A 64,487-nucleotide genomic window follows, 5' to 3' on the forward strand; every position below is an offset into this window, starting at 1 on the left:
CTTCCTGCTCCTTTGAGCAGCACACCTCATGTGTGTGGGTTGAACCATATCCTTTGTATGTGACTTAACTCTGCTCCTTCTTGCAAGAATAAATTAGTACCTGACTATTGATTCTCATCCCGGTGTCGAGTGATATTTTCCTAACACATATACACACATTAAGAGGTAAAATAAATAAAATGATCATCAATTATGAAATGGATTAGGGTTAGGGTAAGCAACAGCCGTAATGTTAAAGTCATTATATATATAAAACGAATGAGAGAACTTTTCACTTTATCTGCCACTAACATGAACAGACTGATAGACTGTACCCCACACCACCATGTAGTGAAAACCTAAATGTTATATTCAGAAACCCTGTTGTAACACACAAGACTGAAATTCCGTCAGAACCATCAAGACGTTTATTGAGCATATATTAGATTGATACTTGCAATAACTGTTCATCATATATATGCATACATACAACAGGCTATTGTTGCTGACTCATCACAGTTCCACAGCGTCAGACTATTGTTCTAGAGGCTACAAGTTGTTCAAACCGTACTGATGGACGGGCATCAGACACTAAGATGGGGTATATTGCACCAATGAGTGGTTCCTCAGTGGGTCGTCAGCTGGGGTTCCCGCTGTGCTGGTTGGAGCTCAGGTCAGACTCCATCTCCACCGCGGCCCCCCCACTGCGGTGGGACAGACGGTCCACAGAGCGGGGGGAGACGTTGTTGCCCCGGCGACGGCAGCAGCAGGCCATCACGTCGGCCAGGTCGGAGCGGAAGGACGGCGTGTAGAAGCTGTAGATGACCGGGTCGCAGCACGTGTTCAGGTTGCCAAACACAAACAGGATGTGGTGCACATACTCCGGGGTGCGCTGGATGATCTTTGGCTGGAACCAGTACCAGATCCCCAGGAGGTAGTACGGTGTCCAACAGATGATGAAGGAGCTGACGATCACAACGGTCATCTTGAGGGTCTTAATCCGGGCTTTGGGTATCATGTCTGTGCCGCTGCGCCTCAGGCAGTGCTCTCCATCTGCAGGAACACAACCAGCAACAACTCAGATAGAGGAGGGCAACATTCCATTTGTATGTCTGTGAGCAGTAATCACCAAGCTTCAGTTAGGATCAGGATTCTCTTTAGAGGAGTAAGAGGGATGCTGATATTGAGATTGCCAGAATAAATGTTAAACTAGTCGTTGAGTTTATTCTTATAAATGAGAGGAATAAGAAGTTGAAATGCCCGTTGAGACATTCCTTTTTTTAGTGTAATTTAGTTAATTTGGATTTTATGGACCCATTAGTACACTGAAAAACTGAAACGTTGACTTTAATTAAATGTATTATGTCCACCGATGTCACATAACTGTATTAGGTTAGTTGAAAGCAATAATATTAATTCTAAATAAGAAATATTAGGTTCAACTTAATATTACTGCTTTCAACTAACCTAATACAGTTATGTGAAATGTGTTGACAGGTGAAATGCTCCCCTCTATTTCTTTGGAGCAGGTGGCTCGGAACTACACGATGCAGTATGGTTTTTATACTTATTCCAAATAGTTACAACGCCCAAACTAAAGATGCATTCACATGATACGAGATGTTCTCTTTGCTCACCGCAAGGTTGGGCGTGAAGACATTTTGGTTTCTATAGTTACCTCCCCTGCTAGCTTGCGCTTATACATACAGCTGTTATCTGATTTTCCGCTTAACATCTGAATACAGCTACCTCAGCTATATCCTATTCACCTGAGAGCATTCTTTATAACCTGTGTGACCTCTCAAAAGTATTTTAGTGGAATCAGGCTTAGCGGACTTTGGCACATAGATTTTGCATCAATCACCAACAGAAATCTGTGTTGAGTGCTGACCTTTATGGGAACATGGAGCTGGAGAGCCCAAAACAGAGTTCACACGCAGTTGTGACAAACTAGCTCTAGCATGTTCCTGTTTTACTAGCATGTTAGCTTATAGTCACATGATTCTCCAGCCAGCCATGTCAGGAATCATTATGTTCAGTACCGAACACCAAAAGAAGGACGTTAGTTGTGACTCTGGTGTGACTTTAATGGCGCGTTTCCACTACAGCGCGGAGCACGGTTTAAGAGGGCTGTGACGTCAGCGGCCCGTCTTTGGTTGCGTTTCCACTTGGCCTAGTACCGGCTAGCGGGTCCTAATTCACAGTTTTTCTGGCCTCATAAAATCGTGGGTCTAGGGCCAGAGACAACGAGGCTGAGTCGGGCTGAGTATGCTAAACTAGAGAGAGCATCGCTGGCAAGGGGGCTACAACTACAACAAGATGGACATATTTGACCGTGATTTAATTGTAATACACGTTTCAAAATGATGCCGAAGTAACAACATACTGATACCGGTTAGTAAAAACCATGAATTAATGCTTTGTCAAGTCTGCAGACAGACGGCAGGGGAAAAACCTTTTAAAATGCGTGTTTTCTAAATGGAGATTGGCTAAGCTAACGCAGTATATGCTCCGACCGTCCACACTCACAACAACGGCCTATACAGACATAAATAAAGCAGCGACTGTATTCACCATGACACAGGCAGTCTGTGGTTTGTACTTGTTTCACTTTTGTCTAGTTTCTGAACAGATATGAGGAGCTGTGAGCTCTGAGTGCTAACAGCTAACGGCTGTGTTGTTTTTCTGGGGTTCTCATTGAAGATGACGTCACGGCTCCGCCTACACTGCGTTACTATAGATACTGCCCCAGTTCCTAAACTGTAATGGAAATGCGCCATTAAGTGAGCCAGTCCTAACGAGGCCTAGCCATACCGAGCGAGGCCGTGTAGTGGAAACGCGCCATAAGTCCTGACTCCTTAAGGGACAATGTCACAGATGTACACAATGTACGCAAGTCAAACGTTTAACTTCAGTGCATGTGACTCTGTTCTGCAATATCCAAATCATCTTGTTTATTATTGGTTTTACAAGATTTTAGGACTTCAATACACCCTGTGTTTCTCTGTCTCTGTATGTGGGTGTCCTCCTTATCAACAGCTGCAGTCAGAGCACCTTAATGTCAGTCATAAACCATGATCCCTCCTCACACAGGAAGTCCGATCTAATGTGAAGCAGGAAGTGGCTCTGTAAACAATGATGATCATTTTACTGTTGGTCTTCTGGAGAAGTATGTTAACCTGGACGTTTGTTTCCTACCTCTCAGATCTTCTGACTGCTCTATGTTCCCATGTGGCGGCTAAAATTATACTAAAAAACAATGGCTTTGATAGAAAGAATACCAGAGTATTATGATCAAGTAAAAGTAAATAATAATACTTTTTTTTTATTATATAAATTGCATATAAAATGGTAATTCACAGTAATTATCACTTAATACAGGATCTCAAAACAAGAATACATAATGTTTTCAATTGATGGACAGATGGGTTTAAAGGTGGGGTAGGTAAGTTTGAGAAACCAGCTCGAGATCGCTAGAATTTGAAAATACACAACCGGAGAAAATCTGCCACTTCCTTTTAGAGCCCCTCCTCCAACACACACGAACGCGCACATGACCAATGAGGGCACGAGATAAGTTTGTGCACAGATGGAAGGCTGACAGGCAGGTAGGCCATCCAGTTATTTTACCCGGGCCGGCTAAAATGATTGGTCGTACTTTTTACAGTACCACGGCTTCCACAGATGATATCTTTTTATGGATTTTTTGTCAAAGCACTTAAGATATTCATTGCTATCGGGATGTTAAGAGCATTCCATGGAATATAACAAAAAGTGTATCTCGAGCCGGTTTCTCAAACTTACTTACCCCACCTTTAAGCTGATTGTCAGTTATAAATAAAGACCTATTTCCTCAGTATAGCCTGGCTAGGATCAACCAGAAAAGAGCTCATACAATCCAACAAAAAATAACCAACAATGACTAAGTTGTGCAACAAGCAACTTTAAGATAACTAAATCAAATGAGAAATCCTAAACCTAAGCATTACCAAGGGCGATCACAAACCCTGGACAGTGGATGCAGCCACACACACTGGCTGGGTGGTGCAATCATTTGAGTTAAATTGTACTTTTTGGTCAATGATGCTAGCATAGTTTGTATCCCATAATAATGTCATTCTTATTTTCTTTTGCAGAGTTTCAGCTGAGTAATTATGGAGCTCCAGCATTTAGCTAAATTATATAATCCCTCAGGTCAAATACTACAGTACATAAAAACTAAATGTAGGATCAGACCTCCATCACTGCTTCAGAGTAACACACCTTTGCTCTTGTGCATTTGCCCATTGATTCTGATGAGGATGCAGGTGTAGCAGAAAGTCATGACAAGCAGAGGGAAGACATACAGCGTCACAAAGTGAAACATGTTGTATGCCGTCTTCTGCCACAGATACGGGAAGCTTCCATGGGTGACACACTGAGTGAAGTCCACTCCGTCGGCTTTAATGGCCCGAAAGATAAACAGCTGAGGATGAAGAGAGTGTACAGAGATGAGGAATGAATTCATGCAGTCACAGAAAAACACATGTGCAGTTTGTTTTCATTAAACAAACTTTGTCTCTATTTGTTTGCATTAAACAAATGACACAAAGAACTTCATGATGCATGAGGGTCGTCATGAGGTTCTTTGTCCCCGTGTTGCAGAGCTCCATTTAAAGTTAGTCTTTCCAGAAGCAGGCGGGTTACAGCAGTTAAACCTGAGCTGTTAGTGGCAGCGCTGGGATCACAGTGTGGATGACAGAGACGTCACAGAAGGACACAAAGAGTTAGTAACCAGTTAAAGTCAAAGTAACAATACTACAGTGTGAAAATACGCTGTTACAAGTAAAAGTCCTGCATTAAAAAAGTATTATCATCAAAATGTACTTTAAGCGCCATATATTTTAAATGATTGTGTATTAGTTATTGGTGCATTCATGTGTTCCTCACTTTAATGTTGCACTTGCTCAAAGGGGGTTTGAGTGACCCCTCCTTGCTCTCCTGAGGTTTCTTCCCCGGTAACCGGGGGGTTTCTTTGGGAGCTTTTTCTTGTTCGATGCGAGGGTCTAAGGTGTTGACAAATGTGTGATATTAGGCTGTACTAATAACATGTGTCTGATTTGCAGTGGTTGAATGTAATGAGGTACATTTACTGTACTTAAGTACAATTGTCAGATTCTTGTACTTTACTTGAGTATTTCATGTTATGCTACTTTATACTTTTACTCCAATACATTTTTCAGCCAATATTGTACTTCTTACTTCCTACATTTGTCTTATAGCTTTAGTTACTTTACAGATTCACATTATTAGCTAATAATAAAAAATGATATACATCAGTTGATAATCATAGATAAGATATCCAGCTGCAGTATATTAAGATATTACAATGAACTCCACTTGTATCAGCTGTGATGAACACATTAAGGTATCAAAATTATAATCTGTTTATTTAAAATATATCATTCTGAAATGGCCCATTACGCATAATGTTTATTTTACTTACTTTTAGATACTAATGATATGTATATGCCAATACTTTGATACTTTTAAATAATTGGAGTACTTCTATATATAATTATATATATTTTTTCAGACATAAGGTAGGTAGCAGTGTTTTACCCTGCTGGCTCATTAAATGAGAGCAATTTGTATAAATGACTGTGAGCAACAACCAAAACAGCCCTGAGTGTAAGTGCAGTCATTTCAGTCATTTGGTTTTCACCCCAATGTCCTGTCATGGCTACAGAGACACACACATCACATGTAGTATAAAGCTGTTTAAACTGCTCACGATAGACTGATGGGCTTTTAGAAAAAATGATTTGATGTTGTCGTTTCTTTTACCTCCTTGAATAGTTCGAGCAGGATTTATAAAGCAGACGTTCAGCCAATACTGGCCTTTTTGATTTACCACGGTTTAACCTTTAATGAAAGACATGCTATACGTTTGGAGAAATGTTTAGTTTTTTGTGACTTTTTTCCCCATTATGTTGTTTCTGACGACCTATAGATTTCTTACCATCTGCCTTTTATTTGTAACATTCTTCTTGCAAATAACTGTATGAGCTGCTCTACCATCTGCATATTGTATAGCTCTGTGATTGGGTGAAACTCATTATCTCATTATCTATGTCACTGACAATATTTCTCATGCTGTGGAATTAGAAGCACTAAATGAAAGTGTTCTGTCCAGTTAGCGTACAACCAATCAGCTGTCACATGATTCTTGCTGCAACTTGAGATTCATATTTAAGGTGTTGTACAACATTGAATTCACTTCAGTTCATTCAGGGCTCCAACACAGTGCCACTCTGATGAATGGTGGTTGTATTTAAACATGAGATAGATAACGTGTAACCTTTAAACGTGATAAGCAGGTGAAAAACGTTTCCTATGTCTGTGCACATAATAATGTGATAGTCAATAAGCATCTTAACGGCTCTTAAATCTAATATTAGTAAAAATATAATCCAATCTCATGTTAATGCAAAGAATTAGGCTGTATAAGGTTACACTGAAGAAACTGAAACGTGGAGTTTAATTAAATGTATCATGTATAAGTGTATTAGGTTAGTTAAAAGCAATAGTATTAAGTTTAACCTATTATTTTGTATTCATACTTAATATTATTGCTTTCAACTAACCTAATACAGTTATGGGAAATCAGTTGACACAACAACTGTAATTAAAGGCATTGTTTGAGTTTCTTCTGTGAGATATGTCACAGCTGGCCTTCAGACTCAGTGTGTACCAGCAGCTGTACCTGTGGAGAGGCCAGCAGCAGGCTGAGGGTCCAGGCCCCCAGCAGCATGCGTCTGTTCCGCAGCCCGGCGTCCAGAGAGTCCAGAGGGTGGAGGATGGCCCGGTACCGGTCCAGACTCACCACCACCAGGATGAAGGCTGCGGCCTGCATGGCGAACAGCTTGAGGAAACACAGCAGCTTACACATGATGTTCCCAGCATACCACTGCACCGTTATATTCCAGACGGCGTCCAGCGGCATCACCACGAAGGTCATCACCAGGTCAGCTGAGGCCAGGCTGGCGATGAGTGGGCGGAGGTGTGCCGCCAGGCGGTAGCCCCGCCCCCAGCACACACTGATCAGCACCGACAGGTTACTGACAGCCGCGAACAGGAACAGCACCATGGTGGCTGCCACCCGGCAGCGGGCAGCCACCGTGAAGGTGGGGGCTTCCCAGGGCGGAGGGGGGTGACCAGACGAGTTGAGGATGGAGAAGGTCTCTAGAGGGTCCGCGGGGGTGGAGACCCACAGAGAAAGGTTTCCTTCCATCCTGTGACAGAGGAACAGAACAGGGACTTGTTGTTAAAATCACCTCTTTGTTTTACAGCTATACTGCTGGGTAATTAAACCATCAATTATTTCAGTTAAATGACTGAACGATCTTTGGTCAATTATGCTAAATTAGTTTGTATTCCATAGTGATGTCATCCTTATTTTTTGCATTGTTGTGTTGTTGTTGTTTTTTTGTAGAGTTTCAGCTGAGTATGGAGCTCCAGCATTTAGAAAATGTTTTATCATTTCTTTCCCACAGTGCAAAAAGGATCACAAACTACAGTACATAAAAAGGCGTTGTTACATTGATTAGACTAAATGTAATCTGTGTACTTCCCTACATGCCCACATTATAACACTTTATAAGTATCCAGTGTTATGGCTAGAGTCTCTTCAGCTACCATCTCCTCTTCTGAGGAACCAGCTCTCACTGAAACAACTGAAACGTTGACTTTAGTTAAATGTATCATGTCAACAGATTTCACATAACTGTATTAGGTTAGATGAAAGCAATAATATTAAGTTGAGACCCTTTTTTTTTTAACTTAATATTATTGATTCAACTAACCTAATACAGTTATGTGAAATCTGTTGACATAATACATTTAATTAAAGTCAATGTTTCAGTTTTTATTCTGAGAGAAAAACAAACAAAACACTTTTTTTTTGTGCAGGCATGAGTTATAAAACCCGGTAATGAGTCAGCATTTTACCACTTCTGGTTCCCTCGTCTCAAAGTCAATGTTTTTTTGAGCATGTTTTTGGTTAGAAGCCTGAGAAAAATGTATGTGGTTAACACAAGCTGAAGAGATTTTAACATTTAGTTCTACAACATAAAATACATCAGTAAATACCCCACTGGTGAATGTCTGAAGCTGTTTTTGTGTCATAGAAACTTCGGTTGCTAACAAGTGTCTAAATGAGACTACTAAATGTTATCACGCTGAATATTAGCCACCTTTAGCTTAGCGGTGGCAGACATGCCTCCGTATGAAGTTTAGAGCAGTTAGCTATTTACTTCTGCGATAGCATACATCTCAATAATCATAAAAGTCGGGTTGATATATGAAGATAATCCTGTTGATTATCCTGTTTGCCACAGATCTTAAAACGGAAGAAACCCCATAGCTGTTTGTCTATGGAGCCCTTGTGATGCTAACTTCTGGGAGCCCTTAGGCGCGTTCACACCAAGTACTTTTCCCACAGTAGTTCATGAGAACTTTAGTTCATGAGAGTTCTTTTAGTTCTGACGAACTAAAGCAGATCGCGTTCACACCAAAATGAGTTCCTGGGGGTGGATTAGGCAAATGAGCCGCTGACGTCACTTCTTCTTCTTCTGCTTTGGTTTTGCTGGCAGGCCGCAAACAACTTCACGGCGAGTACAGTAGGTGGCGGTATGCACCTTAAAGTTGCAATTCGCCAAAAAACCGAGAGAAGAAGAAAAAAAACTTCCGCTTCCGCTGTATGCTTCTGTTTACCTTCCGACCTCAGACACGGTATGGAGTTGACGTTTTGGTGGTCGTGTTATACAGCTTCGTAACGGAGTTATTTAAGCCAATAACTCAGCCACAAATACAAATACAGATCGACCATTCAAATGCAATAGACATGCTGAGTCGGAGGCGAAGGCGGTTAAGAAGCCTTAACAAAAGGATTAGACGACGAAATCACACGCGATGGACATGTTTCGCCGTTGTACAGCCGAGGATGATGGCCGTTATCACGCCCAAAGAACAGCAATGGTACGTTCATTAAATCACATTAATACTATCTAATGTAGGATTTATGGAGTTATGTAGGGCTAATTTGTGTCTTTGTATGTGTTCCAGATATGCGAATACTACGGAACTCTGGGTGAACAATAGAACGTCGGCCTGGTGGGAGGTGGTGCCAACATGTGCAGTGGATCGAAGATTTCCGAATGTCCAAGGGCTCTTTTCAACTCCTCTGTATTCGCCTGGAAGCAACGTTGTGGAGAGGCATCTGAACAGCATGGAAATTGTAAATTGACAATAAAGCTGATATTTTGTACAGTGCATTTGGTTCTCTTTTATTTACCAGTCAACAGACACAATTACAATAGTGCAGACACACCTTAGTGCAAAGATTAAATGTCAGTATCAAAACAGTACTCATACTGTATATTTGTATATTAATGAGTATATTATGTTAAATGTGTGTTAAAGACAATGGGATGAGGTTGAAAGCTCTTTAAAAACTTTTGTATACATACATGTTAACATACATGTTAAGCATGCACACCTGAAGAACTACGTTACACACACACAGGTTAGTCTGTGTACCGCTGCACTGCTGCTGGTTTAAACAAAGACAGTCATGATGCTAGTGCCGTGCATGTAGGTTCTCTTTTATTTATCAGCAGTAGATCAATAAGTGTCAGTAGTATCAAAACAATATAATAACAGTGGCAATATATATATATATATATATATAAATATATATAATAACAATAGGTAGGCTCAGCAGCCTTAGTGCAAAGTTAGGTGTCAGTATTAATAACAGTGGCATATATATATAATCACAATAATACAAAATTAACTGTCCCAGGTGTAGGCAATTTGGGGTGAAGTGTCTTGCCCAGGGACACAACGACATCCTGACTGCAGTGGGGTTTGAACCTGTGCTCCCCTGATCCGAACACCAACGCACCAGACCACTGCACCACACGCCTCCCAACAAGTCATTGTACAGTTTATCAACGACAAGTTTTTCTTAATTTTTGTATTGAAGGCCTGTTGGATTTAATCAGCTCGCTTAGCACTGCCAGAAGCCCAGCCAGAAAGGTATTTTGTTGCTCCACCTCGATTCCTGGGCCTTGTGTGAATGCAGCAGCCGTTCGTCGTGCATCTCCTTGGCACGCAGGTCCTCATTCTCCTTGCTGACCATGGCACGGCGGTCCATCGCCATGATGGTGTCAAGGAAGCTGTCATCGCGTGCCCACTTTCCTAAGGTGAAATATGCAAGATACAAGATCAGTTTAATCGCAACAACGAGACAACATTGTCCAAATCTGTCTCTGCAGGCACACAACAGGAGGAACACGGGGAACACCTTTGATTTGACTATTAACATTTTAAATGGTGAAGGCACTAGCAATTGGGGGATGGAGGGCTCTCAGGACATGATAGGGAGGCGTGTGGCGCAGTGGATAAGTGCATTGGTGTTCGGATCAGGGGAGCACAGGTTCAAACCCCACTGCAGTCAGCATGTCGTTGTGTCCCTGAGACACTTCACCCCAAAGTGCTCCTGTGGGGATTGCCCACAGTATTGAGTATGTAAGCTTTGGATAAAAGCGTCTAACAAGTGACATGTAATGATTCAAAAAGCTTTTGAATATTGAATAACAAACCAATGTGGTTTACTTGTTATCCACAGTTTAGCTGCTAAATGTTTTTTAGCAATGCTTTTCTTTGTGCTCCACATATCTAAATGTATAAAGTGTGTTTTCACCTCCGTTCCCTCCTGTTTGCTGCAGTATGGCAGCAGCGGTCAGGATGGTAGTCCTGATGGTGTCCGCTGACCGGGCACAGGGTGTGGAGCTGCCTACTCTCAGCGGGGGGGAACTGAACGTGGAAACTGTGTTTCTCTGAGGGATCCTCCATGTAGTCTGAGAAGCCTTCTGAGGAAACAAGGTCAAACTATTTAGGATAATACAAGGAACAATGTTTAGGCAGTAAATAGAATTTCAATTACATTTCTACTTAAATGTGCAAAAATATTAGAACATCAGTCTTTGTGGCATGCAGGTAATCAACTGTTTAAGCTTTTACCATTAACATGTAGAATGAATGTTGCAAATTACTTGAAATTATAGCAACTACAATCTATTGTTTACCTCTATGCATTCAGTGTAGCCACAGAGGTCCAGCTAGCATGCTAATTGCTAACGTTATATTATCGTTTTATCCCGGAGGGGAAAACTAGTTTCTAATCCTGAGAGAAACACCTCGCCTGAAACACACGATTAGTGCCATGAGTTAGTGAAGCAAATTACAGAACATTGCACACTTATTCACAAGTCAATACGTGTTCATAGCGGGCACGGCTGAGAATAGCTAGCTAGCTAGATGTTGTTAGCCAGCTTGGACCTAACGTTAGCAAGTTCTAGCATGGCTAGCTCGATCTACTGAGCAAATAAAAGTACATCTAAGACCAGTATTGTGCAGATTAAAACAGTGCAGTGCATGTATTTTATTTTACCTTCGTAGTCGTCACGACATGACTTTGCCAGGTCTGCTAACTTTGCTGATCCACTGAAACTGCATGCAGTAGAAGCTTCTGAATGCCGCACTTCGCGTCCTCCGAGTAACTCGCCAGAAGCGCCGAGACATCCTCATCAATTCCACCGCTCCGATGATTTATTTAGTGTTGCTATAATAACTGCTTTCACAAAAGTAATCTCTTCGGGTAAACGAGCAAATACAATGGCCGCTTCCAAAAAAAAAGTCAAACGGGCGTGGTTTGCATTCCGCACAGCCAATCAGACGTACGAACTATTTTCTCCCACAACAGACCCTGCTCTGTAGCAGGGGCTGAAAAGCGGGTCGGACGAACTCATTTGAGCTACTTTAGTTCCTGGGGCTTTTTGGTGTGAACGCAAATATATCGTAGTTCTGATGAACTATTGTGGGAAAAGTACACCAAAGTACTCCGGTGTGAACGCGCCTCTTGTGATGCTAACTTCTGGGAGCCCTTGTGATGCTAACTTCTGGGAGCCCTTGTGATGCTAACTTCTGGGAGCCCTTGTGATGCTAACTTCTGGGTCAGACTACAAAACAAAACACGTTATCAAATCAAAGTTTAAATCAAAACACAAAACAAGTTTGTCTCAGTGGGCTTTACAGATGAACAAACATGAATGACAGTGCTCAAAGATAAATACAATTCCAAGAAAATAATAAAAGACCAGATAGAATGTAAAATACAAATAAAAAAATAAAATGAGATAGAGGACAACAAAAAGACAACACAAACAATAAAAACAATAAGATAAAATACCATAAATTGTAGGACTGGTGAGGACAAACATAGGGAAATCTTGATATGCTTTTTTTAACCTGTTAAGCCCTGAGCCTGTTTTTCAGGTCTCAGGCTCGAAAATGACATTCCCAGAACAAATGACCATATCTTCCCTTCTAAAAGGGTTAAATTAATAATCTTTTTTCTCAAAGTAATGATAAACCTGTGAGTTGGATGTAGAAAAGTCAGAATCAATATAGATGTTTTTTATTTTAAAGAAAATTCAGATTTTACATAGTAAAAAACTGTAAATTATAGTGTCCGTCCAAAATTTCTTTTTTACTTATAGTGAAAACCACCCTTGGATGATGGGTTAGTAGACTAAAAGCTTTAGGAATCCAAAGTACAACATATAATAAGTACCCTGTATCATGATTGATGCAAGTGACATTTGACCTTTTTAGAGAGATTTAGCAAAACGTAACCACTTCTGGGGTCATTTGGGTGGATTTTCCATATCTCTGGCCCCCCTTGCTCGATTTTGATGGTTGACACCTCTTTCTGACCGTTAGAGCCAATAGAATCGAAGGGGGAGTCCCCCACACACACACGTTGTGAAGAGAAAAGGTGGGGGCTTCGCGCATGTAATTTTGCATCAGAGTGGACCTATCTCTAGCTTTGACATCTGGAAACGGAAAAGCAGTTTTAATGCTTATGGATTATCAGAAATCATTTCAAAGGGACACAGACACATTGGATTAACCTATGGATTAATTTCAGCAGCGTTTTTATCGTTTTAATGCCATTGAAGACCACTTTGGAGAGACTACAGAGCCAAGGTAAAAATGTTAGCATTTTTAGCTACCTAGCGTCACCTGTTTTGATGTCCGTTTTTGCTTATAACGTCGCAAATACGAATAATTCAGTGGTAATGTCGGTGTCAATCGATTCTATGTCACCTCACGATGTGAATCGATGTGTTGGATGTGGTGAAAAGATAAATAATAAGGTTTTGTGAGTGATTTTCGGTGCAGTAAGGTGTTGAAAAATGATCAGTTTGATGAGTTTCTTCCCGTTACATGGATATAAAACATTCATAGTTTTATTAAATGAACATGCCCTCATACACTGTTTCCTGCAAGATGTTGCGGCAGTACCCCGGTACCGGGGTCTCTCGGCTTAACAGGTTAAAGGAAAGTCTTCAGCACACTCTTAAAGGTTTGGACACTGTCTCAGTGCACGTCTCTATTCAAGAGCATACTAAAGGCTTTCCTCCCTGATGTTAGAAATTAAAATCAATGTTGATGTGGCGTATTTGAATGAAATACACTGTATTTAATTTAAATCTGTTTTATTCTGAAAACCGAAGATTCACAAGTGACTTCCGGTTTTCCGCTGGTGAATTTCGTCATTTCCGGTTAGCATTAGCATGTGGCGAAATGCTACGTTTTCAAACCGTGAATTGAAGGTGAAATAACGTGATGTTGTACACTAAACACCCTGAGTTTAACACTCATTTATTGACGCTGGAATGAGGTTTATTAGGGAATGTTTAGATGACCACAGACATCAGAGTGATGTAATTCAGCAGCAGAAACCGACAGGATTTGCATTGGACACGCCCCCGTCGACGCCGGCCAATAGGAGAAGACTACAGTTGTAACCCGGGAGACACAAGGAGGATCTCGCTCGCTCCTTGCCCCCAGCTGACCCAGCGCGGACCGGGACCAAACAGCTGGCAGGGGGAAACCACCAACGTGCACATTTCATTTGTATCCCACCGCATCTTTTGTGTAATTAAATGCTGTTAACTTTTATAAGCTTGCCTTGACTCTTTTCAGTCTCTCCTGCTCTCGGGGTTCAAGAACCACTAACACTGACTTAGCTCATAGTTAGGGCTGGTTCAGCTAGGGTTCAGCTAGGGTTCAGCTAGGGTTCAGCTAGGGTTCAACCAGAGTCTATTTATAGGCTGAGACTGCCGGGGACTCTCACCTTTATCCTCTCTTCTCCTATAGCCGCGTTCACACTGGAGTACTTTTCAACGTACTTTTCGCGTTTAGTTCCGTTAGCACCCCTTATGTCGCGTTCACACCAAAAAGAGCACTTAATCTCGGGAACATTTACCCCCATTTTTAGTGCCTGCTGAGAGATGGTACTTTCCTGGGGGAAAAAAGTGCCCCAGTTCTGATTGGCTGGGCGAATTGCAAACCACGCCCCGTAAAACTCTGAAATGTTTTGTCGAGCCGCCATTTTATTATGCTCGCATTAGCATTATTAGCATTAGCATTCGTCCAGCGCACAAACGCAGAGAGACTAACTTATGGCAACACAAAATAAAACATGGGAGCGGTGGAGATGAGGAGGTGTCGATGTTCTGGCGATTTACTCTGAAGGCTTCAGTAGAAGCTGCTGGGAGTCCCAGCAGGGGCACTGAGTGCCGGCACTAAATACGGCAAAGTACTTGGTGTGAACGCGCCATATGTCTCTCTACCTCTATGCACTCATGTCCTCTCTACCTCTATGCACTCATGTCCTCTCTTTCTCTATGCACTCATGTCCTCTCTTTCTATATGCACTCATGTCCTCTCTACCTCTATGCACTCATGTCCTCTCTTTCTATATGCACTCATGTCCTCTCTACCTCTATGCACTCATGTCCTCTCTTTCTATATGCACTCATGTCCTCTCTTTCTATATGCACTCTGTCACGATCCTAATGTTATGTCACGTTTTTTGTTTAGTCTGTCTCGTTTTGGGTGTTATTTTGTAATTGGTGCGAATGCAAAATATTAAAGTCTTCCAGTCCGTGACTTTTCAGGAAAAGTCACGGACTGGAAGACTTTAATATTTTATTGAAAAAAAGTTACACACAATAAAAAACAGCTCTGGGTCAAATTGACCCGATTGGCGGTTCTAGTGTTAAAGTCTTTTTTTAACATGGAAGTCATTGCAATGCATTTGAGCTGGAACAATTCACACTCTCTCTCTCTCTCTCTCTCTCTCTCTCTCTCTCTCTCTCTCTCTCTCTCTCTCTCTCTCTCTCTCTCTCTCTCTCTCTCTCTCTCTCTCACAGACAGACAGACACACACTCTCTCTCTCTCTCACAGACACATCAAGAGAAGAGAGAGAGGGCGATCAAGAGAAGTGAGAGAGGGTGATAGAAGAGTGATAGGGTGATCAAGAGAAGAGAGAGGGCGATCAAGAGGAGAGAGAGAGGGCTATCAAGAGAAGAGAGAGAGAGGGCGATCAAGAGAAGAGAGAGAGGGTGATCAAGAGGAGAGAGAGAGGGCAATCAAGAGTAGAGAGAGAGGGCGATCAAGAGGAGAGAGAGAGGGTGATCAAGAGGAGAGAGAGAGGGCGATCAAGAGGAGAGAGAGGGCGATCAAGAGGAGAGAGAGAGGGCGATCAAGAGAAAAGAGAGAGGGTGATAGAAGAGTGAGAGGGCGATCAAGAGAAGAGAGAGAGGGCGATCAAGAGAAGAGAGAGAGTAATGTAACCTCCTAATGTAATGTATAACTCCTATGAAAATGTTCAAAAACTGCTTAAACTTCACATGTGTGCTAACAGTCCAGCCGTGAAGACATCTACGGGACAGTTTTGAGATTTCTTCAAATGCCGTTGCCATGGCAACACAATGCTCACCATGAAACACGGTTTTCTCATAACTTCAGTGAAAATGCTCGAAATGGCCCAAAACTTCACAGGTTTGGTAACGATGCAGCCATCAACACATCTAAGCGTATTATGGGGTGTCATCAAATGCCGTTGCCATGGTGACAGATAATTCACCATCAAGTTAGTTCAAAAGTTTGTAGTTCAAATATTCTGCTGCTTTCCCAAGCCTTTTTACTTTCTTTTCTCATCTTAATACAAATTCATTCACTACTACTTACATCTGATATTTAACTCCTTCAGCCTATTTTCAGCTGCAGAAACCATTCAACTATTACATTATTCAGCTATTTCACGACATCAAGGCTATACATGTTTTTTTAAACCTTTTCTTTTAAATATTAAGCTTTTTCTGTATTTTTGTAGCTAAAAGCAGCTACCATCCAGCTAATAACATATTCAGCTTTTTCTGCATTTTCAGCTAAATTCAGCCACAAATGTTCACAGTTTACAGCATTCGCACGCATTTTCTGCAGGAAATGCATTTTCTAGTTCTTTCCACTTATTTCAGCCAATACTTTGGCTCTCCATAACTTCAGCTTATTTTCAGCTACAGAAACCATTCAAATATTAAACTATTCAGCCTGTTCAGGAATCGATGGGAATCCTTCACATTTTTAAAAATATTTTATACTTTTTGAAATATTCAGCTTTTTAAACTCTTTTTTTTAACATTGAAGTCAATGGGAGATGCCTTCAAATCCTCTTTTCCTACATTTTGCGCCAAATGCTACTCCTTCCACATACTTTCAGCTAGACACTTCATTCCAACTTTCAAATGATCACAAGACCTTCAGCTATTCAAAATAGATTTTTATTTTTGATATCTTTTACACTTTTTGAGATAATTAACTTTGTTTGGAGCTTGGTAAAGAGGCTTTCTTCAGATTTTAACATTAGTGTGGATGGAGCAGCTCGTTAAGTCTAGAGTGCTTTGATCTCAAAACAGAGTGGAGGGGTGCTTCAAATTCTCCCCCAAAAATGTTTTAAACTTGCCATAATTCCCAAACCCTACACTCCTCAGACATATTTTGTCATGAAAAACGTAGGAAAACCTCTCCTAGGTTGGAAAATGAAAAAAAATTAAGAAGAAATATTAAACAAAATGCCTCTTGAGGGCATGAAGAGACAAAAAGTCCACCTAGCTCCCAATTGATTCCCATGTTAAATCTTTCCGGAACTTTCTTCAGAACAGAGAGAAGTACACTTTAGACAAACTGCTCCCATCTCCACATTTTACACACAAAACCAAAAAAAACAACATTGGGGTTCCCTGATGCTCACGGTCTGGTATTTTTTTTATAGGAGCCATAGTTTTTGAACAGTTGGCAAAATTGTCAGATATACTCCTCAATGCATTCTAATGGGCAGTTGGTTGTCATGGTGTTGATTGGAGCCACGCACACACCTGAGTTACATCATCTAATCAGAACAGACACCATGGAAACCTTTGATCTCTGGGTTGACACACACAGGTGTTTGTAAACATTCATTCACTACTACTTACATTTAATATCTTTATTTAACTCCTTGAGCCTAATTTCAGCTGCAGGAACCATTCAAATATCAAACTATTCAGCCTTTTCAGCACATGATGGGACACTTTCAACTTTTTCAAAATATGTTATACTTTTTAAAACATTCAGCTTTTTAAAGTCTTTTTTTTAACATGGAAGTCATTGCAATGCATTTGAGCTGTAACATCTCTCTCTCTCTCTCTCTCTCTCTCTCACAGACAGACACACACTCTCTCTCTCTCTCAGACAGACAGACACACTCTCTCTCTCTCTCTCTCACTCTCACACACACACACACACACACACACACACAGACACACAGACACACACACACACACACACACACACACACACACTCTCTCCCTCTCTCTCACAGACACATCAAGAGAAGAGAGGGCGATCAAGAGAAGTGAGAGAGGGTGATAGAAGAGTGATAGGGTGATCAAGAGAAGAGAGAGGGCGATCAAGAGGAGAGAGAGAGGGCGATCAAGAGAAGAGAGAGAGAGGGCGATCAAGAGGAGAGAGAGAGGGCGATCAAGAGGAGAGAGAGAGGGCGATCAAGAGGAGAGAGAGAGGGCGATCAAGAGAAGAGAGAGAGAGGGCGATCAAGAGGAGAGAGAGAGGGCGATCAAGAAGAGAGAGAGAGGGAGATCAAGAGGAGAGAGAGTGGGCGATCAAGAGGAGAGAGAGAGGGCGATCAAGAGAAGAGAGAGAGGGCGATCAAGAGGAGAGAGAGTGGGCGATCAAGAGGAGAGAGAGAGGGCGATCAAGAGGAGAGAGAGAGGGCGATCAAGAGGAGAGAGAGGGCGATCAAGAGAAGAGAGAGAGAGGGCGATCAAGAGGAGAGAGAGAGGGCGATCAAGAGAAGAGAGAGAGAGGGCGATCAAGAGGAGAGAGAGAGAGGGCGAGCAAGAGAAGAGAAAGAGGGCGATCAAGAGAAGAGAGAGAGGGCGATCAAGATCAATGCAAATTCATTCACTACTACTTACATCTGATATTTAACTCCTTCAGCCTATTTTCAGCTGCAGAAACCATTCAACTATTACATTATTCAGCTATTTCATTACATCAAGGCGATACATGTTTTTTTAAACCTTTTCTTTTAAATATTAAGCTTTTTCTCCATTTTTGTAGCTAAAAGCAGCTACCATTCAGCTAATAACATTCAGCTTTTTCTGCATTTTCAGCTAAATTCAGCCACAAATATTCACAGTTTACAGCATTCGCACGCATTTTCTGCAGGAAATGCATTTTCTAGTTAGTGCGAATGCTGTGCCACAGCATTCCACTATAGTTCTTCGAATCTTTATTCTTCCCCTTATTATTATTATTATTATTATTTCAGCCAATACTTTAGCACTCCATAACTTCAGCTTATTTTCAGCTACAGAAACCATTCAAATATTAAACTATTCAGTCTGTTCAGGAATCGATGGGAAACCTTCAACTTTTTAAAAATATTTTATACTTTTTGAAATATTCAGCTTTTTAAACTCTTTTTTTTAACATTGAAGTCAATGGGAGATGCCTTCAAATCCTCTTTTCCTACACTTTGCGCCAAATGCTACTCCTTCCACATACTTTCAGCTAGACACTTCATTCCAACTTTCAAATGATCACAAGACCCTCAGCTATTCAAAATAGATTTTTATTTTTGATATCTTTTACACTTTTTGAGATAATTAACTTTGTTTGGAGCTTGGCAAAGAGGCTTTCTTCAGATTTTAACATTAGTGTGGATGGAGCAGCTCGTTAAGTCTAGAGTGCTTTGATCTCAAAACAGAGTGGAGGGGTGCTTCAAATTCTCCTCAAAAAATGTTTTAAACTTGCCATAATTCCCAAACCCTACACTCTTCAGACATAATTGTTCATGAAAAACGTAGGAAAAGCTCTCCAAGGTTGGAAAATAAAAAAGAATTAAGAAAAAATATTAAACAAAATGCCTCTTGAGGGCATGAAGAGACAAAAAGTCCACCTAGCTCCCAATTGATTCCCATGTTAAATCTTTCCGGAACTTTCTTCAGAACAGAGAGAAGTACACTTTAGACAAACTGCTCCCATCTCCACATTTTACACACAAAACCAAAGAAAACAACATATATCAGAGACAGACAGACAGACAGACAGACAGACAGACAGACAGACTCTCTCTCTCTCTCTCTCTCTCTCTCTCTCCTCTCTCTCTGATCTCTCTCTCTCTCTCTCCTCTCTCTCTGATCTCTCTCTCTCTCTCTCTCTCTCACACAGACAGACAGACACACACTCTCTCTCTCTCTCTCACACACACACACACTCTCCCTCTCTCTCACAGACACTTCAAGAGAAGAGAGGGCGATCAAGAGAAGTGAGAGAGGGTGATAGAAGAGTGATAGGGTGATCAAGAGAAGAGAGAGGGCGATCAAGAGGAGAGAGAGAGGGCAATCAAGAGAAGAGAGAGAGAGGGCGATCAAGAGAAGAGAGAGAGAGGGCGATCAAGAGAAGAGAGAGAGAGGACGATCAAGAGAAGAGAGAGAGGGTGATCAAGAGGAGAGAGAGAGGGCGATCAAGAGGAGAGAGAGGGCGATCAAGAGGAGAGAGAGAGGGCGATCAAGAGGAGAGAGAGTGGGTGATCAAGAGGAGAGAGAGAGAGGGCGATCAAGAGGAGAGAGAGAGGGCGATCAAGAGGAGAGAGAGGGCGATCAAGAGAGAGAGGGCGAGCAAGAGAAGAGAGAGAGAAGAGAGAGGGCGATCAAGAGGAGAGAGAGAGGGTGATCAAGAGGAGAGAGAGTGGGCGATCAAGAGGAGAGAGAGGGCGATCAAGAGAGAGAGGGCGAGCAAGAGAAGAGAGAGAGAAGAGAGAGGGCGATCAAGAGGAGAGAGAGAGGGCGATCAATAGGAGAGGGAGAGGGCGATCAAGAGAAGAGAGAGAGGGCGATAGAAGATTGAGAGGGCGATCAAGAGAAGAGAGAGAGTAATGTAACCTCCTAATGTAATGTATAACTCCTATGAAAATGTTCAAAAAGTGCTCAAACTTCACATGTGTGCTAACAGTCCAGCCGTGAAGACATCTACTGGACAGTTTTGAGATTTCTTCAAATGCCGTTGCCATGGCAACACAATGCTCACCATGAAACACGGTTTTCTCATAACTTCAGTGAAAATGCTCGAAATGGCCCAAAACTTCACAGGTTTGGTAACGATGCAGCCATCAACACATCTAAGCGTATTATGGGGTGTCATCAAATGCCGTTGCCATGGCGACAGATAATTCACCATCAAGTTAGTTCAAAAGTTTGTAGTTCAAATATTCTGCTGCTTTTCCAAGCCTTTTTACTTTCTTTTCTCATCTTAATACAAATTCATTCACTACTACTTACATCTGATATTTAACTCCTTCAGCCTATTTTCAGCTGCAGAAACCATTCAACTATTACATTATTCAGCTATTTCAGGACATCAAGGCTATACATGTTTTTTTAAACCTTTTCTTTTAAATATTAAGCTTTTTCTGCATTTTTGTAGCTAAAAGCAGCTACCATTCAGCTAATAACATATTCAGCTTTTTCTGCATTTTCAGCTAAATTCATTCACAGTTTACAGCATTCGCACGCATTTTCTGCAGGAAATGCATTTTCTAGTTCTTTCCGCTTATTATTTCAGCCAATACTTTGGCTCTCCATAACTTCAGCTTATTTTCAGCTACAGAAACCATTCAAATATTAAACTATTCAGCCTGTTCAGGAATCGATGGGAAACCTTCACATTTTTAAAAATATTTTATACTTCTTGAAATATTCAGCTTTTTAAACTCTTTTTTTAACATTGAAGTCAATGGGAGATGCCTTCAAATCCTCTTTTCCTAAACTTTGCGCCAAATGCTACTCCTTCCACATAATTTCAGCTAGACACGTCATTCCAACTTTCAAATGATCACAAGACCTTCAGCTATTCAAAATTGATTTTTATTTTTGATATCTTTTACACTTTTTGAGATAATTAACTTTGTTTGGAGCTTGGTAAAGAGGCTTTCTTCAGATTTTAACATTAGTGTGGATGGAGCAGCTCGTTAAGTCTAGAGTGCTTTGATCTCAAAACAGAGTGCAGCAGTGCTCCCCAAAAAATGTTTTAAACTTGCCATAATTCCCAAACCCTACACTCCTCAGACATATTTTTTCATGAAAAACGTAGGAAAACCTCTCCTAGGTTGGAAAATAAAAAAATATTAAGAAAAAATATTAAACAAAATGCCTCTTGAGGGCATGAAGAGACAAAAAGTCCACCTAGCTCCCAATTGATTCCCATGTTAAATCTTTCCGGAACTTTCTTCAGAACAGAGAGAAGTACACTTTAGACAAACTGCTCCCATCTCCACATTTTACACACAAAACCAAAAAAAACAACATATATCAGTTCATTGGGGTTCCCTGATGCTCACGGTCTGGTATTTTTTTTATAGGAGCCATAGTTTTTGAACAGTTGGCAAAATTGTCAGATATACTCCTCAATGCATTCTAATGGGCAGTTGGTTGTCATGGTGTTGATTGGAGCCACGCACACACCTGAGTGACATCATCTAATCAGAACAGACACCATGGAAACCTTTGATCTCTGGGTTTACACACACAGGTGTTTGTAAACATTCATTCACTACTACTTACATTTAATATCTTTATTTAACTCCTTGAGCCTAATTTCAGCTGCAGGAACCATTCAAATATCAAACTATTCAGCCTTTTCAGCACATGATGGGACACTTTCAACTTTTTCAAAATATGTTATACTTTTTAAAACATTCAGCTTTTTAAAGTCTTTTTTTTAACATGGAAGTCATTGCAATGCATTTGAGCTGTAACATCTCTCTCTCTCTCTCTCTCTCTCTCTCTCACAGACAGACACACACTCTCTCTCTCTCTCTCACACTCACACTCTCTCTCTCTCTCAGACAGACAGACACACTCTCACTCTCACTCTCACACACACACACACACACACACACACACACACACTATGGGCTCAGAACAGTCTCATAATACACACATGCACACAGAAGGATTCACACTTGTATTTCATGATCCGCAAAAGGATTCACACTTGTATTTCCGGATCCACACTTGTGTTTTTCAATGCACACACAAATGTGTTCCGTTTCATATACATGTAAATAAAATCCAAATACAGAAAAAAGTTTTACATATGTATTTTTGATCCTCACATATTTGTTTTCCGTTTAAATCCCCTGCACCTACAAACACAAACCGCTTTCTGTGCATGGATCGCTGTGCATTCGTGTGTGGGTTTTTTGAGACTCCCCTGACGGTGACCCGATTCGTACTTGTAATTGTTTCTATCTATAGCCAATCAGATGTCTCCTCAATTCTAAGCCAATCACATGAGCGCGCCCCCACGAGGGTAGATTTCTTGCATTCATGTCACTTCATATACGCATTTTGCGTAGTCCGGAGCAGGGTTTCCGCGGACAGAATTTAATTTTACCGGACAAATTTGAAACTTACCGGTCATGTTTCAATAATAATAATTATAAGAATTGTGTAGCAGCGTTTCCGTTAGGTAATTACCGGACTATGACCGGATAATAACACGGGAGTAAGGATCATCTCTTTTCCTCTCTCCCTCCCTCTCTCCTGACAGCCCGTCAGTTTCTCATGCAGCTCGCTAAAATTCACTCGCGTTTATGTCCATATCGATCAGATCCAGCTCTCCTGATCGGCCTTTATAGAGAGCACCGATCAAACTATTAAGAGTGAATATCGGCCGATAATGACCGGCGGGGCTCTCCCCGTTGACAGTTCACTGTCTAGCACTGGCTTCGTAGTGCACTGATCGATTAGGCTAAGCTAACCTGTAGCTGCTCCCTCCACACTCACAACAACTTCATACAGACATAAATAAAGCAGCTGTATTCGCCATACAGGAAACACACATTTAAAACAGTTTTGCCTGCCGTTTTTGTGTACACAAGCATTCATTAATGGTTCGGAAAGTGGCACTGTACCTTAATAATATAAAGGCTTGTATTTGTGTGCATTTCCTGCTCGGAAAGTGGCAATGTACTGAGAGTGGAGGTGTCCTGAGATTAGCGCCTGCAGGCAGGCTCCATGGACCTGTCAGCTCCGGACAGCGCAAAATGCGTACATGAAGCGCTACGTCATGAACGCAAGAAATCTACCCTCGTGGGGGCGCGCTCATGTGATTGGCTTAGAATTGAGGAGACATCTGATTGGCTATAGACAGAAAAAATTACAAGTACGAATCGGGTGACCGTCAGGGGAGTCTCAAAAAACCCACACACGAATGCACAGCGATCCATGCACAGAAAGCGGTTTGTGTTTGTAGGTGCAGCGGTTTTAAACGGAAAACAAATATGTGAGGATCAAAAATACATATGTAAAACTTTTTTCTGTATTTGGATTTTATTTACATGTATATGAAACGGAAAACATTTGTGTGTGCATTGACAAACACAAGTGTGGATCCGGAAATACAAGTGTGAATCCTTTTGCGGATCATGAAATACAAGTGTGAATCCTTCTGTGTGCATGTGTGTATTATGAGACTGTTCTGAGCCCATACACACACACACACACACACACACACACACACACACACACACACACACACACACACACACACACACACACACACACACACACACACACACACACACACACACACACACACACACACACACACACACACACACACACACACTCTCTCTCCCTCTCTCTCACAGACACATCAAGAGAAGAGAGGGCGATCAAGAGAAGTGAGAGAGGGTGATAGAAGAGTGATAGGGTGATCAAGAGAAGAGAGAGGGCGATCAAGAGGAGAGAGAGAGAGGGCGATCAAGAGAAGAGAGAGAGGGCGATCAAGAGGAGAGAGGAGAGGGCGATCAAGAGAAGAGAGAGAGGAGGGCGATCAAGAGGAGAGAGACGAGGGCGATCAAGAAGAGAGAGAGAGGGCGATCAAGAGGAGAGAGAGTGGGCGATCAAGAGGAGAGAGAGAGGGCGATCAAGAGAAGAGAGAGAGGGCGATCAAGAGGAGAGAGAGTGGGCGATCAAGAGGAGAGAGAGAGGGGCGATCAAGAGGAGAGAGAGGGCGATCAAGAGAAGAGAGAGAGAGGGCGATCAAGAGGAGAGAGAGAGGGCGATCAAGAGAAGAGAGAGAGAGGGCGATCAAGAGGAGAGAGAGAGGGCGATCAAGAGAAGAGAGAGAGGGCGATCAAGAGGAGAGAGAGTGGGCGATCAAGAGGAGAGAGAGAGGGCGATCAAGAGGAGAGAGAGGGCGATCAAGAGAAGAGAGAGAGAGGGCGATCAAGAGGAGAGAGAGAGGGCGATCAAGAGAAGAGAGAGAGAGGGCGATCAAGAGGAGAGAGAGAGGGCGAGCAAGAGAAGAGAAAGAGGGCGATCAAGGGAAGAGAGAGAGGGCGATCAAGATCAATGCAAATTCATTCACTACTACTTACATCTGATATTTAACTCCTTCAGCCTATTTTCAGCTGCAGAAACCATTCAACTATTACATTATTCAGCTATTTCATTACATCAAGGCGATACATGTTTTTTTAAACCTTTTTCTTTTAAATATTAAGCTTTTTCTCCATTTTTGTAGCTAAAAGCAGCTACCATTCAGCTAATAACATTCAGCTTTTTCTGCATTTTCAGCTAAATTCAGCCACAAATGTTCACAGTTTACAGCATTCGCACGCATTTTCTGCAGGAAATGCATTTTCTAGTTCTTCCCCTTATTTCACCAATACTTTGGCTCTCCATAACTTCAGCTTATTTTCAGCTACAGAAACCATTCAAATATCAAACTATTCAGCCTGTTCAGGAATCGATGGGAAACCTTCAACTTTTTAAAAATATTTTACACTTTTTGAAATATTCAGCTTTTTAAACTCTTTTTTTTGGGAGATGCCTTCAAATCCTCTTTTCCTACACTTTGCGCCAAATGCTACTCCTTCCACATACTTTCAGCTAGACACTTCATTCCAACTTTCAAATGAGCACAACACCTTCAGCTATTCAAACTTGACTTTTATCTTTGATATCTTTTACACTTTTTGAGATAATTAACTTTGTTTGGAGCTTGGTAAAGAGGCTTTCTTCAGATTTTAACATTAGTGTGGATGGAGCAGCTCGTTAAGTCTAGAGTGCTTTGATCTCAAAACAGAGTGCAGCAGTTCTTCAAATTCTCCCCCAAAAATGTTTTAAACTTGCCATAATTCCCAAACCCTACACTCCTCAGACATATTTTTTCATGAAAAACGTAGGAAAACCTCTCCTAGGTTGGAAAATGAAAAAAGATTAAGAAGAAATATTAAACAAAATGCCTCTTGAGGGCATTAAGTGACAAAAACGTTCAACATGTCTCCATTAAAGCCCATTGTAATTTCAGGCAGATATTTCCTCACAGCAGCAGCCGCACACCTTTCTTAAACTGCCAAAAAGGCCACATTATTAACCCGAAAGTACACAAAAATTACACTTCAGATACTCAACTTCCTTGACATGCTTCACGTTTTGAAATTTCACAGATATCTGTTATCGTTCTTCCACAAACGTTCACATGTAAGAGGTTCATCTCTCATTCAGAACAATGAAGCCTTTGATGTATACATAGCTCGTTAGCTCAACTATCAACACCTGTGTTTGAACACGATGATGTCATCACTCCAACTGACAGCAGTCAGTTCTAACTGTTGATTTCATTCTCTCTCTCTCTCTCTCTCTCTCTCTCTCTCTCTCTCTCTCTCTCTCTCTCTCTCTCTCTCTCTCTCTCTCTCTCTCTCTCTCTCTCTCTCTCTCTCTCTCTCTCTCTCTTGAACAGGTGACAAAATTGTCAGATATACTCCTCAATGCATTCTTATGGGACTCAGTGATGCAGTTGGTTGTCTTTGATCTCTGGACACACAAACAGGTGTTATGATTGGGTGTTATGAGTAGGTGCTCAGGAACAGAAACAACACTGACAGACTGGACTTTAACAGACTGTCTCAGCCTATTATTTTCTGTCTGATGGAGACTTCATACTACTTACATCTGATATTTAACTCCTTCAGCCTAATTTCAGCTGCAGAAACCATTCAACTATTAACTTATTCAGCTATTTCAGGACAATGTTGTGGTTTATACCTTTTTGAAACCTTTTCTTTTAAATATTAAGCTTCTTCACTATTTTTCCTACTCTGCAATGCATTTGAGCTGTAACAATTTTTATTCAAATCATTTCACTTTTCTGCATTTCTCCGCTAAGTTCAGCAACACACATACTTGGTTTTTGTAGCTACAAGCAGCATCTAATCAGAGCAGACATGCCCACAGACAGACAGAGACACAGGCCCCGGCCCCACGGGAACGAAAACGGGTTGTATCCGCATATTTCTCTTGCGTATAGCCCTTTTTGCCACACGAGGCCATAACGAAACGATAGAAACGGACCCCGCAAACGACAACGGGTCCAAAGGTGGATAGATCTGGGAACGGAGCGCTCTGGGGGGGTCCAACGGCTCCGTGTGATCGCCTCTATACGATCATTTTGTGATAATGATGACGCAATAGCCCCGCCTCCCCCCCCCCCCCTCTGCTGCTCACCCCCGCAAAAGTACACTGCACACTGAATTCAGATTATTATTTATCTTTATCTCGATATGGACATAAACGCGAGTGAAGTCTAATCTGACAGGACGGAGACACGCAGCTCCTCCCGCTGTGATGCAGCGGGAGCAAAACACACACTTCAAGTCAGATCATCACCCTTAGCTATTTTAATTACCTCTCAAACTACCTAAACTAGTTATAAATATGTTTATTTTGACTGTCGAGTCATCATTACTGGATCAGCTGCTGCATGAGACAGACACTGACACTGTCAGAATAGAGGAAAAAGAGAGGCTCCGTATATTTTATTATTATATATCATTATATAGAGTCGTTATTCATTTGTTTTGAAGCTCAATAAATAACAAAGAAGACCTTTGACCGGCACTTTTATAATTTTGTCCGGAAGATTTCAACTTTAACACACGTTGACCGGCGAAAAACTCTGCCCGGTTCCCTCGGCCCCCACCGTGGAGAATAAACAGAAGTGCAGCCATGACAACCATTCTTCTTCGCTGCTTTTGTGGAGGAAGTTGCTGCTTTTGTGGAGGAAGTTACAGCGCCACGTACAGGCTCGGCATATGTACTGCAGCTGTTCCAGCGGTTGGATCAAAAAAGAGCTGTCTCGTGTGGGCAGACACTATCCGGTGTATATTGCGTGTGGACGGAAGCTTTTTGGCGATTGCGTTTGCGTTAATCCTATGCGTTTTGCCGTATGCGTTCCCGTGGGGCCGGGGCCACAGACAGACAGACAGACGTAAACAGGTATTTTGATAATGTCGTCACCATGGTAACCTTTGATCTCTGGGCTTACACACACAGGTGTTTGTAAACATTCCTTCACTACTACTTACATGTAATATCTTTATTTAACTCCTTCAGCCTAATTCCAGCTGCAGGAACCATTCAAATATCAAACTATTCAGCCTTTTCAGCACATGATGGGAAACTTTCAACTTTTTCAAAATATGTTATACTTTTTAAAATATTCAGCTTTTTAAAGTCTTTTTTTTTAACATGGAAGTCATTGCAATGCATTTGAGCTGTAACAATTTGATTCAAATCATTTATCTTTTCTGCATTTCTCTGCTAAGTTCAGCAACACACTGACTTGGTCTCTGTAGCTAAAAGCAGCTACCATTCAGCTAATAACATATTCAGCTTTTCCTGCATTTTCAGCTAAATTCAGCCACAAATGTTCACAGTTTACAGCATTCACACGCATTTTCTGCAGGAAATGCATTTTCTAGTTCTTCCCCTTATTATTATTTCACCAATATTTTGGCTCTCCATAACTTTCAGCTACAGAAACCATTCAAATATCAAACTATTCAGCCTGTTCAGGAATCGATGGGAAACCTTCAACTTTTTAAAAATATTTTATACTTTTTGAAATATTCAGCTTTTTAGACTCTTTTTTTTAACATTGAAGTCAATGGGAGATGCCTTCAAATCCTCTTTTCCTACACTTTGCGCCAAATGCTTCTCCTTCCTGATAATTTCAGCTAGACACTTCATTCTAACTTTCAAATGATCACAATACTTTCAGCTATAATGTATGTTATTCAGATTCTTCATATCTTTTACACTTTTTGAGATAATTAACTTTGTTTGGAGCTTGGTAAAGAGGCTTTCTTCAGATTTTAACATTAGTGTGGATGGAGCAGCTCGTTAAGTCTAGAGCAGTGGTTCTCAACTGGTGGGTCGCGACGCCAGCTCCCCGAGTCCCCTTTCAAGTCACCTCTCGAGTCCCCTCTCAAGTCACCTCTCGAGTCCCCTCTCAAGTCACCTCTCGAGTTCCCTCTCGAGTCCCATCTCAAGTCCCCTCTCCAGTCCCTACTCGGGTCCCTTCTCTAGTCCCTACTCAAGTCCCTACTCTATGTCCTGTGCCGTTGGGGGTCCCGCCGACTACTGTTCTGCCGGGGGTCCTGCCAACCCAATGTCCTGGTCCGTTGGGGGTTCCGCTGGGGGTCCTGCCAACTCTGTGTCCTGTTCCATTGGGGGTCCCGCCGTCACCTGTCTCGCCGGGGGTCCTGCCAACTCCATGTCCTGTGGCGTTGGGGGTTCCGCTAAGGGTCCTGCCAACTCCATGTCCTGTGTCGTTGGGGGTTCCGCTGAGGGTCCTGCCAACTCCACGTCCAGTGTCATTGGGGGTTCCGCTGAGGGTCCTGCCAACTCCATGTCCTGTTTCGTTGGGGGTTCCACCGGATGTCCTGCCAACACCTGATCCTGTCCTGTTGGGGGTCCCGCCGACACCTGCTCCGCCGGGTTTCCTGCCAACACCATATCCTGTCCTGTTGGGGGTTCCGCCGACACCTGCTCCGCCGGATTTCCTGCCAACACCAGATCCTGTCCTGTTGGTGGTCCCGCCGACACGTGCTACACCGAGGGTCCTGTCGACACCAGCCCTTGCTCCGTCGGGGGTCCCACTGACACCAGCCCATGTTCCGTCCAGAGTCCCGTCTACGCCTGTCCCGCCAGGGGTCCCACCAGCTCCTGCTCTCGATCCCAGTGCTCCGGCGATCCAGCTGACACTGGAGGGGTCCCATTGCGGCGTACGTCGTCCTCCGGAGCTATCCCGTCACCGCCTTCCTGCTCGTCCTCCGGAGCTTTCCCGTCACCGCCTTCTTGCCCGACCTTGTGCCCGGCCTCCTGAGTTCCCCAGCGGCTTTCGCCCTCGAGCCCGGCCCCCTGAGTTCGGCCGCTGTGGCCTTCGCCCCTTTTCGAACTCTGCCTTGCCCCCGGGCCGTCCGCCCGAGATTCCCACCATGAACTCTGCCTTGCCCCCGGGCCGTCCACCCGAGACCCCCACCATGAACTCTGCCTTGCCCCCGGGCCGTCTGCCCGAGACCCCCACCATGAACTCTGCCTTGCCCCCAGGCCGTCCGCCCGAGACCCCCACCGTGAACTCTGCCTTGCCCCCGAGCCGTCCGCCCGAGACCCCTCCTGTTCCTCTGCCTTGCCTCTGGGCTGTCGACTCAGACCCGTCCTCCGGACCCCCTCCACCCACCCTTTTCGAGGTGTTGGACTTTATTTGTGTTTTTTGGACGTCTGGAATCTGTCCCTTGGGGGGGGGGTTCTGTCACGATCCTAATGTTATGTCACGTTTTTAGTTTAGTCTGTCTTGTTTTGGGTGTTATTTTGTAATTCTGTTCTCCCTGTCTCTTGTCTTCCTTCCTGTGTTTTTCCTCCTTGTGTCTTGTCTGATCCTACTCCCTGGCCCGTTCTCATTTCATCAAATGTCCCTCCTCGACTCCTCGACTCCTCGACTCCTTGGTCCTCCGGTAGTGACCCGGAAATGAATTTTAGCGCGCCATGTTGAAGGACATCTCATTTCTCGAAATGCACATCGAGGACCGAGCATCGAGCGTCGAGGAGGCTCTCTGGAGGAGCTATAACCGAGGATACACTGATGGGTCCTCCACGGTCCTCCACGGCTCCTTCGTGGATGCATTTCCGGCAACAGAGATGTTTCAAAGAGTCGTGACGCACGGCCGGACTTATCTCAGCCAATCACAGCTCTGCATGCATCCCCTGGATATTATTTTATTAACTGCTTTCATCGCGACGCGATGTTTACAGTGAGAACAGCTGTGAGGTCTGTGCAGAAAGCAGAGCAGTGTGTAAAATATATATCACTCAGTATAACAGGCCTACTCTCTTTATTTGCTTTAGTTTAGTAGATATCTACAAACAAAGTCGATATTTTTCTAAAACCATTTAGTGCTTCACATAATAAAATACACAACGGCTGTAGCCTGATTATGCTTTAGGAGCTGTAGGTGCGTGTGTGTGGTGTAGGTGTGTGTGGTACAGTGTGTGCGTAGATGCAGCGGACAGACAGGTCTCAGTTGGTTTGGTGTCCTCTGCTTACTTTTAATACTTGTAAATAAAACTTTTGGCCCGTCATTTATTTCCCTCATTGTAGCGACCGGAGAGGGGGGGGGGGGGGGATATATCCAGTCTCTGATAGTGTTACGTTATTATGAGAGTGCTGTTTGATTCTGAAATTGTATATATTTATATAAATATTAGGGCTGTCAGTCGATTAAAATATTTAATCGCGATTAATCGCATGATTGTCCATAGTTAATCGCGATTAATCGCAAATTAATCGCACATTTTTTATCTGTTCTAAATGTACCTTAGAGGGATATTTTTCAAGTTTTTAATACTCTTATCAACATATGAGTGGACAACTATGCTTTATATGTTTGTTTATTATCATTTGAACAATGACAAATATTCTCATGAATATTAAACACAACAACCTCTGAACATTACAAATATTCGCCTCAATTCAACCTAGAACCTCTCTCATACAATAATACAATACTGTGTGTGTGTGGTGTGTGTGTGGTGTGTGTGTGTGTGTGTGTGTGTGTGTGTGTGTGTGTGTGTGTGTGTGTGTGTGTGTGTGTGTGGTGTGTGTGTGTGGTGTGTGTGTTGTGTGTGTGTGTGTGTGTGTGTGTGTGTGTGTGTGTGTGTGTGTGTGAATGTGGAGGATCGTTGGAGCTATGTGCAGCTCAAGGCATATGAGTGGCCTGTGTGTATGAGCTGTGTTGCGGCACTATCCGTGCTGAGTGTGCTGTCTGGCTACCTGCATAAAGTCAAGTGCTCGGCGCAGTTGTCGGCGAAATGTCGCTCCTCTGTTTTCATTGAAACAGCTCCTTATATCCGTTAGCTCAGCTAGCTAGCACCAGATGCTAACAACAACACGTAAGGTGTGCTTCGCTCGCGCCACACATACACACACCCTCCCGGTCCTCCCGATGGCCAGTCCGGGCCTGCTGGTGAGCGTGGAAGTGTGGTCTGCCACAAGCGGGCAGCAGGAGCGGGGCTGTCAGCATCAGCTTGTAGATGGTATTTTAAACTCGATGCGCTCTGAAACTACGGCGGCCGAGGACAAAAAATACACATGCGTTAATCGCGTTAAAATAATTAGTGGCGTTAATTTTTTTTTGCGTTAACGCGTTATTAACGCGTTAACTTGACAGCCCTAATAAATATATACATGTGTGTGTGTGTGTGTGTGTGTGTGTGTGTGTGTGTGTGTGTGTGTGTGTGTGTGTGTGTGTGTCTGTCTGCATCTGTAGCCTGTTATTGTCTCATTATACCGCACTGTGAATGAATTCAAAGTAAATATATAAGTCGTCATGAACACATCTGTCCATCAGACAGAGTGCTGCTGTGCCTCCTGTCATCATTAATGGACGTCTCTTTAAAATGACCGCTCAGAGGAGAGGATTTCTCATTTCTCTAACCGCCTGCTGCTTCCCCTCCTTTCTCCTCGGCTCCCCTCCTCGGCTCCTCCGCTCGCATCTCCTGTGGGCGGGACTAAGTCTCGAGGATAGGAGTTGAGGAGGGGAGTCGAGGAGGGACATTTGATGAAATGAGAACGGGCCCCTGTGTTTGCCTTCCTGTCGTTAGTTTCCCTGGTGTGTCTGATTGTCTAATTAGTGCGAATGCTGTGCCACAGCATTCCACTATAGTACTTCAATTCTTTATTAGTGCGAATGCTGTGCCACAGCATTCCACTATAGTACTTCAATTCTTTATTAGTGCGAATGCTGTGCCACAGCATTCCACTATAGTACTTCAATTTCTTTATTCTTCCCCTTATTTCACCAATACTTTGGCTCTCCATAACTTCAGCTTATTTTCAGCTACAGAAACCATTCAAATATCAAACTATTCAGCCTGTTCAGGAATCGATGGGAAACCTTCAACGTTTTAAAAATGTTACACTTTTTGAAATATTCAGCTTTTTAAACTCTTTTTTTTAACATTGAAGTCAATGGGAGATGCCTTCAAATCCTCTTTTCCTACACTTTGCGCCAAATGCTACTCCTTCCACATACTTTCAGCTAGACACTTCATTCCAACTTTCAAATGAGCACAACACCTTCAGCTATTCAAACTTGACTTTTATCTTTGATATCTTTTACACTTTTTGAGATAATTAACTTTGTTTGGAGCTTGGTAAAGAGGCTTTTTTCAGATTTTAACATTAGTGTGGATGGAGCAGCTCGTTAAGTCTAGAGTGCTTTGATCTCAAAACAGAGTGCAGCAGTTCTTCAAATTCTCCCCCAAAAATGTTTTAAACTTGCCATAATTCCCAAACCCTACACTCCTCAGACATATTTTTTCATGAAAAACGTAGGAAAACCTCTCCTAGGTTGGAAAATGAAAAAAGATTAAGAAGAAATATTAAACAAAATGCCTCTTGAGGGCATTAAGTGACAAAAACGTTCAACATGTCTCCATTAAAGCCCATTGTAATTTCAGGCAGATATTTCCTCACAGCAGCAGCCGCACACCTTTCTTAAACTGCCAAAAAGGCCACATTATTAACCCGAAAGTACACAAAAATTACACTTCAGATACTCAACTTCCTTGACATGCTTCACGTTTTGAAATTTCCCAGATATCTGTTATCGTTCTTCCACAAAACGTTCACATGTAAGAGGTTCATCTCTCATTCAGAACAATGAAGCCTTTGATGTATACATAGCTCGTTAGCTCAACTATCAACACCTGTGTTTGAACACGATGATGTCATCACTCCAACTGACAGCAGTCAGTTCTAACTGTTGATTTCATTCTCTCTCTCTCTCTCTCTCTCTCTCTCTCTCTCTCTCTCTCTCTCTCTCTCTCTCTCTCTCTCTCTCTCTCTCTCTCTCTCTCTCTCTCTCTCTCTTGAACAGGTGACAAAATTGTCAGATATACTCCTCAATGCATTCTTATGGGACTCAGTGATGCAGTTGGTTGTCTTTGATCTCTGGACACACACACAGGTGTTATGATTGGGTGTTATGAGTAGGTGCTCAGGAACAGAAACAACACTGACAGACTGGACTTTAACAGACTGTCTCAGCCTATTATTTTCTGTCTGATGGAGACTTCATACTACTTACATCTGATATTTAACTCCTTCAGCCTAATTTCAGCTGCAGAAACCATTCAACTATTAACTTATTCAGCTATTTCAGGACATTGAGGCTATCAATGTTGTTGTTTATACCTTTTTTAAACCTTTTCTTTTAAATATTAAGCTTCTTCACTATTTTTCCTACTCTGCAATGCATTTGAGCTGTAACCATTTTGATTCAAATCATTTCACTTTTCTGCATTTCTCCGCTAAGTTCAGCAACACACATTCTTGGTTTTTGTAGCTACAAGCAGCATCTAATCAGAGCAGACATGCCCACAGACAGACAGACAGACTTGCATGTAATATCTTTATTTAACTCCTTCAGCCTAATTCCAGCTGCAGGAACCATTCAAATATCAAATTATTCAGCCTTTTCAGCACATGATGGGAAACTTTCAACTTTTTCAAAATATGTTATACTTTTTAAAATATTCAGCTTTTTAAAGTCTTTTTTTTAACATGGAAGTCATTGCAATGCATTTGAGCTGTAACAATTTGATTCAAATCATTTCACTTTTCTGCATTTCTCTGCTAAGTTCAGCAACACACTGACTTGGTCTCTGTAGCTAAAAGCAGCTACCATTCAGCTAATAACATATTCAGCTTTTTCTGCATTTTCAGCTAAATTCAGCCACAAATGTTCACAGTTTACAGCATTCACACGCATTTTCTGCAGGAAATGCATTTTCTAGTTTGTATTTATCTATCAGCTGATGTAATATATTGTATTCATTTGAAACAGAGATGCACACAACTTATTGAAAATGTTTTCCTCTCATATATTTCAAGTTTACCTCCCAAATGGGAGGGCCTCAATCTGATTTCAGTTTAAATTCTAATTTATTTAATTGTGACATCAACGGCAAGGAACAACCCTCCTCAATTATTTGTTGATGATGTTTTTTGTACTGTTATATTCCATATAATGTGACCCTCCCTAAAACACATTGAGAAAATGACATAACAGCATATCTTCTCAGCGATTCAGCAATAATGCAAAGTGAATGGCAGTGAAGCTTGGTGCGGGGCGCCCCCTGCTGGGGGGGGGGGGGGGGGGGGCTGCAGCTCTGCGTGCTGCTGCACCAAAGTCTGCACAGCGGGGCTCGCGCGGCTGTTACACGTACAGATGTCCGAACATGATCCATATTCAGACGCAATAACGGAACTATCCGACCACCCCCCCGCCCCGCCCCCGCAGTCTGAGGAGATGCATTCTTCTATTTCAGTCACTTTTATATTTTTTCATCTCCATATCAAACTGCATTACATCGAGACTGGGGGAACCATCATGCCCCACAGACTGGCACCAATGAAACTGACGCAAACACCAATCCATGTCTATCAGCCCACTTTAGTAATGTGAAATAGAAGGATGCATTAAAAGGATGCAGATGTGTGTGTGTTACCTGCAGGATAGTGGTCAGATGAGCAGAGAAGCAGAGAAGCAGAGAGGAGCAGTCCCGCGCGCTGTGCGTCCTCCCCTCCGCACACCTTTCCCTCTCGGACCGTAAATCAAATCCTGAGCGGGATCACTGACAAATGCTTTTATCGCATCCATCTGCTCGCCTATCAGCCCGTCTGCATCCACCCCCACACACACACACACTCACACACTGCTTCCACAGTGCATATCTATACCGCAGGAACAGGAGCATCATGACTCAACGCCTATTGGTTAATTAAGGCTGGTGACGTGCAGGGTGTTGCAGCGTTACCCACCATTCAGTAACATTTCTCCTCTTTCTGCAGAGGTGAGGAGACGGTCCGAAATCCATTTATTCATACAGCCCGAGGGTTTACAGTGTCTTTACCTGACTGATGATGTCTCCGCATTTGGACACCTTGAAATGTATAAAATACATATTCAAAGAGATAAAAACAGCAAAACATGACATGTAACACAAGCAGGGTGAATATAAAAAGAGACATGAAAAGCAGACACGTGTGAGGGACTGAGGGTACAAAAGCAGTAGTATTTAAATGAACAAACAGAATGGATTACACTTGGCTGGTCTGACAGGTGAGTCTCAAGCTGTGATTTGAAATGACTGTGCCCTGCCCCTTGGTCATAATTCATGGTTGTGGGAGTAACGGATTATGTAATCAGGATACAAATAAAAAGTAAATGTTCCCTTACAGTTAATTTAAAAAATATTTAATCAGATAATTTACATTTCAAAAACATTGGGATTACTGCTCGGATTACAATCTCCTTTCTGATCCTGAATATCTTGGTTTCTTCTTTTCTAAGGTCACATTGTTCTGTTGTCTTCCATAATCCCTTGGGGGATTAATAAAGGTTCATCTTCTTATTCTTTTCCTGAGTGATTTGTTGTTGCTGACTCTGCCTGTTTTGGACCTACCTGTTTCTGGATTCCCCACTGAATGTCTCAGCCTTCTGTCCCCTTCTGTCCCCCCCCTGTTCTGGGGGCTGCTAGGCGTTTCACCGGTTCGTGTTCCAGTGTGAGAACAAGGTTTATTGCAGAAGCTTTGAATGGTTTGGATTTCTAATGAATTAGCTGTCCTCCCAGTCCATATTGAAATTGCCCAACACAACAAGTTTTTACAGATTTAATGAATGAATTCAGCTGCAGCGGTTTGCAGTAGGGACAGAGCTTCTTAATAATAATAATAATTCCTTACATTTATTATAGCGCTTTACAAATACACATTACACACATATCATGGTCATGTACTATGGACAATACCCACAGGAGCAAATTCAGGTGAAGTGTCTTGCCCAAGGACACAACGGCTTTACAGACGCAGCGGCGGGTTTCGAACTGGTGTTCCCCAATGCCCCCTTGATCTGATGATCAACGCACAGCCCACTGCGCCACTCCGCCCATCTTCACAGCTAGAAGTCATCAAGGCGCATTACAAGTACACATTACACACATATCATACATGTAACAGTCATGTACTTTGGACAGTACCCACAGGAGCAAATTCAGGTGAAGTGTCGTGCCCAAGGACACAACGGCCTGGTGGCGGTGGGTTTCGAACTGGAGTTCCCCAACGCCACCCTTGATCTGATGATCAACGCACAGCCCACGGCGCCACTCAGTCGCTGGCTGACACAGGAGAAAAGATCAATGCAATAGTCTAAGCAACAAAAATGAGGGCATAAATTAGTAACACCAGATATCTGTTGTGTTGTGGAGTTGGTAGGTTTTTGCAAGCTTGTTAATGTGAGGGTCAAAATTGAAATTGTGGTCAAAGATAACACCCAGGTATCCTGTAGAGCAGGGGTAGCCAACACGGTGCCCGCGGGCACTTAGTCGCCCGCAGGGGCAACGTGAGTCGCCCGCTGGGCATGTTCTAAAAATAGCTCGCCAAGCAAATCCAAAATGTAAAAAATACACAAAACAAAAAAGGAAATGTAATTAAAAGAATCTACCCTATGCATAAACGAAACCTAAATCATAGCGAACTCTATCTACTTACTACAACTCTATATCTATCTAACACCCCTCCTCCCCCAACCACAATGAATATCGACCAATCACGTTCTTGCTTGCTTTGCGGGACCAGCGTTGCAGTCTGGAAGAAAAGCAATGTGGAGCGGCAGCTCCCATCTTCATAAGGAGTTTGACCTTTCCTTCTGGCAGAATCTACACCACACATCAGCCCCATTGAACAGCCTATCATGCCAGCCTATACAACACATGAGGGGCAGAGCTTTACTCTGTTCGTGTTGCAACTTGCATATATATTTATTGCACTTGACGCACACACACGCATGGCGTAATTTCCACTGGGGACAGGGGGGACATGTCCCCCCCCACTTTTAGAAATCCCGTTTGTGTCCCCCCACTTTACAAATATGTTTATTATTATTTTTTAACGCAAGCCGTCATCGCCACGGAGGAGCACACAGCCTCTGTGAGCGAGCGAGACAAAGAGAGAGAGAGAGAGAGAGAGAGAGAGAGAGAGAGAGAGAGAGAGAGAGAGAGAGAGAGAGAGAGAGAGAGAGAGAGAGAGAGAGAGAGAGAGAGAGAACACCTTTATCTATTTAATATAGATAAAGTAAGAAATCATTCCAATGTGTATAGGACAGTAAAAAAACTAAAAACAGTTTAAAGGTGAGTGATTAGTAAAATATGCATGAATAGAAAGAAAGAATGCTAACTAGGTAACATAAGATAAGAATAAACCAGTTTAAATGATTTGTTATTGGTTGTGATCATATTCTAAAGATGTTTGGATTATTGAAAAGTATACAGCTCTCTTTCATCTGAGTGTTGAGAGCTGTTTCCATCAATTCATGTTGTGCTCAAAGTGCTCCAGATTGATGCTTTTCACTTCAACATTTAAAAATAATCTTCCCGGGGGTGCATGCCCCCCTAGAGGAGGTGAGGTCCCTCCTGGAGGAGGTGTGGACCCCCCTAGAGGAGGTGAGGTCCACCCCCAAATAAAGCAGGTTAAAATAATTAAATTTAATACATGTTATTTTAGTAAACACAGAAAACGGGTCCCACAGACCCAAACAGCACAAAAAGGTTAAAGGTCAGCATATCATAATGTTAAAATGTGCTAAATATATACACTGCAAAAAACAAAAAATAGAGGAGTAAAAGTAGCCCCCGACTTGTTTTATTTTGTGAAAGTAGCCCTCACCCTAAAAAAGGTTGGTGACCCCTGCTGTAGAGGGTTTAACATTAGAGGCCAGAGGGCAGATGCAGGATTTTATATCATATACAAAGTTGGCAGGAGCAATGGAAAGAACCTCGGTTTTGTTTGAAATTAGATAAAGAAAAATAGATGACATCAATCCCTTGATAGCAACCAGGCAGTTATGGAGGATACTTATATTACCTATGTAATTTTGCTTAACTGAAAAGTAGATCAAAGTGTTGTCTGCATAATAATGGTGGGAGATACAAGACTGACTATGCGGGTCACCTTGTGGTAACATGTTTTGGGAGAAAATCCTGGGACCGAGTACTCATCCCTGTGGAACTCCACAAAGTAAAGGGGTAGTTAAGGATACAGAGTTGTCTATAGCAGTCTCTAACTGCTTGTATGATAGATAGGATGACAATTAATTGAGAGCCCAAGGTATCAACCCACTTATTGATCCATTCAACCAGAATGGGGCGATCAATAGTGTCAAGGTCAAGAAGGACCAGGAAAGAATGGTTCCGTTGTCAGCCCGCATGATCAATTGTCACTCTTAGCATTGCAGTTGTTGTGCTTAGTTGAAGAAAGGTGAATCTGAATGTATTGACATTTTTAAAAAGTTAGGTTTCTAAAAAAATGTGAACGCTCTTTTTATTGTCACACACATACACAGCATACACAGGGAAATGTAGACTCTACATTTAACCCATACTAGTATTAGGAGCAGTGGTCAGCTCTTATATAAACAGCTCCCTGGCACCTCTTCAGGTTCGCACCCCGTACTTCCTCTGTTCAGGGACTTGAACAAGCGACCCTACGGTTTCAAGGACAACTCCCTAAGGACTGAGCCACTCTTGGTTTGATTGATAAAATTAGATTGAATTATATTGATTTTGTTAACAAAGAAAGACATAACGTTTATACTGTTAGCTCAAGGATTTACAGGCCAGTCATTGGTGTTTAACAGGAACCAAGGATTATGTTTGTTGTCAGGCTTGCAAAGTAGTCCGTACATAGTCTTTTAATAATAATAATGATAATAGCTTGCATTTATATAGCGCCTTTCAAGGGACCCAAGGTCGCTGAACAGTGATGGGGCAAAAACAAACATAACAAAACAAAAGTCAGACAGACAAAACAACAGATCGATTAGGGGCCGAAAGCCTTGGCAAACAGATGGGACTTGAGGGCCCTTTTGAAGGTGTCGAGTGTGGGGATGTTGCGAATCTCCGCAGGGAGAGCGTTCCAGAGGGTGGGGGCTGCCACACTGAAGGCTCTGTTCCCGAAGGTTCGCAGTTTGGTGCGGGGGGTGGTGAGCAGGCCAGAGTCTGAGGACCGCAGGTCAGGGTGGGGCATGTGGGTGAAGGATGTCCGATAGGTACTGGGGGGCAAGGGCATGGAGGGACTTGTAGGTGAGGAGGAGTACTTTGTAAGATATACGGGACTTGACCGGCAACCAGTGTAGGTGGATGAGGGTGGGAGTGATGTGCTGCCACGGCTTTGTGTGTGTGAGTACCCTAGCAGCACAGTTTTGAACATACTGGAGCCTGTCCAGGGTTTTTTTGGGAACCCCGAACCGGACACCATTGCAGTAGTCCAAGCGGGTGGTGACAAATGCATGAACTAGGGTTTCGGCAACCGACTCCGAAAGTGACGGTCGGAGTCTGGCAATGTTCCTCAGGTGGAAAAAGGCCGATTTGGTCACAGATTTAACGTGGGAATGGAAGGAAAGGGTGGAGTCAAGGATGACACCCAGGTTGCGGGCTTCAGGAGATGGGGAGATGGGGCAGCCGTCGACCTCGAGGATTTTGATGATTGATTTGAATGTAAAGTATAGCTTTCATGTGTAGAATGAATTGGAAAGGAGGTCCTCTCTGCCAAACGTGTAGTTAGCTTTCTGTACATTGTTTGCTTACTGAGTAGTTTTGTATCCCAGTAGGATGACAAGCAGCAAAGAGTTCACCTGATGTTGAATGATGGCTCTCAAGGGTTGGCTCTACCAACTCCAAAAATGTGTTTATTTGTGAGCATGCAACATTTGATTGTAATCCCAATGCATTGCTTGCTGAATGGCTCATTTCAGTCAATTGTTACTTTATTTGTGACCCCCATTTATTGTGGATTGTTAAAGGCCAAAGGAGGGCAATATGAAAGGTGGTGATAGCTTTGAGCCAATACTGCTGCAGCTGATGCTTAACTCTTGTTAAATTGACGTACAAATTGATAACAAAGCACTAATATTTCAAAAAACCGAACAGATAAATGAGGTTAAACATCTAAGGAACATGAGTTGCAATGCAACCTTGTCAATCTGTGTGAGGAAGCAACAACTACAAGAATATGAATGCCGTTGTACTCAAAGTAATAAAACTACATTAACCGCTAGCATTATAGCAGATGTAGACAGATCTGCACTTCTGGCTTGTGTTGCAGCCTTGCAGGAAAAGCGTGCACTAAGGCACAGGTAGAAAATGGAAGTAGCTTGAGCAGCTTTCAAATTAGATGCAGTTCCTAATGAATTCGCTGTTTCCTCATGTTAAGCCTCACAACCACCTCTTGTAAGGATAAATTCCTATCTCGAAAACAACATTTAACAAAAAAAATCCCCAAAATACTCAACCCAGCGGTAAAAGTCTTATAAACCCTTAGCCTTTATTGTTGCAAATGTGTTTTACAACATTTCACAAATGGACCAAGGGAAGGCACAAAGGCTTATTATCGTAGGACTAAAGCGCATATGAGCAAACAATCCGTCAGGAAGTCAGCCTTTGTGAATTTACAGGGACATTTTCAACTTCTATGTTTTCTAGGGCAACAAACTCCTCGTAGAGAACAGAGGCCTGTACTACGAAGCCGGATTTTCGCTTAGCGAGCTAACTTCAGGGAAAACTCTGGGTTTCCGGTCCTACGACGCTGGTTCTCTTTTTAGCGGGCTAGATCTCCATGGTAACTTATGCTGAGCAGCTAACCTGCTCCGTAGCAGGTTAGGTTGCAGGCTAAGAGATCAACTCAGTGAAAGCACCGCCTGCTGACCAATCAGAGCTCAGTGTGCGGAGTTGAAAGCTATCAAGTCATATTACAGGATAGAGGAAATACAGAAAAACTGCCGGCAAAAATCAACTGACTGTGTGAACGTCAGAGCAATCTGACTATTATAACATTAGCGTTAAGAAAGCTTACTTAAATATCTGCCAAAAGTTAACATAAGTAACCGGATCAGAGTAACATTACGTACAGTCCGCGGCACTGTGAGTGCAGACGTCGATGTGTCCCATTATCATTCATATCATATCACATCATAATGTATCATATATTTCCTTATCTGAGTCAGCTGAGCCGTATCTGGCCGTGCAACACTCACAGTGTCACATACTGTATGCAGAAGTATTATTTTAAGCAACACATTAAGTTGACGAAACACTCGAGTCAAATGTAATTAAAGTCAGATCGTGTCTTAGACGGGGCAGTGATATCATAAACCTGTTAATGTACGCATTCAAACACTTTCTCTGTTACCAGCTGTATTCACCTTGCAGGTGCAGCTATGTGGCTTTTATCCTGGGTAAAGTGTTTAAGTCATGGATGTTTAAAGTTTAACTTATAGTTTACTTTTCATTCAGGAAGTATGACGCTGCGCTGTCAGTACACGGCTTGTCCATGTTTGTGATTGGTCAAAGGTTGCTAACCCCGCCCCTTTCATGTGAACGCGCACTCAGCCGGACATAGCCTGGCTTGAGTTACCGAGTTGATCACCAGCGTCGTAGAACCGCTTAGTGAGATCGTGTTTGTTTTGGGTTAGTTAAGCCAGATAACTCTAACATATCCATGGGTATGTTGAACTGGATTCGTAGTACAGGCCTCAGATCATATTGACTTCAAATTTGATCAATACAAACTAAAGACCTTTGCGATAAAAAGTTCTTAAAAGTTTTAGTTTTTATGGAACACCATTGCTGTGTGCGCACTGCGCAACCTGAAACAGGAAGTTGTTGTAATGTTTCAGGTTGAAGCAGGAAGTTGTTGTACTTTAAGCGTAAATTGTCCAATCTCCTCCAACCTCGATTAGAGTCTATTTCTGAGGATATCAACATGCCAATATTGACACAAAGTCTGGTTGGTTGTTTCACAGGTCCAAAATACACCACTTGTGTTACCAGAAATACACCCAAAAAGGTTGAACAGTCCTCCAGAAACTACATGTTCTCTTGTCCAAATAAAGCTTTCTCAAAGTGTACAATTCCTTTGTGCGTGATATATGGCAAATGATCCTAATGCAAAAATGGTGGGGACAAAACTGGTCACTTCCAAAAGTGGTGGGGACACGTCCCCAGTGTCCCCAATATAAATGACCTATGCCTATGAGCGTGACTGTATAATTTTTAATGTCATATTATTGTCCCATTGTTTGTTTGTAATATAATTACCTAGCACTTCGGGATTTGAAATCAAATATGAAGTGCTTTATAAATGGAACCCATTATTATTATTATTATTATTATTAGTATTATGGGAAGGTAAGTATGGATAATGTGGGTTATTCTGGTAAATACAAAATTTAAATTGACTTATTTGAAACTGACCCCTACATAGGTTACTAAATACATGAACAATAATAAAAAGATCCATGCTGTGAGCTCTACTGTAAGAGAAGGAAAACCATGTGAAGCCACTAGAGGGCGCTGTCTCCCTGATGAACAGATGCTCATAGCAACATCTAACTTCACTCAATGTCCACAGCCTCAAACCAGGGTTATTACATGTATATTACAACATCACCTGACCATTTTTACTGATGACAATGTCCTACCTGCAAATTACACTGTTGTTGAACAAATAATTTAGACAAAAATAAATTTCCCCTAAAAAATTATGGATGATTTGCATCCTCATGTAAATAAAATAACATAATCACATGAGCTATGTTCTTGACCAGTATTCACCTGTCTTTTGCATGCCTCCACTGATATTATGGGATAAGGATCACCTGAGGCCTGTACTACGAAGCAGTGGCGTTTTCTCCTGGAGGCCAAGGGAAGCCAGGCTTCCCCTGTTTTTTCGGATTGTAGTTATAATTTAAATAAATAAATAAAAACACTTTGTTTTGTTTCGATAATTCTCCTTTGCTGTGTGTTGCTGCCGGCCCGTCTCTCCCCCACTCTCATTGAGTATTTTACAAAGAGTGAAACAAACAGCGCCCCTCTAGATGTTATGGTGAAACAGTAGATTGCATTCACTGTTGCGAGAGGAGGCCAGCCGAATCGGGCTTCCCTTGGTGAAAAAAATTGAGGGATTGACCAATCAGATGAGGCCCACGTGATGCCCCTGCCAACCTGTGATTGGTCAGGGCCATGCCAAGGGAAGCCAGCCGCCTCTGGCTTCCCTTCAGAGGCGGCTGGTGGCTGGCGATTTGATTGGACACTGCCATCCAATCGATCACCTGAATAGATGAGATTGTTTATATTTTTTAGTTACTTTTGGACTACGGACTGAGCTAATTACAGAGACAAGGACTGTTGCTGCACTTGCCGTGTGTTAGAAAGGGAAGGGAAGAGAAGGTGGACTATCGCATGCAAATGTTTCTGTACATAATTGTTTTTGAATTCATGTGTTTCATACACGCCTACTGATACTTTGATGTGAACGTAAAACTTTAAAGGTCTCCTGATTTACTTTGTGAATGAATGCTTCTTTTTTATTCATTACCGAATCTGCACTGCGCATTGAGCGGCTGGTATTGCATTTGGGGGGGGGGGGGGTGTGTCTGCATAAATTAATAAGAAAATGCTTAAATTAATAAGACGAGAGAGTTTCGGCTGGAGAGTGCGTGCGGACCTGTCGGTTAGATAACAGGCGTGTGCAAGTCCTGCATCTGTGTGATACAAATGTGTGTAAAATGATACCGGGCGCTGTAATCACTCATCTGGTTACGTTATTGACCACCCCCCCCCCCCAACCCAAAAAAATGGGCTTCCCCTACATTTTTCCCCACGCCACGCTACTGCTACGAAGCCGGTTCAACATAACCTGGATATGTTTGAGATACCCTGTTTACCTAATCCAAAACAAACGCGCTCTCGCTAAACGGTCCTACGACGCTGGTTATCAACTCGTTAACTCAAGCCAGCTAGTATGGAAAGCCCAAAGTGCCACTATTCGCCCGTTTATTTCGCCAATTATTTTTGTAAAAACGCGCGTTTTTCGCGCGGATTTCGGGCCCGTTTTTACCCGGCGAAAAATGCCCGAAAAACGCGTAAATCTGGCTACAATGAGGAAATGAAATTATGGGCCAAAAGTTTTATTTACAAGTATTAAAAGTAAGCATAGGACACCAAACTATGGGCTCAGAACAGTCTCATAATACACACATGCACACAGAAGGATTCACACTTGTATTTCATGATCCACAAAAGGAGTCACACTTGTATTTCCGGATCCACACTTGTGTTTTTCAATGCACACACAAATGTGTTCCGTTTCATATACATGTAAATAAAATCCAAATACAGAAAAAAGTTTTACATATGTATTTTTGATCCTCACATATTTGTTTTCCGTTTAAAACCTCTGCACCTGCAAACACAACCCGCTTTCTGTGCATGGATCGCTGTGCATTCGTGTGTGGGTTTTTTGAGACTCCCCTGACGGTCACCCGATTCGTACTTGTAATTTTTTCTATCTATAGCCAATCAGATGTCTCCTTCATTCTAAGCCAATCACATGAGCGCGCCCCCACGAGGGTAGATTTATTGCGTTCATGACACTTACGCAATTTGCGCAGGGTTTCCGCGGACAGAATTTATTTTACCGGACAAATTTGAAACTTACCGGTCATGTTTCAATAATAATAATAATAATAAGAAGAAGAAGAATTGTGTAGCAGAGTTTCCGTTAGCAGGTAATTAACGGACTATGACCGGATATGGCTAATAACACAGGAGTAAGGATCATCTTTTTTCCTCTCTCCCTCCCTCTCTCCTGACAGCCCGTCAGTTTCTCATGCAGCTCGCTAAAACTTCACTCGCGTTTATGTCCATATCGATCAGATCCAGCTCTCCTGATCGGCCTTTATAGAGAGCACCGATCAAACTATTAAGAGTGAATATCGGCCGATAATGACCGGCGGGGCTCCCCCCGTTGACAGTTCACTGTCTAGCACTGGCTTCGTAGTGCACTGATCGATTAGGCTAAGCTAACCTGTAGCTGCTCCCTCCACACTCACAACAACTTCATACAGACATAAATAAAGCAGCTGTATTCGCCATACAGGAAACACACATTTAAAACGGTTTTGCCTGCCGTTTTTATGTACACAAGCATTCATTAATGGTTCGGAAAGTGGCACTGTACCTTAATAATATAAAGTATTTGCTTGTATTTGCGTGCATTTCCTGCTCGGAAAGTGGCAATGTACTGAGAGTGGAGGTGTCCTGAGATTAGCGCCTGCAGGCAGGCTCCATGGACCTGTCAGCTCCGGACAGCGCAAAATGTGTACATGAAGCGATACGTCATGAACGCAAGAAATCTACCCTCGTGGGGGCGCGCTCATGTGATTGGCTTAGAATTGAAGAGACATCTGATTGGCTATAGATAGAAAAAATTACAAGTACGAATCGGGTGACCGTCAGGGGAGTCTCAAAAAACCCACACACGAATGCACAGCGATCCATGCACAGAAAGCGGTTTGTGTTTGTAGGTTCAGGGGATTTAAACGGAAAACAAATATGTGAGGATCAAAAATACATATGTGAAACTTTTTTCTGTATTTGGATTTTATTTACATGTATATGAAACGGAACACATTTGTGTGTGCATTGAAAAACACAAGTGTGGATCCGGAAATACAAGTGTGAATCCTTTTGCGGATCATGAAATACAAGTGTGAATCCTTCTGTGTGCATGTGTGTATTATGAGACTGTTCTGAGCCCATACCAAACCAACTGAGACCTGTCTGTCCGCCGCAACTATGAACACACACACACACACACACACACACACACACACACACACACACACACACACACACACACACACACACACACACACACACACTGTACCACACGCACCTACAGCTCCTAAAGCATATAATATCAGGCTACAGCCGTTGTGTATTTTATTATGTGAAGCACTAAATGTTTTTTTGACAAATATCGACTCTGTAGAGGCTCCCACACTGTGGAACGATCTGCCCCTGCATATCAGACAGGCTGCCACACTGCCTGCTTTTAAATCGCTTCTTAAAACCCACCTCTTCTCCTTAGCGTATTAACATCTTTTAGAGCGTTGCTTTTATTGCTTTTAAATTGTCTATTGTTTTTACTTGTACTTGTTTTATGGTGGGTGAGCTGAGCTGTGTTTTTGTATGTTTTGTTTTGTTTATTTGCCTGTACATCACTTACAAAAAAGTCTGGAGGTTTAAAGTGCTATATAAATAAAGCTGTATTGTATTGTATGATTAGGGAGACATACTTCTCTTGTCGGTGTCTTTAATGAGCAGCTAGCCTTACAGCTAAGATAAGCCTAATTGAAAGTGACAATTGGTATACGATTTATTGCAAGCCAAGTTGTTTACATCGATAAAACTGTATGTTTTCATAGGCCTGTATACAAAGAGATGAGGTTAAAGCAGGCATGTAGCTGCTAACATTCAGTTAAACCTGCAGTTGTGCACAGCTGATCGTCACTGATTACATTCCTAACCTATCCATGGCAATCAGGCCCGGACTGGCCATCGGGAGGACCGGGAGGTTTCCCGATGGCCTGGCCTGTTAAGTGGCCTGCTGGCCTGGCGATTATCTTTTTTTTGTATGTATTGTGAACGCAACGCTGCGCAAATGTGGGTCTGCCTCACACAGGGTGACTGTCTGTCTCCATGATGTGGCCTGCCGACAGGGCCGTCCCTCCCTACAGGCTGATCACGCAGACTGCGTGGGGCCTCACCTCGCGGAGGGGGCCTCATCTTGCGGAGGGAGCCTCAACGGAGCCGCAAATGCGGCGCACCATATGCACTTATGCGGCGCATAGTGTGGCGCGGCTCGGTTGCGAGGCTCCACTAGCGCGAGGGTTTAGATAGTTAACTTAGTCTAAGTTATCTCAGTGGGTCTCAAACTGTTTGGTCACCATTTATGTAAACACATATTTCCATTTGAGGGGGGAGTGATTAGTAAAAAATGCATGAATAAAAAGAAAAAAAATTAAATAGGTGAAAAAAGTTAAGATAAACTTTGAAAACTTGCTGAGAGCTAAAACGAGTCTTTGCTGCTGCCTCAAAGAGGAGCAGGGGGGAGAGGAGGGAGACAGGAGAGGCTGGTTCAGGAGCTCAGACACACTCACAACTATAAAGGCCCTGACACACCAGGCAGTCACCAGAGAACTCGCCGACACCGACACCGACAGTTCCATCGACGAGTTCTCCTGCGTCTTGGCCATGTGTCGCACTGGAACACACCACAAAGACTTCAGCCGAGCACGTACGAACTGCGCATGCGTGAGTGGCAATAACTCTCCTTACCAGCAGGCGGCGGTAGTGTGTATTCGTCATTCAAAATAGGCAACAACCGGAAGACAGAGAAGAAGAACAGACTGATATAAACAAACAACAAATAGCGTATGCGTTCCATTTTCACTCTCGTCCATCGAAAACATGTTTTAGAATATAAAAATACATGAATGATGAAATGAGCACATAAAGTGCAGACATACTATAAAATCACAGTTAATAGACCTGCATCTGATGATCGCAGTGTTCTGGCGGGTGTGTCGTTTATTGAGTCAGCAATGTAATAATGTAATAATGCTAAATTTACATTTCCATGTGATGCTTTTATCCGAGGCGACTCACCATAGGTAAATGAACAGCAGTAGACAGTATCTCATTTACTTAGACACTGTACTTAAGGACAATGTTGAGGTACTTGAGACTAATCCTGCAACTTTATACTGACAAATAAACCGATGAGATGAAAAACCGGACTTGACCAAACAAATCACGGAGCTCTCAGCAGAGGACAGCCGGGGACGCTCCCGCCGATATCAGAGATGTCCCTGCTATGTGTGGGAGGTAAGAGAGGACATTTAAGGGCTATGTTTGATGTCTTTAACTATCACCTGCTGGGGTTTAGCTGCTGTCTTGTGCCTTAAATCGTTTGTTTACGTCCCTCACTTCCGTTTCGCTTCTCATTTGCTAGCTGAACAGCTGATCAGAGTGGTTTCTTGGCCCGATAGCTTGTGTCCGTATTTTGGCCGTGAAAGGCCAAATAAGGCGTGTCACGGCCGAGGGTTCGGGACACACCAAATTGACTTTGGGCGACAGGGCACGCTTTGTCGCCAGACAACCGAAGACGGCCGATATCGGCCTGGTGTGTCTGGGCCTTAAATGAACCAAAAATAAATAAATAAACAACTTTCAATTTTTTTTTATAGATCTGTTTCATATGGGTGTTTCCATAGATCTAGTCTCTTTATTCTCCCCTCAAAATGCACCAGATGATGCCTTTAACTCCAAAATTAAAAAATAAATCTTACCGGGGGGGCAGGCCCCCGGAACCCCCTAGAGCAGGGGTAGCCAACACGATGCCCGCGGGCACTTGGTCGCCCGCAGGGGCAACGTGAGTCGCCCGCAGGGGCAACGTGAGTCGCCCGCGGGGCATGTTCTAAAAATAGCTCGCCAAGCAAATCCAAAATGTAAAAAATACACAAAACAAAAAAGGAAATGTAATTAAAAGAATCTACCCTATGCATAAACGAAACCTCAATCATAGCGAACTCTATCTACTTACTACAACTCTATATCTATCTAACACCCCCCCATCCCCCACAATGAATATCGACCAATCACGTTCTTGCTTGATTTGCGGGACTAGCGTTGCAGTCTGGAAGAAAAGCAATGTGGCACCTCCCCGCTGATTTTCCTTCTGGCAGAATCTACACCACACATCAGCCCCATTGAACAGCCTATCATGCCAGCCTATACAACACATGGGGGGCAGAGTAACTCTGTGTGTGTTGCAACTTGCATACAGTATATATTTATTGCACTTGACGCACACACACACGCATGGCGTAATTTCCACCTGGGACAGGGGGGACATGTCCCTCGCTCTTTTCGAAATCCCGTTTGTGTCCCCCCACTTTACATACAATATGTTTATTATTATTTTTTAACGCAAGCCGTCATCGCCACGGAGGAGCACACAGCGTCTGTGAGCGAGCGAGACAGAGGGAGAGAGAGAGAGCGAGCGAGAGAGAGAGAGAGAGAGAGAGACAGAGAGAGAGAGCGAGAGAGCTAGGGAGGGAGAGAGAGCTAGGGAGAGCACACCTTTATCTATAGATAAAGTAAGAAATCATTCCAAAGTGTATAGGACAGTAAAAAAAACAAAAAACAGTTTGAAAGGGGAGTGATTAGTAAAATAATCATAAATAAAAAGAAAGAATGCTAACTAGGTAACATAAGATAAGAATAAACCAGTTTAAATGATTTGTTATTGGTTGTGATCATATTCTAAAGATGTTTGGATTATTGAAAAGTATACAGCTCTCTTTCATCTGAGTGTTGAGAGCTGTTTCCATCAATTCATGTTGTGCTCAAAGTGCTCCAGATTGATGCTTTTCCCTTCAACATTTAAAAAGAATCTTCCCGGGGGTGCATGCCCCTAGAGGAGGTGAGGACCCCCCTAGAGGAGGTGAGGCCCGTCCACCCCCAAATAAAGCAGGTTAAAATAATTAAATTGAATACATGTTCTTTTAGAAAACACTGCAAACGGGTCCCACAGACCCAAACAGCACACAAAGGTTAAAGGTCAGCATATCATAATGTTAAAATGTGCTAAATATATACACTGCAAAAAACAAAAAAAAGAGGAGTAAAAGTAGCCCCCGACTTGTTTTATTTTTTGAAAGTAGCCCTCACCCTAAAAAAGGTTGGTGACCCCTGCCCTAGAGGATTTGAGGTCCACCCCCATTTCAAACATGTTCCCATGGATAGGTTCCCAAATACTTTTGCAAATTTTTTAAAATAGTAACCCCTGTCCATATGTTTATTATTGGGTAGATTTAAACTATAGGGCTGTCACTATGGGCAGCAACGCTGTAAATATTCACAAATAAATCCAGCAAAATGGCACAAAAAAAACTGGTTGTGGCCGGGCTGGGTATATAATTCCCGGCCTGACTAATGGCGCATTTCCACTACACAGCCTCACTCGGCCTCGCTCGGTATGGCTAGGCCTTGTTAGGACTGGCTCACTTTATGCTGCGCTTCCATTACAGTTTAGGAACTGGGGTAGTATCTATAGTAACGCAGTGTAGGCGGAGCCGTGACGTCATCTTCAATGAGAACCCCAGAAAAACAACACAGCCGTTAGCTGTTAGCACTCACAGCTCCTCATATATGTTCAGAAACTAGACAAAAGTTAAACAAGTACAAACCACAGACTGTCTGTGTCATGGCGAGTACAGTCGCTGGTTTATTTATGTCTGTAGGCCGTTGTTGTGAGTGTGGACGGTCGGAGCATATACTGCGTTAGCTTAGCCGATCTCCATTTAGACAACGCGCATTTTAAAAGGTTTTTCGCCTGCCGTCTGTCTGCAGACTTGTCAAAGCATTAATTCATGGTTTTACTAACCGGTATCAGTATGTTGTTACTTCGGCATCATTTTGAAACGTGTATTACAATTAAATCACGGTCAAATATGTTCATCTTGTTGTAGTTGTAGCCCCCTTGCCAGCGATTCTCTCTCTAGTTTAGCAAACTCAGCCCGACTCAGCCCTGTTTGTTGGCCCCGATAGAACCACGATTTTGTCGGGCCAGAAAAAAAGGTGAAAAAGTAGCCCCGGGCCGGAACTAGGCATAGTGGAAACGCAACCAAAAACGGGCCCAGCACGACACGGCACGCTTAAACCGCGCTCCGTGCCGTGGTGGAAATGCGCCATTATTGTCCCAGTCCGGCCCTGATGGCAACAGCCACGTGCACATTTCCACTACAGCGCGGAGGGCGGTTTAAGCGTGCCGTGCCCGGCCCATTTTTGGTTGCGTTTCCACTTGGCGTAGTACCGGCTCGCGGGTACTATTTCACAGTTTTTCTGGCCCCATAAAATCGAGGTTCTTAGCGGGCCAACAACCAGGCTGAGTCGGGCTGAGTATGCTAAACTAGTGAGAGAATCGCTGGCAAGGGGGCTACAACTACAACAAAATGAACATATTTGACCGTGATTTAATTGTAATGATTTCAAAATGATGCCGAAGTAACAACATACTGATACCGGTTAGTAAAAACCATGAATTAATGCTTTGACAAGCCTGCAGACAGACGGCAGGCGAAAAACCTTTTAAAATGCGTGTTTTCTAAATGGAGAACGGCTAAGCTAACGCAGTATATGCTCCGACAGTCCACACTCACAACAATGGCCTATACAGACATAAATAAAGCAGCGACTGTATTCGCCATGACACAGACAGTTTGTGGTTTTTACTTGTTTAACTTTTGTCTAGTTTCTGAACAGATATGAGGAGCTGTGAGCTTGAGTGCTAACAGCTAACGGCTGATGTTGTTTTTCTCTGTTTCGCATTGAAGATGACGTCACGGCTCCGCCTACACTGCGTTATAGTTACTGCCCCAGCTACTAAACTGTAATGGAAACGCAGCATAAAGTGAGCCTGGCCTATCAAGGCCTAACTATACCGTACTAAGCCGAGCGAGGCCCTGCAATGGAAATGCGCCAATAGACATCAAAGTGGGCTTGAGCCCCTGCCCTTTTTCTTCCTCCAGAGAATGTGCCCTTTTTTCCCCCTTTTTTAAATTTTTTATAAATGAATATATATCTACTGCTGTTTGCGCACAGTTTCCCTTTCCAAAAATATATTGATTGAATACAGAATATCAGATCGGGAGATTAGACTGTGAAGTTCCGTAGCTCTCCCTCCCTCCACGTCTCCTGCACAGCGGTGCGGACATCGGCAGTCACTTCAGACAGACAGGTAGCAGCACCTCCCACGTTACTGTCCCATGTTATGCCGGTGAGTGGTGATGAACAAATTACTAAACTGCCAGTGCCTCGAGTTTACAGCTAATTAGCTAAAAGACAATAGAGGCTTCTCAATACTCTAATTTCCCCTCCTCGACTCCTATCCTCGAGACTTAGTCCCGCCCACAGGAGATGCGAGCGGAGGACTCGAGGAGGGGAACCGAGGAGAGAGGAGGGGAAGCAGCAGGCGGTTAGAGAAATTAGAACTCCTCTCCTCTGAGCGGTCATATAAGAGACGTCCATTAATGATGACAGGAGGCCCTCTGTCTGATGGACAGATGTGTTCATGACCACTTATATATTTACTTTGAATTCATTGACAGTACGGTATAATGAGACAATAACAGGCTACAGATGCGGACATATACACACAAATATATTTATATAAACATATACAATTTAAAGTATGAGAGCACTCTCATAATAACGTAACACAATCAGAGACTGGATATATCCCCCCCCTCTCTCTGGTCGCTGAAATGGGGAATTGAAATTACGGGACAAAAGTTGTATTTACAAGTATTAAAAGTAAGGATAGGACACCAAACCAACTGAGACCCGTCTGTCCGCCGCATCTACGCACACACTGTACCACACACACCTACAGCTCCTAAAGCATAATCAGGCTACAGCACATATTTTATTATGTGAAGCACTAAATGGTCTTAGAAAAATATCAACTCTTTGTTTGTAGATATCTACTAAACTACAGCATACAAATACAGAGAGTAATGTAGGCCTGTTATACTGAGTGATATATATTTTACACACTGCTCTGCTTTCTGCACGGACCTCACAGCTGTTCACTGTAAACATCGCGTTGCGATGAAAGCAGTTCAACAAACGGTTTCGGTTTTACTAAAATAATATCCAGGGGATGCATGCAGAGCTGTCATTGGCTGAGATAAGTCCGGCCGTGCGTAACGACTCCACCGTTCCCGGAAATGCATCCACGGAGGAGCCGTGGAGGACCCATCAGTGTATCCTCGGTTATAGCTCCTCCAGAGAGCCTCCTCGATGCTCGGTCCTCGATGTGCATTTAGAGAAATTAGATGTCCTTCAACATGGCGGGCTGAAATCCATTTCCGGGTCACTACCGGAGGACCAAGGAGTCGAGGAGTCGAGGAGGGGAAATTAGAGTATTGAGAAGCCTCTAATAACAAATATAGTTAACTAGGTAGGCTACTAGCTAATGGATAAGTTAGCTCAAGGTTTAGCTAAGGCAATTTATCATGGGCATACAGGCTAATGTACTGTAGCCTACTTAAGGGGAGACACTTAAAGTGAATACAGTAACATGTGTATCTAATAACGTCATCACAATCGCCACATTGATATGCAAATTAGGTGTTAACTAGGCCTAATTAAAATGCGCTAATTTGTATGCAGTTACCAAGGCATTGCAGGTGGAAAGGATAAAACAAAAAAACACATCACCTCACAACTTCCCCAGATAGTTACTTAGGTCAAGTCAGTACTTTCCCCTGAAATGTTATGTTTAAATGCAGATTAGCTTTAAATCTATAGATGAATTCAGACATGGTAGTAAAACGAACACCATTTATATGTGTTTCTTGGAAGTTTTATTTCCATTAGAGTGAAAGAAAACATAATTGTACTAGTTTGTTGTCTGCTCTTGTGCATTGTGAATACTAAAGAAGACCATTGTCTCTGTTAGCTGATTATTTTGTAGAATTCTGTTGAGTATTAAACAATTGCGTGAGTGTGAGGGTATTAAAATTAATTGGTCAGTAAGTCAGAGATGTGCAACTATATTTAACTTTTTGTTTTAAAACATTTTGTTATAAATGATTATGGGAAGTGCCCTTTTTCTCACTTGAGCACCGGCCCCCCAAAATGTCTGTGCACGTCCCTGGATGGCAATGTTATTGAACAGTAGCATCTGAAGCTGCAGACTGAGGACTTTTCTTTGTCCCAGCATTTTGACTGAGGGCGCACAGGGACAGCCTACAGGGGGGGGGGCATTCGATTTGATGGAGTAATGACGTTTCTTATCAGCCATCCGCACTGCTGTCACAGCTCGGTTGCCCTGTCTTGGGTCTTTGTCATGCACATGCGTGCACAAGAAACGGTTACCAGCTACAACAAGAAATCAAGCATAACAAGGCATCAACCAGGTTTCTATTCATGCCTGCCTCCACTCGAGGAAACCGGGTTACTCAAAGAATGTATGTAAAAAGCTTAAAACGACCCCGTTACTTCCATTAATGTAACGAACACATTGTTTCTTTAGCCCCATCGGAGTTAACATGGCTCTCCATCCAGACACAGACAACAACACTACTACCAACCAACCAATCAATCAGATCTCTCTCTGTCGCCACCGCGGAAATAAACGACCAATCAGCTTCCAGTGATAAGGGCCTGAGGACTAATCAGCTGTCTGTCTGGATCTTCTGGGGAAACGAACAGCCAATCAGCAGTCTGTCTGGTCTACACAGAGTGACTGCCTGGCCAATGAGCGGTGTGTCTAGCTGCACCGAGGGGTGAGCGTCTGCCGAGGCCCAATCAGCGGCTCAGTGCTGCCTGCCGGTGCCGGAGACTGGTGGTGAGGAGCCGCTGCAGCGCGTCAGGACCGGACCGTGAACCCGGAGACGGTACACACTGAGGCGAAAAGAGACACAGGTGAGTCCGAGGATGTGCGCGAGGCCCTGCTCCGGCGGGAGATGTTTTGAAACGGCAGCGGCGGGATTGGTGTTGCGGCAGGACGGCTAGCTGTTGTGTCGTTTTCCTCCCGGTGGATATGCTGATAGACAATAGAGCGGCTTTGCTTTGCTATTTATTGATGCGGGCTGACATGTTGGCGACCAGCAGCCGTCGCCTCGAACTGTTCATTTGCATTTAAAGGTCTGGAGTCGCAGCAGAAACATTATGGGATATCTTAATCTTGCCCGGCTCGTTGTGTTTTGATAAAAGCTAAAGTGGTAACGGAGATCTCGTGATTACATTGTGATGGGAACGTTGTGCGGAATGCCTCCAATCCGTTTCATTGTTTGATCCGGAGTCTCTAGGGGTTAACTCCGACTGGAGAAAGAGCCTCCGAATACTTGTTAAAGAGCGCCGGGATTATATGAGACGTTTGAATGCTTTTATTGAAGCAGAGCTGCGTGAAGTGGCGGATTAAAACACGCGAGCAGGAGGCCGGGGTCGCTGATGGCTCTCAGCAATTAGGTAGAAAAATTCGAAATGCATCAGCCATTTACGTAGACTCAACTGGCTCCATATGCACCTAAATGGCTGCCTGGCGCTGACAGCATAAGCAACACTTCACTGTAAGGCAAGGCGGTATACAGGCGGCTGCTTGTTCCTGATCGGCGGATTAACGGAGGGAGATGTCTACATGACGTTAGAGACCAAATGGAAATCAATATTTAATGTGTGCTGCCTATTATTCTGCAGTATGCAGGACCTCATTTCGTGTCTGCTGAGAGAATTGTTCTCTCCTCTGTTGCTGCACTGCTCCTCAAGATTTACATGAGTCACATGCAGATGGATTCTCATGCATATGACTGCTTGTCTTTGTGTTTGTGTTGCACATTAACGTCAATAGGCTGTGCACAGATGGAGGTGGTTATATGAGGTGAAGAGACACGGTGTGTTAGGTTCCTCCATTATGAAATCATATTTACAACAATTACTCATTTTTAAGTTTTTCGTAAAGAAACATTGTAGTTATGTCATTTGCACCAGCTTTGGAAAATGCAATACTATTGGTCTGTTGGAGTAAAAAGTTGACAGACAGCAGGATAATGGTCACTTTGTGCCATGTAACCTTACACTTTCCTCTGCACTTTCAAACAGCTGTTTGTTCTGAGTCCTGTCTCCTCTGTAGACCAGGCAGAGCACATTTCTCACACAAGGCATTTAATAAAAGGGTTTTCTTACGACACACAGAATTTAGGGACCAGTGTTGAAACCTGTGTGGAAGGACTGTGGTTGTGGAACAGTTGGCAGACCTTGCTACACTCAGCCCTCCACTCACATAGTGATAGTGGGTCTGTATGAATGAAAGGTCCCTGCTGTTGAGGAGTGTGAATGAACTGTAGTATTCTCAATGATGGAGTCCTTCCTCTTCCTATTTCCAGCTCACAGTCCCTCACCAGCGGCAGCAGCATACAGATGAACACATGCTGCCATGACACATTTTACACTATTCACCTCCAGAGTGTAGGCTTTGATGAATATGCAATTAGGCTTTAATCCTGCTTCAGCTAGTCATTATAGAAACAATGCACATTGTGATAATATAGTTTCTACCATGTGTAGAAGCAATCTGATGTCCTGCTATAACATAAACACTTTTTATTAAAGATTTTATTCAAGGAGGCAGTCGACATAACTTTGTCATGGTGAACAAAATATGTACGCGGTACACTGTTCCTTCACAAAAACATTGTTGGCGGTCTATTTGCAAATGTGCATTGCCATTGAGTGAAATCAGATGATGTTGTTTTGACTGTTGAAAGGACTTAAAGTAGCTGAACATCAAATATCCATGACTAAACAAACAGATTGCAAGATGAAAGATGAAGTTCATTTTTTTAAATATATTGCGTAATAATGATCTCCAAACCCTGATTAGTGCATAGAAGTACAAAGCCACTGCATGTTTGAGCCATATCATTCTTATTGTGTACTTTCACATTTGTATAAAATTAACAACGTTGATAACATCATTTAATTTTTTTTCAGCATCATCTGAGCAATTTGTATGTCCAAACCCATATCAAGGAGAGATGACTTGAAGTCATGGAGTTAGAACATGACATTTCCTCATCCAATTATGAATAATGTGATGAATGATGCAGGATCATATAATACACAGCAAAAGCTAAAGAATGCTTAGGGTTCAAACAGTGTGTAATGTTGGACATGTACAGGACATACGTGGACCCCCCCCCCCCCCCCCCCCCCCCCCCCCCACACACAAAGGGCAGTGTCAGAGTGTTGAATGGTTGGTGGGGACATGGTTCCTCAGCGCTCCATGATCAGTTCACCTGGCAGGGGGAAACAGGAAGTAGCTTGTGGTGGTGATGAATCCAGCTTCTTTACCCGTACACAGGTGTAAACCAGGTCCAGAGTCAAAATGATTGCACTGAATTCACAAGTGAACACAATGGCGGTGCAAACATGCCTCTGTTTGGTGTTTTGCATATTTTATGAGCAAAATGTCCAACTAGGGCAGCAGCAGCTCAGTCTGTAGGGACTTTGGAACCAGAGGGTTGCGGTTCAAATCCCTGAACAGACCAAGTACGGAGTATGGAGTAGTATTTGGAGAGGTTCACCTCACGGCTGAGGTGCCCTTGAGCAAGGCACTCCCCGAGCACTGTGTGTATAATGGCTGCCCACTAATTCCAATACTATGATGGGTTAAATGCAGCGGCTTGATTCACCGTGTGTGCGGTGCTGTGTACATGTACATATCAGAAGTCCTTTATACGTCCTGCAGCGGGGACATTTACAGCATTACAGCAGACGTGGCATAGCAGGTCAAAAAGAGATAAACATAATAAAGAGTAAGTAAACATATTAAACATAGAGAAAAAAACACATTAGTAATAAAATGAAAATAAAGACAAATAGGTTCTTATCCATTGTATATGCTATTTAGGTTTTGAGATATTATAACAATTATTATGATTATTACACAGCAGAATTGCAAAACAAGTGTTTGTATTGCACATTGCATGGTTATTGGCATGTGTGGCAATTAAAAAGGAACTCATTCAAATCCTCTAGTCTAGATGTTTAAATGTACATTTGTAAAATGTAAAATGTTTTTGCTCAAATGAATGATAGTATGAAAAGATAATGTTTTTCTTCCCACCAAGGCCAGAGTGGATAAGGCTGGAAAGCAACCTTTTTGTGGGATCCTCAAACAGCATGTGGATCCTCCGAGGTCAGAATCGGACTCTTATACTTAACTGTGATTGGACAAATGGGTAGACGTTAAAGGAGACCAAGTTTAAAGTCAGAATCCGAATTCCTTTCTTCATCCCACAGTGGGGAGGTGTACATTGTTACAGCAAAGTTTAGATCGAGACAGAAAGGCAAACAGTAAAAAGGCATGCACATAGTATTTAAGATAAAAATGTAAAGTCAAAGTAAATATTCGAGTAGATTGGTTGCAGCAGCAGTATTTATCAAATAAATCAAGTGTAACGTGTAGAATGTAGTGTGGTAGAAGCTAGACAAGAGGTACAATTGTGTATATAGGAATTATTTACAGATTCTTGTTAGAGTATTTAAATTGTGAAACTAAAAAGGCAGCCAGTAAAAACCCTGAATGGCTGTGATCGGTGGTGTTGGGACTGCAAACAGGCAGGGGGTGCAGCCAGGTGGAGGCACTCAGAACACTCAGCGCTTGGACCGCTCTTCAGGTGGCTGTGGCCAACAAGAACCAGGGTTAAATGTTCCAAAAGCTGAACTTGAATCTTGCCAGACGGGAACAAAATCCAAGATCTCACTGGCTGCTGTGGTTTCTGTCCTTTCAAAGTAAACGCTTGCCAAAAGATGCATCGCAATGAAAAAAGAAGGAATTTAAATTGGTAATGTGCAGTATTAATGAATATAAATTGCAAAATGCCCCCTTCCATAACATTTGCCAGAAATGGTGTAAGGCCTGGCACCCGTGTTGTGGGTTTGGGGGGGGGTCTGCACTGCAAAGCTCAGAGGGCATGAGATTAGCTAGTCCATCTTTTAATGGACAAACAGTGATTCTCTGCCAAAAGACGGTGTAGGGCCCTGGGATTCTGTCCTGCAGTCGGCATGGTCAAAATGTGTGTTTCCCCAGAGTGGAGCGGCTACGAGCTAAAGGCTCAGTGTGTTTCTCTGATATCCTAAGATGTAATTGCTCAGGAGCAAATTGTCCATAGTCTCTTCTTCTCCAAAACACACAGCCACTATTTCTGAAGGGGAAAGTGTATTTGGAGAATGGCTACACCCCTAGGCCCTGTATAGTGGAGTGGCACACCCCATATCTCTGTGTTCATGGAAACGTGGTGAGTGGATGCACTCTAGGTGCCATTGCTTGGGCTAAAAGCAATGGGTGGGTGGGTGTGACGTAGAGCCAGAGCTCTATAGAGCTCTAAATATAGGGTTAAATATGAAAGAACTTGGAGCAGAAGTAAGACAGGGCTGAGCGATATGAAGAGAATCCAAAATCACACTTTCTTTTGACCAAATCCCTCAATCAATAATGTGAGGATATCGTAGGGTTGACCATTAATGATGTTGCAAAAGAGAATTTGATAAATATTCACAAGTCGGTGGATTTATTGAAAAAATTGGTAAATGCAAAATATAGAAAAGCTGGTCAATTCAGAAAAAATCTTCATCTTTGAAACCAGGCAAAGACATTATTTAGGATATTATTTCATCCGATTTTCTGGGACAATGTCTAGCCTAAGCACATAGATATGTATATATATATATATATATATATGTATATGTCGCCCTAGATGGTGATGATGGGCTAATGTAGCTATAAGGATTGGCCAGTCATGTTTTGATGTGTAATCAGGCTAAAGAGCTGTGGCCTGGAAACTCGGCACTAATTGATCTGTAATGAGTCCATGAAGCAGGGGGTTTTGTAGGTACTGTAGTACAGTACAGTGCAGGGCAGAGTGGGATGCAGTCAGCAGGGTGCACATCCCTGCTGCAGCGCTGTGCTGCACCAGGCCAGGTGCTCACAAGGTCACCCCAGTCCACACAGCGCTCACTGCACAGACACAATGTTTTTAATTTCATCCTGATAAAACATAGACGGTCTCTTTATAAGAAGATCATTCTAAGATGGGGTGTTATTATATATACGTGCACGGGTCAATGACCTATAAGGATTTGTAACAAGTTAATTATTTTTTTACTTTTTTTATTTTTAAATACAACAATTCAGAACATCTATTTAAATTGTTTCTAACATTAAGATTGTTGTGTACACAAAAATGTATATATATATATATATATATATATATATATATATATATATATATATATATATATATATATATATATATATATATATATATATATATATATATATATATATATATATATATATATATATTGCACCTGAAACAACAAATAAATCCTGAGTTACGGTTTCTTTACTTCCTCTCCAGAAAAAAGGACAGTATAAGAAACTGATTCAGAAATCAGTTTCAGTGTCAGCTGCTGCCTGCCACTCGTCCCCCCGCAGACCCACTGGAAATCAGTCCCCTACTTATTCGGAGCTCCGTAAAATTAAAGTTGCCTATGCCGTCTGACGGTCTATTTGAAACGATTTTCATATTTAGTAATTATACAGTTTTTGAAGAACAGAAATATTGTTTTCCGGCATCACTCTGAATTGCAAATCTGCATTTTGGTATCGGCGCATGCCGAAAGTAAGAGGGCGCAGCGTTTAGACAAAATCCTGAGCATACTGTGTCAGGGATTTATATTTCATCCAGAAAAATGTGATCTTTGCTTTCTAATTTAATACAGTAAATGCAATAATTGGTCGCACCACATGATCAGTGGTTGCTCCAAATGAAGTCAGATTCTCAAAACTCGATATGTGTATTGGTTAGGGTCAGGTGTTCATACTGTCAGTGTCAGGTCATACATCCAGCAATCTGAGCTGAACATTTTCATTGGTTAAGAAAAGGTCTAATGAGCAATATATAGAATACATCATAAAGCACACTCAACTAAAGTTAAAGGCAAAATCATAATCTCGATTATTTGGGTCAATAATTGATATCACGATTATCCATTTACTTTGAAAACATCCATTTATTGAAAAAAAAAGTATGTAACAGTATGTTTTGAACAGTTGATTACCCTGAACTTTAAGCATAATTCAACTGAAAAACCAATACAAAAATAAATAATCGTTTTATTTAGATTATGTTGTTTTCATAATCGTTGCAAGCCAAAATCGTAATTGCGATTAAAAATACGATGAATTGAGCAGCCCTACCTCAGACACTGAAATCCTCCCTTTTTACATATAAATATATTTGCGCACAGGTTATGAAGGCCACATAGAAGAGATATGTGTCAAACTCAGGACCTGCGGACCCAATCACCCGCTTCATGTTATGTTTAAAGCTTTAAAGCTTTCAAATAATGTAATTTGCTTATCATACAATTGATGCTGCTTTACGGGGGTACGGAGTCCCTAAACTACATGTCCCAATATGCATCTTGATTTGTCACCTGCGCATTGAAGTGTCTGACTATCAGCCGGTTCCAGCAGCAGCACTCTATCAGAAGAAAGGGTTGTTAAAAAGTTCAAAAATAAAAAAGAACGTCCACGAAAAGAAAAGCTGATGCAGAGGGAGGGCCATTTAATGAGAGAGTTGAAGCCAATACATGTTTGTGCTTCATGGAGACAGGCCGGTATCTTCTTTGCCACCATGCAGTGCACAAAGAATACAATTTACCACAGCAGATCAACATCTAAGAAGGAGAATGCTAACCTGAGCCACCAAGAAGCGTGACAAATACTCCTAAAGGCCTGCCTTCTGTACATGAGGTGACCCGCTCTATCAAAGTCAGTCGGATGGTGCTCTGGCTCATTTTCAGATAAACATGGATTCATTTTAAACTAATGTAATGGTCCTTTTGGAGTTTTTGTTGATTTGAAAAAATAATGAATTATTTTATAGCGTGACATAAAATTGACACTGAGAATCATAGAATTTGCCTGTTTTCAACTACTAATAATATACTGTTATGGTGACATCCCTATTGCCGCAACTAACAATTAATATTTGATTATTAACTCGATGTATTCATTTTGAATTTGAAACTTGAGAAAGTAGAGCAAAGGTCAAAATGAAGTCCTAGGCAGGGCCGTATCCACCATTGAGGTCACCGAGGTCCGGACCTCGGTAATAATTTCCGAGCTGTGTCTATAACAAAACTTGTGAAATAACTGCACTAAACGGGGTTCTTTGTAGTACTTCCATTTACTGTCGATGGGGGCGCTGCATAACTACGTAGCCTCGATTAAAGCAAACAGAAGAAGACGACATGTATCAACAAACCACCGCAGCCCGGACTTGTATCGGAGCAGCGGAGGAGTGATGAGGTATCTAGAGATCTGAGTCCAGAGGAGTGATGAGGTATCTAGAGATGTGAGTCCAGCGGAGTGATGAGGTATCTAGAGATCTGACTCCAGAGGAGGAGTGATGAGGTATCTAGAGATCTGACTCCAGAGGAGGAGTGATGAGGTATCTAGAGATCTGAGTCCAGAGGAGTGATGAGGTATCTAGAGATCTGAGTCCAGCGGAGTGATGAGGTATCTAGAGATCTGAGTCCAGCGGAGTGATGAGGTATCTAGAGATCTGACTCCAGAGGAGGAGTGATGAGGTATCTAGAGATCTGACTCCAGAGGAGGAGAGATGAGGTATCTAGAGATGCGAGTCCAGAGGAGTGATGAGGTATCTAGAGATCTGAGTCCAGCGGAGTGATGAGGTATCTAGAGATCTGAGTCCAGCGGAGTGATGAGGTATCTAGAGATCTGACTCCAGAGGAGGAGTGATGAGGTATCTAGAGATCTGACTCCAGAGGAGGAGAGATGAGGTATCTAGAGATGTGAGTCCAGAGGAGTGATGAGGTATCTAGAGATCTGAGTCCAGCGGAGTGATGAGGTATCTAGAGATCTGACTCCAGAGGAGAGATGAGGTATCTAGAGATCTGAGTCCAGAGGAGTGACGAGTTATCTAGAGATCTGAGTCCAGAGGAGTGATGAGGTATCTAGAGATCTGAGTCCAGAGGAGTGATGAGGTATCTAGAGCAGAGTTCCCGTTAGCCGGTAATTACCGGACAATGACCGGTAAAATATGCTGAAGTCCGGCAAATCTAAATCTCTCCGGTCAAAATGTCCGGTCAAAATAATTTTCCCTTAGCGCAATACCGCATCAGTTGCGCCACTTATGTGACAGACAAGAATAGTATGTGACAGACAAAAGAGTATGTGACAGACAAAAATTGTCAATTCTAATGTCTAACACTTAATGTGGAGAAAGAGATGTCCTGTATGGGTTGATTGTGCGTTGATCTGTTGGTAATGCCTCGGGGTTCCGGTGGGCATGTAAACAAATGCATAATGCTGCGCTATACTTTGTGGCCTCATCCGGTTGCATAGCGACGCTTATTGTTTAGGTGTCTTTTAACAAGCAGGTAGTCATATCATTAGCTAGAACTAGCTAGATCTGATCGATATGGACATAAATGCGAGTAAAGTCTAATCTGACAGGAGAGAGAGATCGGCTGCTGCTGACGAGTCGACACGCAGCTCTGCATGATCCCCTGCAGCGGCGAGCAGAGCAAAACACACTTCAGGTTAGAAAATCACACGTAGCTATTTTAATTACCTCTCAAACTACCTAAACTAGTTATAGATATGTTTAGTTTTACTGTCGGGTCACTCATTACTGGATCCGCGAGCTGCATGATACTGACGGGCTGTCAGGAGAAGGAGAGAGCGCTCCGTTTATTATTCCCGCGTTTTTGTAAATTACTGTACACTTTTGAATAATGTAGTTAATCTACTATAATTAGTTTGTTTAATGTCGAATCATATCAATTTGTTTTAAAGCTCAATAAATAACAAAGAAGACCTTTAACCGGCACTTATCTAATTTTGTCCGGAAGATTTCAACTTTAACGGACATGTTGACCGGCAAAAAAATATTCTAACGGGAACTCTGATCTAGAGATGTGAGTCCAGAGGAGGAGAGATGAGGTATCTAGAGATCTGAGTCCAGAGGAGTGATGAGGTATCTAGAGATCTGAGTCCAGAGTCCAGAGGAGTGATGAGGTATCTAGAGATGTGAGTCCAGAGGAGTGATGAGGTATCTAGAGATCTGA

At 42.6% G+C, this 64,487-nt stretch overlaps 2 protein-coding genes across 4 annotated transcripts in view; one reads left to right on the plus strand and one right to left on the minus strand.

Annotated features, from left to right (window-relative positions):
• Positions 1 to 393: 393 nt before the first annotated feature.
• LOC117479187 (gonadotropin-releasing hormone II receptor-like) lies at positions 394 to 35,542 on the minus strand. The gene is made up of 4 exons (XM_034126195.1): positions 35,364 to 35,542; positions 6,725 to 7,253; positions 4,243 to 4,444; positions 394 to 1,032 (listed from the first exon to the last, which is right to left on the minus strand). Exons 2-4 carry the CDS (start codon positions 7,250 to 7,252, stop codon positions 617 to 619), a joined length of 1,146 nt encoding a protein of 381 aa, XP_033982086.1. The 5' UTR covers position 7,253; positions 35,364 to 35,542; the 3' UTR covers positions 394 to 616.
• A 19,544-nt stretch (positions 35,543 to 55,086) lies between these two features.
• Positions 55,087 to 64,487, plus strand: part of gatad2b (GATA zinc finger domain containing 2B) — a 53,674-nt gene continuing 44,273 nt past the window's right edge. For 2 of the 3 annotated variants that reach the window (XM_034126233.1, XM_034126234.1), the window contains exon 1: positions 55,091 to 55,247. The gene's annotated coding sequence lies outside the window, so the exon portion shown is untranslated. Of the gene's footprint in view, positions 55,248 to 64,487 lie in introns of all 3 variants that reach the window. The other variant, XM_034126235.1, reaches the window with a different exon arrangement.

The sequence above is a fragment of the Trematomus bernacchii genome, unplaced genomic scaffold (genome assembly GCF_902827165.1).
Source record: "Trematomus bernacchii unplaced genomic scaffold, fTreBer1.1, whole genome shotgun sequence".
Classification (NCBI taxonomy): Eukaryota; Metazoa; Chordata; class Actinopteri; order Perciformes; family Nototheniidae; genus Trematomus; species Trematomus bernacchii.

Excerpts from the sequence above, each read along its gene's own strand:
- LOC117479187 (XM_034126195.1), bottom strand. The coding sequence starts at position 7,252 with ATGGAAGGAAACCTTTCTCTGTGGGTCTCCACCCCCGCGGACCCTCTA. Across the intron at positions 4,445-6,724 it reads TGCTGCTGGCCTCTCCACAG|CTGTTTATCTTTCGGGCCAT; the intron begins GTACAGCTGCTG and ends CTTCATCCTCAG. Across the intron at positions 1,033-4,242 it reads GCAAATGCACAAGAGCAAAG|ATGGAGAGCACTGCCTGAGG; the intron begins GTGTGTTACTCT and ends GTGTTCCTGCAG.